The 71,107-nt window shown below is 49.0% G+C and overlaps 1 protein-coding gene across 1 annotated transcript; it reads left to right on the forward strand.

Moving 5' to 3' along the window:
• Nucleotides 1-4,593: 4,593 nt before the first annotated feature.
• LOC118910207 (sodium-dependent noradrenaline transporter) lies at nucleotides 4,594-46,795 on the forward strand. The gene is made up of 15 exons (XM_057493013.1): nucleotides 4,594-4,850; nucleotides 5,362-5,686; nucleotides 17,632-17,763; nucleotides 19,619-19,856; nucleotides 29,228-29,366; nucleotides 36,676-36,810; nucleotides 38,483-38,586; nucleotides 39,766-39,890; nucleotides 40,682-40,794; nucleotides 42,095-42,223; nucleotides 42,680-42,779; nucleotides 43,760-43,860; nucleotides 44,377-44,544; nucleotides 45,960-46,031; nucleotides 46,610-46,795. The coding sequence occupies exons 2-15, from the start codon at nucleotides 5,413-5,415 to the stop codon at nucleotides 46,631-46,633; spliced, it is 1,854 nt and encodes a 617-aa protein (XP_057348996.1). The 5' UTR covers nucleotides 4,594-4,850; nucleotides 5,362-5,412; the 3' UTR covers nucleotides 46,634-46,795.
• Nucleotides 46,796-71,107: the final 24,312 nt, after the last annotated feature.

The following is a 71,107-nucleotide window of genomic DNA, read 5'->3' on the forward strand; positions in this document are numbered from 1 at the left end:
CTCCCCTCCCAGCATGCCTTCTGCCTGTCTTTCTTCTTCCTACGGTCCATCCCCATCTTGCTGATGGGTTTGGCCATTACCACAAAGCCAGAAAGCAGCAAAGCAGGACACCAGACCCAGAAGGCTGACTCCCAGCCCAGTGCTCTTTCTGCCACCCTACCAGCTACTCCTGTTCTCTTCTCCTGCAGAGCCTCTGCCCGTGTGTGATGGGCCATCCTGTGGGGGCCAGAAGGCTTAGCTAGGCTTGATTTGGTAAGTCCACAGAAGGATGCATTTACCCATTCATCCATATCACTGAATGAGATGGAAGCCATTGGAGAGAGAGAGACAGGATCTGAACTGGTTTCTAAAAGGTCTTTCTGGCATCTGGGTAGAGTGTAAGCTTCAGGGTCAAGGGGAGAAATGAGGAAGACCTTTCAGAGGCTGCCCCATAGTAATCCAGGTGAGAGACGGTGTGGCCTGGAACAGGGCAGTTGCCTTTGACGTGGAGAGATGAGATACGAATTGGAACCAGCAGAGTTTGCTGTAGGACTGGAGGTGGGAGAATGAGAGAAAGGAGTCAAGGACAACCCCAAGTTACTGGCCTGAGGAACTAGAAGGAAGAAGATGCCGTCACCTGGCATAAGGGAGACCATGGAGGTTTGTGGGTAGATCAGGAAAGGGAGGTCAAGAATTCTACTTTGGAGATAATCCAGAGACGTCCAGTCTGCAGTGGGATCCAGGCAGAGGATGGGAATGTGACACAGATGGAGGGACACCCTTTACACCAGTGCCTGGATGTGGTCACGTGAGGCTGGAGAACAGTAGAGAAGGCTCTAAAGACTGAGCCACTCTGGGTAGGTGGAAGCCTCAAGGACACCCAGGGGGTCTTTAGTGGGAGATGTCCTAAAGGAGACTGATTTCAGCTCGTAGGGGTCTTTTATGCCATTTGTAAATTCAGTGTAACTTATACCAAAGACAGATGAACCCAGGGCTTCTGCAGGTCAGCTGCAAGGGCATAGGTCTAACACCCCTGATCCAACGTGAAAATAAAAAGAATAAAAACAAGAAAAAGAAAAAGAAAAAAAAGAGTGGAAGTAAGGAAGGAAGGGAGGGAGGAAAATATACAGGCAAACCCCACCTTTTCTCTGGTGCAATGAGGTATAGTTTCTGAGAGTTTCTTCAAGACACTTCCAGGACCCAGCGCCTGGATTCCCAATGTCCTCCAGCCCATTCTTTGTGTGTCAGGGTCTTGGCATCTGCGGGGAGATGGCCAGAACTGCACTGACAGTACCAGCCACCACCTTGGGCCCATGGCATGTGTCACCAAGTGCCACGGTAAGTGGAAGTGACGCCTCCCCAGAGATCGGGTTAGCTCTGATAATGCTCCCACTGCCTGACCGCCCACTTGCCCCCAGGCCACCTGGAGAGGCAGAATACAGGGCACAGAGAGAAGCCACATGGCCCCATGTCTCTAGGAGCTGTGGGCAGGGAGTCTGGACCAGAGAAGGAGAGAGACACCCTCCCCTTCCACCCAGCCCCAGCCTGGTGTTCTCGCTGCTGCCCCCAGACGTCTCTGAAACCACAAGGTGGAACTCTCAGAACTTGCTCCCTGGCCTCCTGATGGTGTGCATGGGACTGTGCTGAGGGCACCCTCCATACCTGTGGCAAACCCTTCCGGTGCCCCTTAATGTCCCCTCTATTGGTTTCCTTCCCCTTCCTGCCTCACCTCCCCACTCCTCTACCAGTGACCCCAAAAATCACCTCCTGCATAAACTGCTTAAATTCAGATCTTTGTTTCAGGTTCTGCTTCTTGAGAAAACCAACCTAAACCACCCCAACCAAAGCCCTCGAACCCAACCACCAGCTGAGATCTCTTCTGGTTCTGTTTGGACATGTTTCTGGAGCATGAGCTCTGTAACAGGATATATCAGGACTGTCCTTGTCCCTGGTAGGGGTGTCACATGGGTAATTGCACTAGACACATACACAAAGCAGTGTCAAGGAGGCACTTACTCTGCTGTGGGAGGTGGTTATCAGGGAAGGCTTTACAGTGGAGGTGACATCTGATGTTTTGAAGGATGAATTAGAGTTTCCCCGGTAGACAAGAGGAATGAGGAAACAACATATTTAAAAATTCAGAGGTGTAAAAAGGCACAAAGTGTCAAGGGAACCACTTGTAACTCCCAAGCAAAGAATAAAGCATATTTTGGAGGTGGTAAATGATTGGTAGGGAGAATGATGATAGAATTAGAATAGCAAGAGATGTGGTTAAAAAGACCTGCAGAAGCTTGTGTGTACTGCTGAAGGTGTTTAGGTATTATCAGGGAGAAACTGGAGGATTTTAAGAAATTGTGGATTATCTTTTTCTGATGACTTGAGTATCAAATGCTTTTTGTAGAAAAGTTGGCAGGTAAGACATATAAGAAAGAAAATAAAATTACCTCAAATCCAAGGTGAATTGAACCACATTGATGTGTTGTCTCTCATAAGAGATATGAGGCAGAAGAATGAGATGATCAGACATGTTTTCTTAAGATCATTGGCAACTGGTGAATATCATGTTGCTGGAAAGATCCTGGGTATGAGGTGGCCAGCTGAGAGGCTGATGCAGTGAAAGGTAATGGGGACCTGCCTCCCTGGGGAAGCTTCAGCAGTGGGAATGCTGGGGCTTCACAGGTACTTACAGGGGGTCACAGGGCCAGAGGGATGGGGCGTGGGGGAGAGGAGAGGAGGAGAACATGATTACTAGAGAGATTCTGAGTGTCTCCATCCATAACTTTGTGGAGAGGACAGGGGCTGGAGCCTGGAGACCTGAGTTCTCATTTCAGCTTTGCCACTTCTCACCTATAGGACCTCAAACAGGTACCTTGAATCAGAGCCACAGTTTCCTGACCAGAAAAAGGGAAAGATGATTCCATTCCTGCTTTTGTCACAGGCTTGGCAATATAGTCCATGGGCCAAAGGAGATAAATGTCCTTGAAGCCTGGGTTTCAGCCTCTTCTGAAACCTTTACCCAATCCTGTCTCTGACCTGCCTCTAACCATCAGCTCCCAGAAGGCCAGGGCAGGCCCACCATCCCATTATTTTTTCCCTTCCTCTCCTCTCTGCATCCTTACAGAGGACATCTGACATGCTGGTGCCTCTGGTGAAAATCTTCTAAACACCCCCATGCACTAGTGGTTGATTCCCTTTACATACTAGTTGATGTCCTAGTATGTTCCAGGTGCTAGGAATAGTGGTTACAGGGTAGGCAAGATCCCTGCTCTTATGGAGCTCATATGCCACCCAAGCGGAGCTATATAATAAACAAATAAATAAATTTGCATAGTGATGTAACAAGGGGAGCAAAACAGGGTGATGTGATAGAGAGTGGGGTATATTTTAGAATTGAGGGTTCTGGAAGGGACCGCTGAACAACTTAGGCAGAGGTAAAAGCAAGTGTAAAGGTCCTGGAGTGGGTTTGACTTTGAAATATTTGAAGAAAACAAAGGTCAGCATGTCTGGATTATCAAAACTCCTACCCATCATCAGTAAGTATCATCACCTTTGTTTAGCCTTCTTGGATCACCACGCCCACCCCCTTACTTGCTGATTCAGCTCTGCCCAGTTTCTGCACCCTGCAGTCACAGCCAGTCCTGACCACAGTGGGTGGTGACTGACCCGCCACACCCTGTACTGTTAGCCCGGAGATGGCGGGGAACTAGCTCCATAGCCAGCCAAGCTCAGGCATACAGCAGGTGATCAGCATCTGTTTGATGAAAAGGAAGCAATTAACCAACAACTACATGGGTGAATGAAGTGAATGACTACCAGACCCAAATGGCTTGCTCCTTTATTTGCTTCAATGCCACCTCCCCCAATTCTCTGACCACACGGCAACCCCATCCTCTCCCCACATGGCACTCCCCTTGCCTTTCGCTGCTCCATTTTCCCCAAAGCACATATCACCCTTCTACATACCCTATAATGTATTGATTTATGATGTTTCTTGTTTTCCTCAGTCTCTCCCTCTCCCAAATGTAAACTATCATGTCCGGAATTTTTAAGTTGTCAACTAATGTATCCCAAGAGCCTAGAATAGTGCTTGGCATAAATGCCTGAAGGGGTGAATGAATGAATGAATGAATGAACAGCAGTTCTCCGCCTTGAAATAAGCCCTGGGTGGTGACCTTTCACCGCCAAGCCAGCCAAACAAAACCCACCCCAATGGCCTGCCAGCATCGGTTGCCGTCGTAGGCACTGAGCAGAACATTCCCGTTTTGTTGATGGTGGAACTCTGGCAGAATAGTTTAAGTGGCTTGCCTCGGTGACAGACTGGTCCTGAAGCGGATCATTTGCAATCCCGCGGCTTCCCAGTCCCTTCTCAGACACGACTCCGACCTAGTTCTGGGCGTCTCGCTCTCTTCCCGGGGTGGGAGGTCAGAGCCTGCTGCCCCCGGGAGCTGCGTCCAGTGCCGCGGTGCGTGCTGGAAAGGGACTGGGCGCCCGGGACCCGAGAATCGCCGGGAGCGGGGCTCCCGCCGCCCCCCGAGCCCGCGCCGCGCCCCCGCCCCCGTCCAGCCCCGGCCGCGCTGTCAGTCTCCATTAGTGTTAACAGGCTCCAGACAGAGAGGGCCCGGCGCTGGGTTAATGCAATCGGCGCGTTACCTGGGGCGCAGGCTACATTACCAGCCCGGCCCCCGCCCCGAGCGGCAGAACCAGCCAGCCCGCGCCCGCCGGCCGCCCCGCGCCTCCAGCGCTCCTCCCGCAGCACCCGAGCGCCACGCGGCGGAGCCCAGCCCCAACCCGCGCCCCACAGCGGCCGGAGGCGAGGCGGGTCCCGGACAGGCCGGGCACCAGGCACCCACGATCCCGTCGCTGCCCAACACGTGAGTGTGCCCTGCGCGGGGGACCTGGCTAGGTGCGCGGGGGAAGCCCGGGCTGAGTCGCGCGGAGCTCCAGTGCCAGTGAGTTTGAAGTGCAGGAGTGTACGCGTCCGGGAAGGCTCCTGGGGCTCCGGGAGATGGCGCAGACCCGAGCTGGGGGGAGTGGACAGCAAGCTACACCCGGCAGGGTCACCGCCCTGGGAAACGCAGGCGCAGCGTGTCCAAACCCCGCCGTTTGGGGGCGAGAGGGAGTGCGCAAAATGAGAGAAGCTCTGCGGGGTCTCAAGCCAGATGCACAGGGCGGCAGGGGAGGTCTCCTCCTCTAAGTTCCGTCTCAGTCCGGCTCGCCACTACCTCTGTTTCCAAATTTTTCCAACAGACTCGCGCTTTTCCGGGAGCCCCGAATCCGCTCAGCGGGCGCTAGCCCTATATCTCCGGCGCTCCCGGGAGAGTTCCGGGGGTGCAGGCAGGGCGGATGGTCCAGTCACCACATCTTCTCCTTTTATCCAAGTAGTGCCTCGGCCAACTCCCGGTACCGTTGACGTCCCTCTCTCCTGCCGCACCCATGCTTCTGGCGCGGATGAACCCGCAGGTGCAGCCGGAGAACAGCGGGGAGGACCCCGGTCCCGAGCTGTCCCTGTCGGCGCGCAAAGGAGCTGAACTGTTGGTGGTAAAAGAGCGCAACGGCGTCCAGTGCCTCCTGGCGTCCCGCAGCGGCGATGAGCGCCCCCGGGAGACCTGGGGCAAGAAGATAGACTTTCTGCTGTCTGTGGTGGGCTTCGCGGTGGACTTGGCCAATGTGTGGCGCTTCCCCTACCTCTGCTACAAGAACGGCGGCGGTGAGCTCCTTGATGGCCTGGGGTGTTGAACTTGGGAGGGTACCTGTCCACAGTGGTGGAGGGAAACAGGAAGCACACAGGCAAGTCAGCAGCATGGGAAGGGGCAGGACAGGGCTCCAGGAGAAAGGACTGGAGTCCCCATTGGAAAAGGGAAATGGAGGCATGACATTGGACAGGGCTAGGCACATGGCGAGAAGGACAGAATTCAGGGCAACACGTTGGGTGAGAAAACCTGAACTTTTTGATGGTCTGTGGGAAGGGAGGTGGAAATTTGAAGAGTCTTGAAGGGGCACCAGAAATGCACAGGATGTGACAACCAGACACATGGTGACCCTAAATCTAGCACACTGAGCCTTGAGGCTAGGGCCCTGGGGCCACAAGGGGATAGAGGACTTTGGAGGCACTGCACTCTTGGGGACAGAGACTCAAGCAGAGATGCACAAAGAGAAGCTAATGCCAGAGAGAACTCCCAGGTTTTTTCTTGTTTTGCTGGAGGGACCAGAGTGCACAGCCGAGATGGGGTTGCATCACTTGGTACCAAGAGCTGACCTGACGCTTGGGGCAGGAGGCCTGGGTGACAGGGATGAAGCCTCCTCCTCCTGGGGTCCTGGCCACACTGCAGGGTGGAGTGGGAGTAGGGCCTGGAGAAGACTCTAGTGGAGTAGCCGAGCTCTGTCCCCTTCCCCCTGCTGGGTGACAGATCACCCGCCTGGGATGAGAGCCTGGAGATCAGCTACAGCCCATCAGGGGCCAGAGCCCAGGGGGCAGGATACCTCCAGAGGACCTTTGCTCCTGGGGTGCCCAAACCACCCCAATCCTGTCCCCTTTGCTGGGACAAACTCGGGAGTGCTCTGCAGAGAGCTTTGGGAAATGACCCAGGAAAAGGAAAACCTCTTTCTCTACACTGGGCCATCCTGCCTGGCAGTGGCTCTGGTTCAGGACCCCAAGGGGTCAAAGGGAGGCAGGTTGAGAGTTTGGAGCTGGGCAGAGAGAAAGCTTATGATATGTCCCATGGGGCCTGGGACAGCTGTTGGCTTCCATGTGTACTGTGGATGAAAATGGGAGACAAATGATGTGAAGGTAAAATTCTTTGGGGTTTGGCTGCTGCAGCTTCTCAAAAGTTTCTGGGCAGGTTGAAAATTCTTGTCCTTTGGACCCGAGGAGGGAACAAATACAGATGTGATGTATTTTTTAAAAGCAGAGAGTTGAAAATTGAAAGACAGACTGAGAGGCCATCCAGCATGTCCTCGGTGACTGTCTGAGACTTCATGTCCCTAGACAGCGGGAGGTTCTAGCATTAATCTGCAATATTTATTGGGTTCCTCTTGAGGAACAATGCTAGGCTCTGCAGGGATCACCTAGATGTGCGAACCACCACATCTGCCTGCCAGGACCTTTAGTCATCTAAACTTTTGTCACACCACTACATGTCATTTCCACTGTTGCAAGTGTTTGTTGAAACTAAAAGCACCTGAATGGCCAAGCGGACACATGGGCCAGATGGAGGTTCTTGGGCTTTCACTGACACTGTGTGTTCACCTGGCCATTGCCACCGACCGAGAGCACCTGCTGTATACAAGGTGACACATTTTGGGCACAGACCACAGACTTACCACAGGTTCCAATTTTTAGGTGAAGTTGGCAGGGAGCTCCCTCCTCTAGGCTCACTAGCCCTGCCCATCACCCATCCTGACCTGTTTGGCCATTGGTCTCTTTGTGGGTCTGTCTCCCAAACAGACTGGGGCACATTGAGAGCAGAGACTGTAGTTTTTTCATCCTTGTTTTTCTCATGCCCAAGATAAGGCCTAGATGCTAGGAATACGGTAGAAAGTATCCACCAAACTTCTGCTGAGAGAATATATCAATGGAATGGTCCAAACCCTCGAAGGCCTAACGCCTATCCAGGGACAGCAGAAACCCTGTAAATGTGCACAGCTGGCAGTCTGGAGATTAGGAGCGTTGGCTGTGGAGTCCTGGGTTCCAACTTTTGGCTGTGTGACTTTGGGCAACTCTCCAAGCCTGTTTTCTCATCTATCAAGTGGAAATAATGGTGTTCAACTCAGAGGGTGTTGTGAGGACTGAGCCCCCCATGCTCGGTGTGGAGAGCCTGGCGTGGAGGATGGCCTCAGCAAAGGGAGTTGCTGCCTTTTAGAACATCACTATGACGATGTGTGAAGTGGACAGAAGAGGTGACAGGTGCTCCCAAGGCCTGAGGAGGGAGCTGCTTAGGAAAGATTTGAGGAGGTGGACTGTGGTGGGACCTCAGCCCCTCAGGATGGGAGGGGCCTGGACAAGCCTCCGGAAGGGAAGAAGTATTGTGCAAGAAGGCATGTGGGATCATCTCAGAGACTGGGAGCACAGGCTGCCTGAAGGGCAAGCCGGAGAGGGAGCGGCAGAGTGGGGCCGCACTGTGGGCACCTTGAATGCCAGGCTAAGGAGTGGGGAAGTTATACCAGTGAGTTTCCATTTCTGGCTAGGATGTCCGTGGTTGGCACGAGAGAGCAGAGCAGCCCCCATCTCAGAGTCTGAGGCAGCTCCTTTTCTAACTGACTCTTGCCCCTCTGAGGGAGCTCAGTGGGCCCCTTCTGGGCTTCATTTCACAACTGTCAGGCTCACATTCAAAGGCACTTGGGTCTTGGCTTCTCCTTGTGGAACAATTCTTATCCAGTAATTCTAAAGTCCCCTGAGATGGGCAAGCTGTTTGGCAGGTGGGCCTCCTGTGACCATGGCAGCAACCAGAAGACCCAAGTTTGAATCCCAGTTCTGTTACCCTGGGCATAATCCAGCTCCTCTCGGACCCCACATGCCCCTCTGCAGCTGGAGGTGAGCTTTGATGACCCCCATCCTCCTCCAATGACCTGGCTCAGTGCTGTGCCCCAGCCGGGTCTCACCAGCTCTGTTATTTAACAGCCTGTGTGCTCTTCTGGTGTCGGTACTCACATGGTGTAACTCTGGGGAGAAGAAATCCTGCGGCAAAATTCCTCTAAAACTGAAATCAGTTAAAGGGAGAAATAAAGTTTAAAACCCATTTATTGCTTACAAACTGCAGTCCAGGAGCTGTCTCTTGCTCCGGAAGAAGCAAGCAAGACACACACACCCTGCCCCCAAACCTCTAAGGTTCTACTAAGCCCTCAGTCACCCAGGTAATCACCCACTGATATGGAGATGAACTACTGCTCTCCAGCCCTTAGGAGCACCTGTTTATATGTAGATGCGCTAAAGGCAGGAGAGAGATTCTGGAATATTACAATTTTACCCACACACAGTACCCTCCAAGTCTGGCTATTCGTGCTGGCCCAGACTGGAAGAGGTTTTAAAATGATAAAGGTGCCAATAGTATAGGCCCCTGGCTAAGATTTTTTAAAGGAATTACTGGGAAAGATCAACTTTTTGGAACATCTTCCAAAGGCCAGCCACTGGGATGCATGGGTACAGGAGGCTTCGGGCGGGGAAAGCCAGTCTGGGAAGTTCCTGGGCTTTGTTCAGAACCTTCTCACACAAGGAGACAGTGCCAGGCCTTGGAGCAGTTTCCAGGGTGCTAGATTCTCCCTGTGCAACTGTGCTCTTGGGCCTGGCCTGTGATGGGGCCCGGGTAGGAAAGGGCAGATCAACTGGTCCCCACGTCTGCGTCCCTGTCAGGGAGGAGGCCACTGTTTGTTATCCTTTGCAAATGGCTGCTTCTGTTTGATACACGTCCTGTGTTATCAGAGACATGGCCTTTAGGTTCAGACAGACCCAGATTTGAATCTGAACCTGAAATACAGCTTTAGAGAAGTCACACATCCTCTCTGGGCCTCAGTTTCCTTGTGTAGAAAAGGAGAATAACTGTATATTCCTGATGTTAGCAGTGATGTGTGCAAAGCACTCCAATGTCTGGCACATAGGGGGGGCTCAATAAATGAGCTGTTACTACTGTTCTTATTGTTCAATTATTTTGAGCATCATGTTCAAACAGGCTAGATCTGGCAGTAGGGCGCAGCCCTGATTTTGGAGGGTGCAGAATTGGTTCTAAGAGGAAATTGATGATGCGAAAAAAGGGAAATAAGGCCTGGGGAATTAAGACTCAAGGTCTGGGCTTTGCTCCATATTCTGGCAGTGAAACCTTATTGCACTGCAGCTTCCTCTCCTGGAAAATGGGGATCAGCATTCTTGCAGGGGGTCCCATGACGGTCCTATGAGGTACAGTTTGGGTCATGAATAGGGTTCTCTCCCTGCATAAGCTGAGGGTCTCAGGTATCCACAGCTTTTTGGGAACCTCTTGGTGCAAATGTCTGGGGTACTTAAGGCTGGTACAGGGGGCAGGACTTTGCAAACTCCATGCCTTCCCATCCAGCCTGCCTGCAGGGCACTGCCTACAGCCTGAGTTTGCCAAGCCTGTCCCTGATTCTTTAGCTCAGGTGCCCATGAGCCAGCCCGCTGGTGTGGCCCTCCAGCTGACATGTTTGCAGAAATGAGGTGCTCTTCTGGGGCTGAAGCTGAGACCTGGGTCACCAGCATGATTTGGCCCATAGCTCTGAGCTGGCTAAAAAAATCTAGAGAGACTATTTCCAACAAGATGGGATTTCATAGGGATGAACGTTAACACACTGCCCTGCAGTGCCAAACCCAACTTCCCAAGTGAGGATTAGGCCCTAGCAAGGCGGGAAAGGCCCTGGGGCTTTCATTAGCAGCGTTCTCCATGTGAGTCATGCTGGGATCCATTTATTTAACCAAAAATATTTACTAAATGTCCATCATATGTCAGGAACACAGAGATGAGCAAAAGGCAATCTTTAGGGAGTTCATAGTCTATTGCAGATCCTAAAAGTTAATGTCATTTTGGATTCTAGCTTTGGAAGTATTGCATCCTAAGTGAGGGAGGTGAGGTTCTACTCTGTTCTTCTCATGCTTTATTTTCCTCTATAGTGGAGTTTCGATCACCCCCAGACACCCTCTAATTTGTTACCTTTAAAGAGACCAGGATGGACATGGGAAACCAGAACCTTCAAAGCGCTCTGTGGAAAGCTCCAGCTTCATTAATAAAAATCAAGTCCAGATCCTGCAAAGTTGCCAGCAGAGGTAGAACTGCCCCATGCGGAGGGGGAGCTCCGACACGAATTCCCCTGAATTCTACCTCCACTGCCCTTCTTAGAAGAGTGGGGTTTAATCTGTCAGGGGAGTGGGGGTGTTTCCTCGCTGGGACTGTCCCCTGGTCTCAGAGCTATGGCCCAGAGGCCAGCTGGAAGGACCTCTAAGGTGAAGGTGAGGGGGTGACCCCTTAATGGAGCCAAAAAAAGCCCGCTCTTCAATCTGTGTAGAATCCCTTCTTGAGCCGCAGGAGCTGCTGCACAGGCTTCTGTGGCTGCTCCTGTCCAGCCCTGGTAAAGCGAGGGAGGGAGGGGAGCGGGGCAGGACTTTACCTGGGCTGAGGTGACAGGGCCCCTGCCTGTGGTCACTGAGGGTCCCAAGGAGAAGATCGGTTTGGGGAAGGAGGCGACATGGGTTGGTACCATGTGGCTCAGCAACTGTCCCCTGGGCAGAAGTCTCTCTGTGATGACAAACTGGAATGATCTGGACTTGGTTTATTATGGGAACTGGAATGTTTTCCTAAATAATGGCCACGGGAGGCCGGCCGTTTAACTGGCAATGACACCCAGGGCACAAAGGGAAGGGGCTGGTTTGTGATGAGGGACAGAACGAAGGCAGTGGGTGGAGGCTGCAAGGACAGGGCTTTGGGGAAGGGGAGGAAGCCCTGGCCAGATGGAGAGGGTGGCTGGCAGGTTCAGCAAAGCCTCAGCTCACCGTGGGCGCCTCTGAAGCTTTCCTGAGGTTTGGCCCTCTTGACTTGTCCTGACCTGAGGTGAGGGGGCCAGACCTGTATACCCCGATGTTGACTGATCATGGATGCCAGCCGGCCTGGGAAGGGGATGTGGCCTGGGCGAGGTGGTTCTCCATTGCCGCGGCAGCTCCCAAAGGGCTGACAGCTGAGGGCTGAGCTGTCCCAGCAGTGTGGCGGATGGTCCAGTCCCGAAGGGGTTCTGGGAAGCTCTGCGGGGAGCCCTTTTGGTCATGGGGCTGGCAGTGGCCCTGGGGGATCTGGACCCTGCTCTTGATCATGGGTGGCACTCTTGTTTGGACACAAGGGTGAGTAGCCAGCCTCACCTAAAAAGAGATTAGGGCCACGAGGGGCCCGAGGGACTGCGTCAGGCCCTTCTGCACCGGGGAGCCTCTAGCAGGTGGTCATGGCTGTGCCCGCCAAGGACCCGGCTGACCTCAACCACAGGGCAATCCTCAACTTGCTCTTTCCCGTTTACAAAAGAGCATCCCATCCGCTCTTCTGTGTGATAGCACAACATGATTCTCATTCACAGAGCACCTGTGGGATGTCAGGTACTTTGCCTCTGTTACCTCTGCCTATCACAGCAAACCAGGGACACAGCTCTTCCTGTCCCTACTTACAAAGAGGGAACTAAAGCTCAGAGAAGTCACATTTACTCAAGGTCCCAAGGGGGGCTGGGGCAGGACTGTCTCTAGATCCAGGGAAGGAAGTAGAAGGAATAAATTCTGCTTTCCACATACTTACACTCTTCCGACACCAAATGTAAGGGTCTCCATACCAACCAATTCCCCACCTCTCTAGACGCCAGCTGGGAGTCCTTCGTTCAGTGCTGGACACCATCTACCTGGAGTCAGGGCAGACAGACACCACAGTCTAGGGACTCAGTCCCACAAAAGACACCAGTTACAAGGCCCAAGTTTTCACTTGCTTCTGACTGACTATAAACCAGGGGTTCACACGACTCCCTCTTCCAGCTCAGTACTTTGCTCTAACAGTTCATGGGATGCAGGGCAGCACTCACACAGTCCAGTTTCCTGCAAAGGCTTTGATAAAGGATGCAGATGAAGAGGCTTGTGGGGCAAGGTCTGGGAGGGTCCCAAGTACAGGCACCTCTGTCCCCATGGAGCTGGGGTGCATCACCCTCTGGCACATGGACGTTTTTGCCAATTTGGAAGTGTTCAAACTCTGTAGTTCGGGGGGTTCTGTGGAGGTGTGCTCAATATTAATTTAATCTCCAGCCCCTCTCCCCTCCCTCGAAGGTAGGGCTGGGGCTGAAAACTCCAAGCTTCTAATTATGGTTTGGCCTTTCTGGTGACCAGCCCCCATCCAGGAGCCCACCAGAAGTCATGTCATTAGAACAAAAGCCACATCTATCACCCAGAACATTCCAAGGGATTTAGGAGCTCTGGGTACAATCTTCCTGTCACCCCCACTCAGGAACTTACAAGAGTTTTTGGGAGTTCTGTGTCAGGAACCCAGAACAGAGGCCAAATACATGTATTTCTTATGTCACAGGGGTCTGCCCTGGGCTCTGTGCTTTGGGGACCCTCCTCCGCCTTCCTCCCCTTCTCACTAGGGCCTGCCTGCCCTGAACTCTGCCTCCCACCCGCCACTCTCCAGTACCTAGACTCTGGGATTCCCTGTGCAAACCCCCCATACCCTCCGCATCTGCCTGGGCCCCTCACCTGACTCCTTCCTCTGTAACGGGACCGTTCTGCAGGTTTTCACAGCCCCAGCCCAGGGGCGTGCTCTGGGACACATCGTCTGCAGGGGCCGTGGATGCAGCTTACGCTTGTAGGCAAGAGTCCACATGTGTGTGCAAAAGGCCTCACAGTCGCTGGTTGGAGATGGAAGTGGAGCAGAAGTGGGGTATGGAGCAAACGGGGCACCCTGCATGGCACCATATTCCAGTGCAGAGCTCCAGGAGCTGAGGGTTCCAAATTCAGATTTTATAATAGAACCATCATGAAGGTCTAGTCGGCATGGTAGGGGATAGAAAAGGTTTGATCTAACAGTTGTGGGCTGATTTGTCCCCTTAAATATGGAAACACATACAGGGAAGACTCCTTGTGATCTTACCCTGGCCCCACAAGCGTGCCGTGGGCCTGCTGGGGCAGCCCTGTCTCCTACTCCCTGCACCCTGTTGTCATTATGCCCTTGGGATGTTTGGCAGGGAGGGACCATCTGGCTACCCTGGGCAATGACCAAGGTTTCCGAGGATGTCTGGTGAAAGCCATGGGCAGTGACAATGCACCACTGAGCTACAGCCACCAAAGGCACAGTGCTGTGGGGTTTGGGCATCTTACTGCAGCAGGGTGAGGCCAGAATTCAGTGTGAGGAATCCTGCCTCCCGCAGGCTGGTAAGCTGGCCCATACAGGCCTCAGGGGGCCCTCCTGTCCTTTGTGTGGCCCCTCCCTGAGCACACTCCCTCTGCTGCCCAGGAGGCCTGGGCCTTACCACCTCTTGCTGAGGCCCCTACAGGCTTTCCCTTTCCTTTCTCGAGTTCCTCCTCATCTGCCTGGGGGCTGTTCCTGTGCATCCCACTTGAAACTTGGTGATCACTGGGCTTCCTTTCCAGAGGACTTGGCATTGGCACAGAGGATTCCAGAATCCCTGGGTGACCAGTAGGATTCCTCTCTAATGTTGGAGTGTCAAGCAGTGTGCATTGGGCTAGAGGTGATGGGACAGGTGTTTTCCTTCCTAAACTAATCCAAAGGCCACATTTTAGAGCCCCTTTCACAATTGACAATTATTTTCCTGGTGTGTTTGTGTGCGTGTGTCAAGGTGCAGAAATATGTGTGTATCTTCACATGAGTAATATATGTGTGTGTGAGTTTCCATATGTGTTTGAATATGTTGAAAATGCCCAGAGCTGAGACCCTCAGGAGGTGTATGCCTGTGTTTCTCCAGGTCTGCCCCTGAGTCCAGCCCTTGCATAACCAGAGCATTCCAGACTCACGACAGCATCCTGGGCTGTTCTCAGGCCCTGTATGAGGCTGGCTGCCACTGGCACCACCCAACGGGGAGATGTAGTGGGACTGCGTGAATGTGGCAGTTATGGCCCTTGCAGGGCAGCCACTTCTAGGAAGTTTGTAACCCAGCCTCGGTTGCAGGGCTGTTTCTAGAACAACCCTGTGCAGGGCTGTTTCTAGAAAAGCATCCTCAGCAGACCTCAGTCACCCCTTTCTAACTCTTCAGCTCTACCCTGACTTTGTCCAGATCTTTATTCAAGGGGGTTTGGGCCAGCTAGCTGGGTGGTGTTCCCTTAGAATAAGCCACTGGCCACAGGGCAGTTGCAGTTTTCATTCGTACTCAGCCCTTCCATCATTCTTGAATGTCTCGGGCTGTTTCCACTTGAAGCTTTGGCTGGCCCACATCAAACACGCTCCTAGAGAAGAGGCTTGGCTTGCACAGACCCATCACCTTCCCTCTTTTGCTCCCATTGCTGGGGCTACCAGCCAGCACAAGAGGAAATGAATCTCCAGCTGGGCAGTATCCCTACCTGTTGGCAGTGCTACGAGAGGCTTAGAGTTAAGAAAACTGGCCAAACTGAGACGCCTCGTTAACTGGCCCACTTTGCTCTTTCCCTTCATTGTAGAAAAGACCATCAAGTAGCCAGCGGCAAACCTTAGTGCCAAGATCTGAGCCGTGACTGCTGGCCGTTTCCTTCCCCATTGTCCCTGCGGCCGCTGACTTCAGTCTTCAGGCCTAGTAAACAGTTGAATACATCTATTTCCCCTACTTCCTGGCACCAGGCCCCCAAGGGCAGTATCAAGTGGCCACAAGGTAGAGAGGGGCTCAGATAGATCCAGGTTTGCAGCCAAACTGCATACTTACTAATTTGGAAAGAAGATGATCTTTCTAAGCCTCAGTTTCCTCACCTGTTAAATGGGATTAGTGGTGAGCTAAAAAAATATTGGGGATAGTTTTAAATGAATAATTACATAAAAACTCAGTGTATAGCTTGGCATATAACACACTCAATAAATGGTACTTGTTACCTTCACCACCACCACCGACTTCCATCATCAGCACCACGACGGTTACTGTGAGCACTGTGGGTTGGCTGATCTGTCCTCTCTCTGTGGGAGAGGGATGAGGGTGGGGACCAAAAGCAAGAAATGAGGAGTGGAAGAGAGGTTGGCATGTGGCCTTTCCAGAGAAGTCCAGGCTGGAGCAGGGGCTTGAGTACTGGACCAGCCTGTGACCAACAGACAAGGTGGTCCAGCAGACCCCAGATGCCCAGTTATAGAACACCCTCTCGCCCAAGACCCTGTTCAGACTTATGTCCTTAATCAAAGCTGAAATGTCTGGAATCTGCAGAATATGTTGGGCATGGCTCTGGAGCTCTGCAGCCAGGCATACCTGGGCCCAAATCCCAGGTCTGTCATATGCCAACTGGGTAAGCTTGGTCAAGTCACTGAGTTTCTCTAAGCTTCAGTGTCTTCCTCTCAAAAATGGGTAGAGCACTTGCTACCTCAGATAGTTTCTGGGTAGGGTAAGTGGGTCACAGACATCCCGTGGCCAGTGCCCTGCTTGATACAGAGGAGGTACTCACTTCCCAGGAGTTTTCTTTCCTGTGGCTGGCTTACCTGCTGGTCTGTCTCCTGCTACCGAAGGCACTGCATCTCACCAGTGCTGCAGACACTTCATACTTTGTCCCAAAGGCCCTGGGCTGCCTGAGAAGAAACTCTGGGAAGAAAATGAGACTGACAGTCTGAGTAGCTGGGTGAGTTTAACCCTGGGGGCCATGTGACTTTGCCATAGTTCTCTGCTAGCTTGGAACCTCAGTTTCCACATCTGTAAAATGGACATAATAATAATCTCTACATTTGAGGGTTGTTGTGAGAATTAAGTGACACACTGCATGTAAAGTGCCTGGAACAGAGTAGGACATGTTATATTCCTAACATTACAGTCATTAAATATTTCCCGGTTTCTGCACCTTTCTGCTGTGGGTGGGCCAGAGTGTTTGGTTTCCATGGTTATGGCATCTCAGCATCTCAGCCAGGGGCCAGTGGAGGGGGGAGTGTGGATGTGGCCTGGCCACCTCCAGCTGTGTCAGGAAAAGGAGCTGGCATTTTGCTTTGCAGCCTGGGCTGACATGACATATGTCCAAGTGAGTCACCTCAGGGCAGCAGAGCCCTCTAAGCTCACCATGGGCTGCTGGGTGTACTGAGAATTGTCTCTGAAACTCAGATGCGTGTAATTCCATCAGGAATTCTCCCAAGGAGTAGTTGCCACCCGTTGCCAGGGGACCGTCTATTTTCTGTGATGTTCTGGGTGGGCATCTTCGCTGGTCAGGGGCTTGAGCCTCTGGCCTCCCTGCTCCAGTATCGATTCATCTCCAGTCACCTGTAACAAGCTGAGCCCAATAGTTTGGAAGACCTGAATGCGAATCCTGCTACTGTCACTCGCCGCCAATGCAAACAGGATGGATTCAACTCCCTTCTCTGCCCTCAGTTTCCCTTGCGGTGACATAATGGCCCTGTCTGATTATGTCTATGAGCTGTTGTGAGATTAAGAAGGCTCCAGTGAGATCATATTTGGGAAAGCCCCATGTGACCTCAAGGTGAAAGAGAGATGAGCGGCATTAGAAACTCTGTCGTATATAACTTTGGGCTCTGTCTCTCCTTCTCCACTCTCAAATTTCTTACCTATAAAAGGAAGTTCTTGAGGAGATTGGCATTCCCCAAAGTGATGATTCATGAAAGAAAAGGTTCTGTGCTTCAATAAACTTGGTAAAGCCTACACCCGTGATCCTCATGGCACTGCTGTGGGCTGGGAGAATCCTGCCAGGATTCTTGCAGAACAAGCCTATTTTGCTTTGATTAGCCTAGACTTCCCTAATATGACCACAGAAGCTCATTATTGTTTATTATATTATATTATAGTATAGTATATTATTGCTACGACTACAGCTATTGTTATTGTTGTTACAATCACTTGTATTAATCACTCTATGTAACTCTGTTTACCTACCGCAAAACACCTGGGAGGTGGCCAGGTGAGCAGATGAACCAGGACCCTCGAGGCTCCAGCAGACACTGATCTGAGCACTCTGAGGCGCAGGCCCCAGCCTGGGCAGGGGTCTAGGGGGTCACAGTCTGCCTCTGGGTCCTCCAGGTGCCTTCCTGATCCCATACACACTGTTCCTTGTCATCGCGGGAATGCCCTTGTTCTACATGGAGCTGGCTCTGGGCCAGTACAACCGCGAAGGGGCTGCCACGGTGTGGAAGATCTGCCCATTCTTCAAAGGTAAAGTTTGGGTCTTGGGGCTCCAGAGGTTGTCCAAAAAGATTTCCATAGTTCCCTGGAGAACCTTCCCCAAAGGTGGGATCTGAGGTAGACCAAGCCTCTGGTGGGATTCACAGGCATCGCAAGGCCAAGTGTGTCCACTCTTTAAAGTTACATGGAGAGCAGTTGGTGTGTCAGGAATAATTTTGGACTAGAAAGTCTGGAAACCTGGGTTCCAGCCCAGGCTCTACAGCCGAGGGGGACCAGAGGGTGTCTGTTTCCTGTAGGGGAAATGCTTATAGAAGTTTCAGGAGTACCCAGGATATATACCACTACTCTCCCCTCTTGCTCCCACGGTAGACATGATAAACTGACCATGGACTCAGCCAGAAACTTACCTCGCAATCCTTAATACAACAGCCAGGACTACTTGATCACGGCTAGGATATAAGATGACACCTGCTTGCGTTCAAGACTTAGAGTGCATTTGGAGAAAGTGGCCATGGCAACTGCCATTTCTTGGCCCCTATACAGCTGTGAGAAGAGCACGGAGTAAGAATTAGTGTCTCCCAAACGCTGGTCAGAGACTGGGCCCAGATGACAACACTGAGGGCCAGTGTGACTCCTGTGAGCCTCTGCTCAGCTGGCACATGTCTCCCGAGTGCCTCCTATGCACTCGGCCCTATAGGAGATGCAGGCCGGTACAAGAGGCTTATGAAATATGAGTATTAGGATTCTTTTAGTTTAACTTCCAGAAATCCTAATCAAAGCAGCTTTATTATAAAAGACCTTATTGGCTTTGATTCAGTGAAGTCCAGGAGATCTACCCTTCAGGTACCACTTGTTCCAGGTGCTTGAATAATGTCATGTGGACTCTCAATCTCTCTCCAACTCAAGTCCTTTTTTTTTTCCACTGTTAGCCTCAGTCTCGGGCATATTCTTCTCAGGTGCTAACAAAGCTGGCCATTAGCAACAGCAAGATTAAATCCTACCAAGTTTAATAATACTAAAGCAAAACGAAAACACCTTTATCATCCTATCTTCATTAAAGGTCCTAGAGAAGACTGGTTTGATTTAGTCATATGCCCATTTATCAACCAATCACTGTGGCTTTGGGAAAGCACAGCTCTGATTGGCCAGACCTGAGTCATGTGCCTACAGCTAGATCAAGGAAGTGAGGGATTAGCCAGGCCTAAACCTCATATGCTAAGAATGCTTAAGGCTACTTCCTTAAAATACTATCATACATGCCAAAAAAAATGCCTATTATAGGCAAAAGCCATAGAACTAGCCCTAAAGGAGCTTCCAGTATGTTCAGGAAGCAGGTGGTTGAAAGTAGGATCCAGAGAATACACAGGGCTAAATTCTGATCAGGGGGTGCTGATTTGGGGCTCCCTAGAAGCAGGTCCTGGGACAAGGATTCAGCATAAGGGAGGTGATCTCTGGAAGACTAGTTGGGGACTGAGAAGGGGAGGCAGCCAATAAAGGGTGTGTCGTCAGGCCAGTTCCACTATGGGCCAGGGACTCAATCCCATGGGATTAACATGCTTCAGTGTTATCCTGCCCAAAGGAAAAGGGAGCTGGGTACTTAGACTACAATGCCTGGCCTGGCTTCTCCCTGGAGGCATTAAGGTCCTGACATTTCTGGCCTGCCTGATGAGTGGGCAGAGGAGGATCCAGTGGCAAAAGAGAGCAGTCAGGCCAAAGGGACGGTGGGTGCTTAGGGCATACCGCTGGGGCTCTGACAATCTGCTACAGAAAAAGACAGGCATAGGAATCGGGTCTTGTACTGGTTAGGGCCAGTTTCCCAGGAGACGTGGCTCTAGGGCTGGGCCTGGGGAGACCTCTGCCTGACCACTCTCTGTCCCTGACCCAGGAGTTGGCTATGCTGTGATCCTCATTGCCATCTACGTTGGCTTCTACTACAACGTCATCATCGCCTGGTCACTCTACTACCTCTTCTCCTCCTTCACCTTCAACCTGCCTTGGACTGACTGTGGCCATGCCTGGAACAGCCTGAACTGCACCGACCCCAAGCTCCTCAACGGCTCTGTGCTGGGCAACCACACCAAGTACTCCAAGTACAAGTTCACCCCAGCAGCAGAGTTTTACGAGTAAGTCATCCACCCCTCATCCTGACCACACAGGTGCACTGAGACCTGTGCTGAGCAGGACCTGAGCCAAATGCTAAGGGAAACGACATGAGAGGAGAGGCACATGCCAGTCATTGTTCATGACATGTACTGAGCAGGCGCCACACACCCGACCTGGGCCAGGAGCTGAGGACCGAGCCATGGACCAGGCAGCTGGAGGAGCCTGTGCTCTGGAGCAGGGGGGTGGGGGTGGGGAGACCATACATTCATCAACAGGTAAGGAAGCAAGAATGTGTTAGAAAGTGGACATGCCCTCCAGGAAACTAAACACATTTTAGGGAGTGTAAATGCTCTTAAGGAATTAAAACCAGGTATGTGGTAGAAAGGGGTTGCCGGGGAAAGAACTTAAGCTCAGGTTGGTCAGGGAGGGCTTCTCTGAGGAGGTGATGTAGGAATTGATCAAGTCAGCCAGGGGAACATCTAAGTGTTCAGCCAGCAGATGATGGAGCTGCAGCTTGAACCCCAATGCATCTGATCCTGAAGCTGTTGCCTGGCCCACTGCATGCTGCTTGCGCTCTCTGGAGCTTGTGAGTGAAATTCAGGAAGCGGGAGACAGGCCCGCTCTGTGCAGCTGGGGGAAATGATTTGGGCCATGTGTGCATGAGAGGAACTGACTGTGGTAGAAGACAGAACATCTTTTTAAAAAGACACTTTTTATATTGAAATCATTTTAGACACAGAAAAATTGCCCTTCACCCAGCTTCCCCTAACGCTGACACCTTATATAGGCATAGTGCAATGATTGAAATCAGAAAATTAACGTTAATATGCTATTAACTAACCTACTAAAGACCTTTTTTGAATTTGTCAGTTTTCCCACTAATGTCCTTCTCTGGCCCAGGATCCAGCCCTGAGACCCATGTGGCATTAGTTGTCATGTCTCCTTAGACTCCACCGATCTGTGAGAGTTCTTTGATCTTTCCTGAGTATCATGTGACCTTGACACTTCTGAAGAGTACCAGTCAGTTCTGTAAAATAGCCCTCAGTGTGGGTCGGTTTGTTGTTTTCACCTGCTTAGACTGAAGTTTGGCATTTTTGACAAGAGTGCCATAGAGATGATGATGTATCCTCATTGCACCTTCTCAGGGGTTATGTGACGCTAATCTCTTATCACTGGGGATGTCTGGGGTGCTCACTTGGTTAAGGCAGTGTCTGCCAGCTCCCGCCTATGCAGAGGTAGTATTATTCCATTTGTAATTAGTAAATGTCTTCTGAGGAGCTACTTTGAGGTTATATAAATAGCTTGTTTCTCATCATACTTTCGCCGGCATTTCTTAACATCCTTCAGTGATTCTTGCAAGCAAAGATGATTACTACTGTGTTCGTGATTTTCTATTCCCATCATTCCCTCTGGATTGATTGATTGGAATTCTTCTCTAAGGATGTGTTGTCCTTTTCCCCCACTCATCCATTACTTTATTCACTTATCCATTCATTTTTAGTTGAGATACAATTGACATATGACATTACATTAGTTTTAGGTGTACAACATAATAATTTGCTATATGTATATATTGTGAAATGATTACCACAATTATGTTTAGTTAACATCTACCATGACACATAATTACAATTTTTTCCTTATGATGAGAACTTTTAAGATCTAATCTCTTAGCAACTTTCAAATATACAATACAGTATTATTATTAACTATAGGATATAGTTAACTATCCTATAGTTAACTATAGGATATAAGATATATAACACTATGTCCTCAGAACTTATTTATTTAATAACTGGAATTTTGTACCTTCTGACACCCTTCACCCATTACACCCAGCCCTCACCCTTGTCTCTGGCAACCACCAATCTGTTTTCTGTATCTATGAATTTGTTTTTGTTGTTGTTGTTTTCAATTCCACATATAAGGGAGATCATATAGTATTTGTCTTTCTCTGTCTTACTTATTTCACTGAGCATAATGCCCTATGCTGTCAAGGCCCATCCATGTTGTGGTAAATGGCAAGATTTCTCTCTCTTTTTATGGCTGAATATTGTGTATGCATACCATGATTTACAGACATAACACATTTTCTTCATCCATTCATCTGTTGATGCCCTTAGATTGTTTCCATGGCTAAGCTATTGTAAATAATGCTGCAGTGAATATAGGGATACAGATATCTTCCCAAATTAGTGATTTTATTTCCTTCAGATAGATACCCAGGAGTGGGACTTGTGGATCACAGGGCAGCCCTCCATACGGGTTTCCATAGTGACTGCATCAACTTACGTTCCCACCTACGGTGCACGAGGGGTCCCTTTTCTCCACATCCTCGCCAACACTTGTTATTTCTTGTCTTTTTTACGATGGCCATTCTGACAGGTGTGAGGTGGTAGCTTATTGTGGTTTTAATCTGCATGTCCCTGATTCATTCATTTTTCTCTGTATAGGCTCAGGGCTATGTTTTTGTTCTGTGGCTTTAGTCCATAACCACCACTATTTACTTTGTTGCTGCCTTCAGTCCTCTTGGCCTGTACTCCATCCCTTTCTCTCCTTGAGGTGTGTGATGGTCAACGAGTTTGCAGCCACTTGATTTAAAATGTTTGCACGGTGGTGTCTTCAGAAATAGCATCTGTTGTCTTTTTCCCCCAGATGCCGCTAAGTCACATTTTAATAATCCCTACACAAGTGTTAGCAGATAAGCAGAAAGTCTGGCTTACAAACTATGGGGTGGGGCAGATCATTCCTCTGGAAACTCACTCTCACTGTATGTATGGCCTGCAGTGGAAGTTAGCAGACTTCTGTGAAAGACCAGAGGGGAAATGCTTTGGGCTTTGAAGGCCATATGTGTCTCTTGCATATTCTTCTTTGTTTTATTTTACCCTTTAAAAAGATAGAAACCACATGTAGTTTGCAGGCCATTCCTAAACAGGCCGTAGCCTGGCTTTGGCCTGGGAGCTGTGATCTGTGACTCCTGGTCTAGAGTGGTGCTGCCCAGTAAAACTTCCCGTGATGATAGAAATGTTCTCTATCTGTGCTGCCCATACAGTAGCCATAGACCACATGTGGTTACGGAGCAGCTGAAATAGGGCCAGTGTGATGGAAGAGCTGAATTTTACATTTTATTTAATTCTGACCAATTTAACTTTTAAATATTTAGCCACATAGGGCCAGTGGCTACCATATTGGGCAGTGCAGGTCTAGAGTGTGTGAAAAGACAAATTCACATCAACTTTAGACCTTGTCTCCTTCAGGTCTATGGATTCCTTACACCAAGTATCTAGGAATGAGTCCTGATTTCTCTGGAGACTGGGGCTATATTAGGACAATTTCCATCCCCACCCTCATGGTGCAGTGGGGCCAGGGAGATTTGGTTTGGTCAGAAGTGGCCTCTGGAAAGTCTGCCGCTTCCTGGAGTTCAGGGGACGTAGGGTTCTCGTGGCCTAGGAACTACCTTCAGTGAACCATTGCAGAGAATTTCTTGGATCCACTTGTCCACCTGCGTCCATCCGTATTTTCTATGGACTTCCAGGAGGCATGTGCAAAATTATATAGGTTTGGGAATTTGGGGGGAGATAGCCCATTGTTGTTTTTGCATTCTAAATACATCTCTATCCCCCAAAGGATCTGAAACACTGCTGTTACTTAAAGCAAGCATCTGATTCTTGTCTTTCTCACTATCACATGAACAGCTAATCACTGTCATGTACTTTCTGCTAACTTCTTTGTAGGTATTATTGCAATTTCAGCCTCACACCAGCCCATTGAGGTTTCTGTAACTCTTAGTCTCATCACACACATGGAGTGGCTGCAAATATTCACTTCATTTTGAAGATGAGACAGTAAACCACTGGCCCACAGCCCTACAGCTACTACTGTGCAGAGCCAAGATTTGGTGCCAGGAAGCTTGCAGTTGCCATACTTTAAGAGTGAGCACCTCCTTACACTTTGTCCCCAGGAGCTTCCCTCTCCTCACCCTGGGCCCTGCCTTGCCAGGGGGTGGAACTCCAGAGCCTATAGTCTTAAGCTGTGCGTGTTATTGGATCCTAGCCATTGTAAGTGGTTATTATTCCAAAATATTGTCATAGTCACAACTAACATTTATCCAGCTTAGGTTACACAACCATCATGCAAAGTGCTCTTCCCATGCTATCTTTTAATCCTGACCCCTGTGGTCTAAACTTACTCTTGTCTCATGAATGAGGAAATGTGCACAAGCAGGAAGTGACCTGCCCAAGGTCATGCAGTTTAAAAATGGTATTGGAAGCAGGTGTGAATCCAGGCAGTCTGGCTGCAAAGTCCAAGCTCTTAGGCCAGGAATTCTAAATATTGGCTGCACCTTGGAAACATCTATAGAGTTTAAGATCCACAGATGCCTGAACCCTGTACCCAGAGATTCTGACTGCATTGGGCTGGGTGCAGCCAGGGTATGAGGATTTTTATTAACAGCTCCTCCAGCAATTCTAATCTCCAGCCAAGGTTGATAGCCCCTGTCTTAGCCACCACCCTCTCCCATCTCAGACAGAGCAAGATTTGTACTGGGATCAGCTGCCACCCCTACAGTGTCATCTCTTGGAAAATCTAGGCTCTCCTTCACTCTTCTCTTCAGGAGCATGGCCTTGGAAAATTCCAGAACCTTTGGGGAGCTTGAGGGTGGAGATTTAGGTCTTCCCAGTTTATGAATGTGGTTTGGCCTGGGAGACCATAAAGGAGAGTGGGACAGAGGCTGTTGATACATGCAATTGGTTCCACGTTTTCCCCTTTATCATCTAATGGTAAAAGAAAAAAATGATTTTTCTTTTTGCTCTTGGCAGCTCTTGTCCTTATAAATTAAAATGGAAAATGATAGTCTCGGCTCTAGTCTAGTTATTATTTTATTCCTCGTCTGATGTCTTAATGGCCAGCAGGTCTGCCCCAGCAGAGACACCCAGCAGGAGGGGGAGATGAGTTGGGTCTTAAGAACCAGGTTACTTAAATGACAGCCCTAACCTTCCTCTAGGCTCATCTGTGGGTGGAAAGTGGTGGAAGAAGATGACATTCTTACCAAGGGACGCAGGAGCTTGGGGGACGCAATGCGGAACACAGTCCAGGCAGCTCCCCTCCCCTCATCTATCCTTTTAAGTTCCCCACTCCCAGTTTCTCAATTACCATGAGCCAGGCACCAGGCATCTCCTCACATCCAAGTCCATTTACCCTCACGATTCACGGAAGTGGAAAACAATCACTCCTATTCTACAGACAAGAATGTGGCAGTGGGGTTTTAGGTAAATGGCAGAGGTGGCTCTGATCCCAGTTGTCTGCGTCAAGGCGCTGCCCACGGCCAGGCCTCCCTGCTGTCTTTCTTCCCTGTCCTGCCGAGTCTGCACTGGGATGTGGTTGAGACAGGAGCGTGGGAGACTGGGGTAGGTGGGAGCTCTCTCATGCATCTCTTTCCCACGTGGACCCTGCTTTTGTGTGCTCCGAAGTAACAAGCTGCCTCCAGATTTTCTTTTTAATGGCACATGGCCCTTTTCATTTAAATGTTTCTGCTCTGGGGACCCAGCATATAGGGCTCCCAGAGGCAGCCAACCCCAAGAAGGTTAGGTGGGTTTTTCTCTTTCCTCAGGGCCTGCTGGCCTATTTTGTTGCCATCTTGTACTCATTTAAACTGACGGATTGAACGTATCATTCAAGGGAACAAAACCACAATTCTCCCCAGACTCCAGGCCTGAAGCCAAACAGCCCTTGGCTAAAAGCAGCTCCGGTGCTCTATGACTTTGTATGGAACAGGGCACCCGTGGTGAGCACGGTCTGGGGATAGGAGGCTTCTACCCGTTGCCTGCTCCTGGTGGGGAAGAGAAGCCTCCCTCCACTCCAGAGCTAAACCTTTGGGCCTCAGCATCAAGTGAGAAACTGAGCCATTTGGCCCACAGACTTCGGAAAGCCTGGACCATATACTTCACGATGATTCATGTTCATTAAACTACTGGAAAACTACAACAAACCCAAGTTACTTGTATGAACTAACCCCCCAGGGCTTGGGCCTGCTGGGGAGAGGGAGCTGGATTGGCTTTCTTTTTCTTGGGAGTCAGCTCAGGAGTCTGGCCTTTTCACCAGCGAAATAGCTTGATAGCCCCTATAACCCTGAAAGTGGACTTCACATGCATGTGGGGCCACCTGGGGGCATTGTGGCCATCTGATTGCACACTAGGGTCATTTTAGCAAGTGTCAGGGCAAGCCCAGTTGGTTCGGTGTCTTTTTGTTTTCATGATTCTAACAGTCAAATTGGCCAAACAGTTACTGACATCATTCAACCCTTGGCCCATAAAGCAAAGGGAAGGAGCAGAATTAAGTCAGATGCACCCAGTATCTGCTTCTGGTTCTCTTAGATATGCCCGCCCTCTCTTCTTCTCTTCCCTCCCTCCCTCCTTCCTTTCTTCCTCCCTCTCTCCCTTCCTCTTCATCTCTTAGGGCATAGGAGAGGGGCCTAGGTCAGGGTATCATTTTTAAGTTGAGACTAGCAAGGTGAGAAGAAGTCTGCCAGGCAGATAAATGGGGCCAGGAGCATGTTCTAGGCAGAAAAGGACAGAAAGTTACAAGTTCCAAAGCAGTGGGAGCTTCATATGACTGGGAAATGGTAAGTGGCTGGCCGTTGCCCAGAGCCAAAGGCAGGGGTGTGGTGAGGCAGAGGACGCACTTGGCACGGGATGACTGTGAAGGACGTCAGATTCTGAAAGGCCCTTGTTTTTATCCCCTAGACCCGGATTTCACAACCTGGAGGTTGGATAATTCTATGTTGGCGATGGAGGAGTTGCCTGGTGTATTTTGGACATGTAGCATCATCTCTGGCTTCTTCCCACTAGATACTAGCACATGTCCCTCCACTCCAGATGTGACAACCCAAAATGTCTCCAGCCATTGCCAAATGTCCCTGCAGAGGCAGGGCAAAGCTGCCCAGAGAGGACCACTATTTCCGGTGATATGGAGCCTCTGAGGGTTTAGGGGCAGGACTGTGACAAGATTGGAAGGACACTCCCAATGGATAGTTCTACAGCAGCAGACTGTGGCTTTATGGGGGCTGACTGGAGGCAGACCTGTGTTGTGGGGAGATAGGGACACTTTTATAATAGCCCTGGAGGAAGAGAACGTGGATCTGGCCTGGGACAGGGCCATGAGGGTGGGGGTACTGGTAGCAGACCAAGAGATAGGACTAGGAGGGGCAGATTTGGAAACTGATCGCTCAGGGAAGCTGATGCAGGGTGAGCAGTTTAAAGCTGCAAACTTCGGCCTGGGGTGCGGGAATGAGGACCGACTAGGGACAGGAGATGTGAGTCTTTGTGGGCCTGGATCACCCACACAGCTCTGCTCATGCATCCACACATGCTCACTTGCAGACGCCTATGCCTGTCCACACCCCTCTCCCCATCTCTTCCTCTACCCTGCCTGTGCATCTCTCAATCCACCTGTTACTCTGGCAGATCAGCAGAGAAGGCAGCAGCCACTCCCTCCGCGGTGCCTGCCCAGCTGACTTCCTCGGCTGAGTTTTCCAGGCACTCCTTTGCTCCTCTGCTGATGCCTGCTGCTCACTCATGATGATAGTTACACTTACCATTTGCTGAGCGTTTCCTGGGTTCCAGGCACTATCTTCACATTCCGTAATTTAATCTTTGAGAGCCATCTTACTGAAAAGGAAAAAGCCTCAAGGTGGGGAATGTATTGACCAGATATTGTCCCTTCTGCCAGGAGCTCCATGTGGCTGGAGCCATCACCTGCTTGTCTGTGGCCATGTCACCAGCCCCCAGCGTGCTGCCTGGCTCACAGCACAGTACAGAATGAGTTTGCATCTGACCCTAGAGCCTAGATAACTTCTGTGCCACATCCTTCTCTTTTCCTTCATGTTCTTACTAATAATAGATGTTCATTTTGAATGGGTAAATGAATGAATGAATGAATGAATGAACTATACCTAGCATCAAGGGTGGCCTCCAGTCCTTGATTGCCCAGGAAATGTATACCCTTGTCCAGGGGAAAGCTGACCAAGTTTCCAGACTGAGGGTACCTGTTTTCCTTGCAAGTTTAGCATCTTCCAGCATTATATGCTCTGCTCCCAGAGAGGGAAGCCATCTGCCTCTGACTCTGTGGGCTCATCTGACACCCAGGCTTCTGGGATATGTCAAGACTACTTTTAATAAACCTCTCGGAGACTTTTTTCCCCTTAGGCTCAGAAAGCCAATTTTATTTTGCCAGAAAAGTAAAGACAAATTTCTGGAAGGCTCAAGTTTGCTCTAAAGAAAACCTATAATTTGGGTGGGCCTCTAGTTCAGCAGGTCTCAGCTTTGGCCGTCCAGAAGAATCACCGAGGGAATTGAAAAGATATTGGCACTGAGGCCCATTCCCCAAGGGTTCTAATGTAATTGGTTGAGAGTGGGGCCCAGTTATCAGTAAGATTTTGAAAGATCTCCAGGCAATTCCTATGTACAGGTTGCAAACCCTGTTCTTGTTTATGGACCTCAAAATCACATTCTTTTACCTCATGTTTCTCTTTTAGGGGGAGGGTGTGGGTAGAGAGGAGAAGGAGGATAAGAAGGAGGGGGAGAGAGATAGGGACACAGACAGGTGGAGAGACAGTCAGCTATCCCCCAGTTTACCTGTCGTAGGTGTGTAAGGTATCCAACAGCACGTCCTTCTTTTGGATTGGAGCCCTACTCCAGGGCAGGATGATATTTGCCTTAAATACTGGAATAAATTTATTAATGAGCCACATTCTGAATGGAGACCAGGTAAACCTGCAGAATGAGACCTGGGGAAGGGAAATATCTACGAGGGGAAATGGCCCTGGCAGCATGAAAGGGCTGGACAAAGGGTGAGGTGTCCACCATAGCCCGGAAGGGTTTGCTAAAGGAAGTGAGAGTGTGTGGGAGACTGACCCTCTGTCCTTCTCAGCTTCCCCTGTGCTGGTTCTGGGTCCTACTGTTTATAGAAGATGAATTGTTGGGCTGAGCAAGAGAGACTGTGAGCATTTGTGCCTGATGCAACAACCCACCAGGAGCTAAGAGGCTACCTGGCAGGCCTGGGCTTAGCAGTGGACCCAGAGACGGTCATCCTACCGCCTCATCCTCATCCACGGCACTCAAGAGATTTTTGTTATGTTGAAATTTTGGTGACTGACCAAAAGCAGCCTCAACCGGGGAGTCTCCCCAGATGACTTGCTGGCCCAGGGCAGGGCAGTCCTGGGCACAGGCCATGACTGTGCAGAGCAGGCCCCGAAACTGCAGGGCGGTGGCCAGGGCAGCCCGGGGCCCACCTCCAGTCATGGCACTTCCAGGGACTGGCCTGTGGTCGCGGCCTTGGTCGTCGCCCCTAACTTCCCTGTCTTCCCCGGCCCTCCCCCCCGCCCCACCCCCCGCAGGCGTGGCGTCCTGCACCTGCATGAGAGCAGCGGGATCCATGACGTCGGCCTGCCCCAGTGGCAGCTCTTACTCTGTCTGATGGTCGTCGTCATCATCCTGTTTTTTAGCCTCTGGAAAGGAGTGAAGACATCTGGAAAGGTAATACCTTTGTTTCTCTTTCAGTTAGGAGGTTGGCCTCAAAAAGAAATTTTTTTTCTAGTTATAACCAGGTGGTTGGTGAAAAGAAGTGGACCTAGAAGTACAGGAGAGCCTGGGTTTGAACCCCAGCTCCACCCCTGTTTCCTGGGAGAGCTTGGACAGTTCCCTTCTCTCCCCTAGGCTCCCCAGCAGTAGGGTAAGGGGGGTGCAGGAGGATCAGGGCTCCTCACACTTTTCTGTCAAAACTGCCCCAGAGCAGAGACCAGGGAATGGGATATCCCAAGATATCCTTGGGGAAAAGGCAGAAACAACCTATTGACATGTGTGATAAATGACAAATCTTGAATTCTGGCCTAAATCTTCCTGCAAATGTTGCAACCGACTCTGGAATATAACCGCTTGCTTCACTATGAAAATCAGTCATTCCCCCCTCTGAACGTTTGAGTAAAAGAGAATGCTCCAGAAGCTATCTAGTTGGGGCTTTGTGCTTCCTCTGGACAGTGCCGAGTGCCTGCAAGGGCCTTTCTCACCTAGGTGGCACGGCCCCTGTAGTCAGCCCCTCAGGGTGGGATGTCCTCAGGCCGTGGCCCATGTTGATCCTGAGGCCGAAGAACGTCTCGAGAACAGTAATCTCATTTGGACCCTATGGGGTCCATGTGAAGCTTGACTGTATTAAAGAGGCTGTAGCTGGGAAATGTTCTTTTCATGTTTTGGTTAGCTATTTCTGTGCAACTTAGCACCCCAAGATGTAGTGATGTAGAATAGCAAGTATCTTATTATCTCTGATGATCCTGTGGGTTGACGGATCAGCTGGGCAGTTCTTCTGCTCCATCTGATACCACCGGGGTTTCAGACCTGGGGGCTTGACTGGGCTGGGACATCCAAGATGGCGCACACTCAAGGATGGCAGCGGGCCCAGGCTGGGGGCTCAGCCAGAGCTGTACAGCAGAACACCTCGGGTGGTTTCTGTGCAGCCTCTCCATGTGTCCTGGGCTTCTCACGGCATGGTGGCTGACTGCCACAAGCATGTTCCAAGCAGACAAGCCCCAAAGTGAAAATAGCTCTTCTAGTCACTGCTTGTGTCCTGATTGCCATTATCCCAGCAGCCAAGATAAGTCCTGTGATAAAGCCCAGAGTGAGTGCGGGTGGGACTACGTGCAGATGTGTGTTTGTTGGGGGTCACAGGCAGTAATCTACTGTAATCAGGCAGGCATGAGTTTGCGAGAAGCTTCGTTAGGCAGCTGACTTTGGAAAGTGGGCTGTATCAGGGTTCTTTCAGGGACTCCAGAGCCCTTGGTCACACTACTGAAAGCAAAGCTTGTGAGGGGGCACCAGCAGTCAGTGGGGATGGAATCTGTCAAGAAAGCTTAAAATGGAACTTCCTATCAGCAAGTTGGAGACAGTGTCTGTGCCCAGGAAGAACCCAAATAAAATGCAGTCCAGGGCTGGAAGGAGTTCTGGGATAGAGCAAAACCAGGCTAAGGCCTCTACCATGCTGGCACTGGCACATAGTAGGTCTTCAGTAAATATTGATTGAAGGGTAACTCAGGAAAGGAGGGGAGGTAGGAAGAAAGGAGAAAGGGCGGGTGAGTGAATAAACTTGGAGAACTTAAGTTGTTCTTTTTAATTCAGTTCACCTTACTGCACACTTCCAGACACTGTGCCAGGCTTTGTGCTAGCACTGGTGGTGCCAGAAAAAAATAAGACAGATCCCATCTTCAGTTGTTTATAATATTACATGTATGAAGGACCATTGTAGCCAGCCAGTGTCACTCGTTCCTCCAGTCTCCATCCAGAGATTTATGTGTGTTCCCCTTTAAATGCTCATGGCCACAAACTATGCACACTATTACATGTCTTCCTTTGTTTCTTAACGTTACCTTGGAGGTCATTTCACATCAAGTTGCACTTTAATTGAAATACAAACTGTGGGCTTTTCACCAGTCATGAAACCAGTGCAGGGGTTGCCACAAGTTGGTGTTTCAGTTATGGCAATTCATACTTCTGTGCGCATTTTGTCTCAATATATAAGGTTTTCCTTACCATGAGCTGTCACGGTAAAAAAAAGTGTGAGATTCTGTGTTAATGGAAGGAAGAAGCTCTTCCAACTGAGACGGGTCTGCAAAGACCACAGAGAAGGTGACATTTGGGCTAGGTCTCTAAGGACAGGCACGGGTAGGTTTGGGACAGAGGAAAGAGATTTTTGGCGGGAAGAACTGCCTGAGCAAAGCCACAGAGGTGCGGAAGGTCCAGGCCAGCCTGGCCAGCCTCCCTGCACCCTTCCTCGTCCTCAGGAGCAGGGCTCTCCTGCCTCTGCAGGCTGCAGAACTGTAGATGAGCGAGGCTTACTGCTGCTCCTGGCCTAGGCATGGGGCCGCCACAGGCTTCTGAAATTGCATCCCAAGGTTAAGTTCCTTGCAGCCATCACTGACTGGTTACAGCTTGCCCCACCTAGATCAGCACTTGGGAGGAGCAAAGAGCATGACTTGGGAGGAGACTGACACTAAAAAGAGAAGCTGAGCTGAGCATGCTGAGTTCACCCCTCCCCTGAGGAGTGTAATGAGGGGCAGAGCAGGACTGCTGCCCTAGGGAAGCTCCCCACCTAGGTGGAAATACATCCACGGAAGCCACAGCCCACATTGTGCGTCAGTCTCCCAATGTTCCTGCAGATGAGCAGGCAAGGGCCCCTGGCAGCCCATGGGAAGGGCTTTCTAGAATAAGGAACTTCCATCAGGACATTCCTGTGCCCTGTCTTTAATTGGTTTTATAAACTGGCTCATGAGAAAGCCAAAAGCATTGCTTACTTTTTCCCAGACTTCATCTGGCACAGGACATGGAACTTCTCTTAGCAGGCTCTTGCAGCCACAGAGCCAACCTGAAATGAACTGCAAATGTTCACACTTCCGGTCTTGGCAAGTGATGGCTCTGCACTTGGGAAGATGTGTGATTCCACAGCCAGCAGCCAGGATGTGGAGGATGGAGTACGGTCTGAATCAGGAAAAGGGATTACCCAAGACCACACGCTCTGTGGACCTTGGCCCACTGACTACCTTAGAGCAGTGGGTCAAGGTTTGAGTCAAGAGTTAGTCGGCCCCCAGGGAGGCGGGCGAGTATGTGCACACCGCCGCCTGCCACCCTGAGTCTGGCCTGCCTCCCCATCTCATGCACTGCTGGCTGAGCTGGCCCTAGCAACTACAAGTCCAGTAACTGAGACCCTACAAGTTGGAATGGAAGAGAGGCATCTACTCCCACCTTCCTGTTCACATGAGGAGGCTGAGGTCTGGAGAGGGACAGGGCTTCACAGCAGTCTAGCCTGGCTAGGAATTGAACCTGGGTCTCAAATATACAGGAGAGCAAGTGATAGGACATGGTCTTGTGGTCAGACCACCTGGGCTGGGGACCAAACATTTCCTACCGGGTGACCTGAGATTATAACACCCCCTAAGCCCCAGTGTCCTCACCCGCAAAGTGAGAGCAATCAGTGGCCACACTGGCCTCCCACCCTGATGGAGGGTGGGCAAGAGGGGAGGGCCCCAGTGCAGGGCCGGCAGATGGACATGATCCTCATCTGTCCCCTTTGTCAGCAGCCTTTCCAGTGCTCTGCCCCCACCCTGCTGACTTCCCGCTGGGTAGAGGGGCAGGCCCAGCTTCCCATGTGCTCTGTTTACATGCCGGGCTAAACTTTCAGAAACCCCAGACTCCCCTATGCCTGGAGAAAACAAGACAACAGAATTGGCCAGGGGCAGCCTCCATGCTCTGCCCACTTCCCTGCCAGCCTGTGGGCTCCTTGGGGGATGGAAAAAGACAGAACACCTCACCAATTCTGGCACAGGTGGTCTAGCTGAGGAGAGAGAAAGCCAGACCAATTAGGAGAAAACCTGAGTTCTAGAATATCTAAATAAAAAGTCATTCTGTTACTTTGGAGTTCAAGTCACAATTCTAGCCAAATCTTCCCACTAATGTGTCAATACAGGGTGGTCTTGACTTGCTTTAGTGACTCGTTGGGGATCCTGTTATAATGCACAGCATCATTTGCATACGAGCAATGAGTACTAAAATATTTACAGCTCAGTGTTTTCTGAAGTAACATTAGTGCATAACCCTCACCCCATAAATCTTCATGTGTCTTCATTGTTAGGGCAAATTTCCCTTAAACCCATTTCAAAGGATCATGAAGCCTAACCATTACAGGCTAAATCGATGCAGTTTTGCAGCAATAAGCATGAACATTTATGCTTCCAGGTGACCTCGAACAATGCTTCTCAACCTTTGTGCACATAAGAATAACATGGTAGGCTTGTTAAAACTCAGATTCCTGGGTGCCGCCTTGAGAGTCTGATTCTGTGGGGGTGGGGTGAGAATTTGCATTTCTGACAAGCTCCTAGTGATGCAGAGGGTGCTGGTCCCTGGGCCTCACCTTGCTCCAGGAGATCCTTTGCCTAGTGCCTGGATCCTGAGCAAGATTTGCACACCTTCAGTGACAGAGTCCTCACCACCTCCCTGGGAAGCTCATTCTCTCTTCAGAGAGCTCGATTCATTAGAAAGTTCTTCCTTTAATGGAGCCCAGATCTTCCTCATTGTGATTATCAACCATAGGTTTGAGTTTGGCACCCAAGAACCACACAAATTGTAACCTTTATGGATAGAAACACAAACGGACCAGAAGTTGGATTTTGGTGCTGGAAAGCCATGCTTTCTTGGACACAGAGGACGCAGGCCGAAACAATGGGCTGCTCATGGCTCTTTTTGTCTTGTGCTCAAAGACGGACCAAGTCTGGCTTCTTGTGGCCAGAGGTGCACTGCAATTTGAAATTTTGATCAGAGAAGACTGGGGTGGAGATGACAGAATCCAATTGTCCCTTCTCTTTGCTCCACATACCTACTGGGCACATGTTAGCATGATGTAGCTGTTGGCCAAGGATCCAGGAGCCTCCCTTTCTGCACAAGGTTTTAGCAGCTCAGCTCACTTCTGCCATCAATTTTGACCCAGACTCAGATGGTTTAGCTTTAAACACATGTACATGGACAAGACAAGTTCCCCTTTTGTGATACTTGACTGCAGTCAAGGTCAACTTAGTCATGTCCTGATGTGTTCTTGGGGAAATTGAATCCGTGCTGGAGCCTCAGATATGACTAATGAGGGCTGCCAGCCAGCCCCATGGGAGATTCCTTGGAGTCAGACCTGAGGATGTTGTCTTTCGATGGGTGAAATCTGGTCTCTTCCGGCCTGCTGGCTAGGCAATGGGTCTGCAGCTGTTGGCATGAGTTGAAGGGGAACATCAGTTAGAACCCAGCAGAAGCTTGTGTGAGGGCTCCTCCTTGTGCCTGTCACCAGGGAGTTAGACCCATTTCTCCCACTTTGGGAGAATAAATCCAGGATTAATGTGAGGCCACTCAGATGTAATGGCTTCACTTTCCAAGGCATATTTTCCTCTGCATTTGTTTTTTGTTTTTTTTTTTTGGTATCATTAATCTACAATTACATGAGAACATTATGTTTACTAGGCTCCCCCCTTCACCTAGTCCCCCCCACATACCCCTTCACAGTCACTGTCCATCTGCGTAGTAAGATGCTCTAAAATCAATCTCTCTGCATTCGTTTTTGGCAATTTGTCCTCCTTGTTCCTGGACCCCTGAAAGAAAACAGAAGCCTAAAGCATATATCTAGAAGCCCCTCCAAATGAGACAGTGTAACAATGGAGGAAACTGGAGGAACACCTGGATAACAGGAAAGAGGGGAGCCTGATTCCTATTCTGATTCCCTCAGAAGACATGACCAACTATTGATGAATTTAACTATTGTTGGACTCATGTGCTCGTTTATTCACTTGCTCATTCTTTCATTCATTCTTTGACTTAGTCACCCACATACCCTTGGATTTATCGCTGATCCACTCATCTATCTACCTATCTATCCACTCAACTATTTCCTCACCTAACCATCCACATACCCATTTAGCTACCCAACTCTGTATCCAGCCACCCAACCGTCCATCCATCTGTCCAATCATTCACTGATACAACATCCATATTCATTCGTCCATCCATCCAACAGTCAGTTTTTAAGCATTCATATGTGCCATCTTCTGGGGATACAAGCTTGAGAAATATTGAGATTTTGCTTATAAGGAGCTCCTGGCCTAGTGGGAAAGACAGAAAAGGAGGATAAATCTCAGTCCTTCAGTACAGGTGTGGAAAACATATGATTTTATGTCATTTATCTCCGTTTTTGTCTTGAGCCCGTATCTTTCTAGGCTAGCAAAGAACTTTACCCTCCGTTATGTTTCAGGGCTTCCATTTTCTCCCTGGAGATATGTGAAGATTCTAGAGGCTGTGTAATGCCAGCACTTTGCGGGGGAGGGACCGTTTGGTCTTTAGGTCACATGTCCTCTTATGTTTCAGCTGAGTCTCCCCTGAATCTGGCTACCTTGGCCCTGAACAGACTCTGCTGAGCCTTCTTTCTGCACAGCCACCTGTAGCAGCCTCTGCCTATAGCAATGGCCTTTAGCCTTGACCGCTCATTGACATCACCTGGGGGGGTTTAAACACACTGAAGTGCAGGCCCCACCCCAGACCAATTAAGTCAGAAACTCCAAGAATGGGACCTGAACTTTGATGTTTTTATCTAGAACTTCCCCCAGAGTATTCTGACATTCAGGGAAGCCCACACAACCTTCTCCTGGCCCCCCTTTCTTCTCGGTTCCTCCACTTGGGGCAAGGGGCAGGGGTGGGGTGGGGGCTGGGGGTGACTTTTTCTAGTCTGGGGATGAACTTTTCCCTCATGGGGTCCTGGACAAGACAGTTAGTCGTTGTCCTACATCCATCCCAAGGTAAAGGCGGCCAGAGATTGCTTTCTGCCCAGCCACCTGCCTCGGTGGGCAGTGAGCTTAGGAGAGTTTGCCTGAGTGAAGGTGAAGGAGAGGGAGAGAGAGGAGGGAGGGGAGGGGGCACAAGGAGGTTGTGCTTAGTTCCACGGGGGCGACTGGGAGGGTCAGTAGAGGCAGCTTGTGGCGGTTGTGGCACTGGGAGCTGAGGGAAGCTAGTTGAGTCCTCTCAGCCCTCAGCTTCGGTGGCACCGCTGTTCCCAGGTGCACTTTTGCCCCTGGACTCCGAGCTGCTCTGGGTGCAGCCAGTGTCTGTTCTCTGTCCTGGAGCACCAGGGCCTGGAGATGGGGCTTTTGGCATGTGCATTGCATGAGGTTAGGTGAAGGGAGGGTGTGCCTGGCTCCTGGGAAAGGGCCCGTGCCCCCGCAGCCCCACCAGGCCTGTGGCAGAGCCGGGCTCTCACGGCTAGCTTGTCCACTGCCAGGTTGTGTGGATCACGGCCACGCTGCCTTACCTCGTGCTGTTTGTGCTCCTGGTCCACGGCGTCACACTGCCCGGCGCCTCCAACGGCATCAACGCCTACCTGCACATCGACTTCTACCGCCTGAAAGAGGCCACGGTCAGTGCCCAGCGACCACCCACCTGTGGGTCAGAGTTGGGGAGGGTTCTCTACACCAGCAGCAACAGGCAGTCTGGTCCCAGTCCTGCCTCAAGCTTGCGGCATAGCCTGGGATGGAACCGTCCCTCCCCGGGCTGCAGCTTCTCTATCTGACCAACATCCCTTTGATCCCACCTGCTGGTCTTCACAAGCCCGTTGCAGACCCCTCTTTTCAAGGAGAGCAATACCCTGTCCTGGTCCTGACATCTACCCTGTGACATGGTTCCCTCACCCACCCCAGCCACCTCAGCTCTCTTTCCACTCTCAAGTCTCCACCTCTGGCATTGCTACCATCCTCTGATCTCACCATAAGGAGCAGCATCAGACCCACAGAGGTCTGGACCCTGCTGACTGTCCCCCCACAGGCTCCTGCAGCTGTCCTGCCCAGAGACACAGATTGGATGACAGTGGGTTAATTCGGAGTGGATTCCAAACCAGTGGGGTGCAGATGGGAGCCGAGACAATCTTGGGGGTGCCCCATCCCCTGAGCATCTTCAAATCACGGCTGAGATGAAACCCAGCCTCCTTCCTCGGGCCCATCTCAGTTAAGATCTCCCTCACAATTCCCAAAGGCTTCCTCACGCTCGTCTGACCCCACAGTATTCCTGGCAGGCAGCAGAGACAGAGGACGAAGAGGGATGCCTCTCAGGAGGCAGCTCCCATAGCTGTGACACCTCACCAGACCATGGGGCTTTAGCCCAGTAACCAAGAGAAAAACCTATTTCCTTAGTAACTGTCAGAAAGAAAACTGTCAGAGAGCATAAGACTCGCACCAGCCTTGTAAAAACAAGTTTGTAAAGCAATCAGCCTCGTGAAACAAGTTCTATCTGCTCTGCAGCTGTTTAGATATCCTGAATCCTGACAAGTAGAAACGGAGCCTGAATACTGTCTCAGGAGCACATGTATCTTCCTCCATCAGATTGCTTCTGTTGCCACACCCTCTGCTTTCCAAGTAGGGGGAGCTCAGAATAATGGGAGTGGGGAGATGGAGAAATCTCACAAACCTGATTTGCAGCTCTTAGTCTGAGTGGGTTGGGAATAGTTGCCCCCTGCTACAGAGATGAAGAAACTGAGATTAGCGAGGTGAAATTGACCAGGGCTAGGCCACAAGGCAGAGAGGGTAGAGAGGGGCTCATATCACCAGCTTTCAGCCATGTGTTTTCATCACCCAAAAACTGGAATAAGTAAACCCTGTTGGCCTCTGAGGAGTCACCACTGGCTGTGAGCTGGCAGAATGTGCTAGACACCATGATCCCTTTCTGATGAGTTATCTCCGTGATTCCTGACATGGTTATAGCCCTTTGCCCTCACCTCATGCACACTCTAACCTGCTACTGTAAGTTTATTAACTTTCTTGGGAAATCAGGACATCAAATTGACTCAGTGAGTCCCAGGTGGGCTCCCTCGTGGCCACTGAAGACCAGGAGACACTAGACAGACCCCAGTCTCTCTCCATGGTGATTTTGAACAGGCTTTTGGGGTGGAGGAGTTGCATGGCTGCCCATCTCTGGTTCAGAACTCATTTCCCAAGGCTCAGAGCATCCCTGGGGCTTCCCAGCCCTCTGGGGCAGGGAGGCAGGTAGTCCTGCTCTGTAGGAAGCAGAAGGTGATGGGCTCTGTTTGCCCATTTCAGGTATGGATTGATGCTGCAACTCAGATTTTTTTTTCCTTGGGTGCTGGATTTGGAGTCTTGATTGCATTTGCCAGTTACAACAAATTTGACAACAACTGCTACAGGTAAGATCCTTTTCAGGGCTCTGGGAAAGTTTTAAATCCTAGGGATCAACACTCCTAGGAAATGAGAGAGAGAGGGCTGTGGTCTGGGACAAGTCAACTTTTCCTCTTGACTTTCTTCTATGAGATGAGGCAGGGTGGACCTTCTGTGACCTCCAGAGTGGGTGTTCTATGAACTCTGACATGGCCTACGGGGTCCTGATGAACACAAATCAGAACACCTCTTCCAAGGATGTAAAGCATGTAAAGCACTGGGAGATCCTGGGGTTGGGTAGCTGGGACAGAGGGGCACTGTGTGGCTTTCAGAAAAGACAGTACTGCCTGGCAGTCCATCTGATGCCCAGGCAGGCAGTGGACTACTCCGGCTGGTCCATGAGGGGTGAGGGCCTGGCAGAGTCAGAGGTAAGGCTGCAGGGCAGCAGAGACAGAAGACCAAGCTCTAGCTCAGTTCGGTAGGCACTTAATGCTGCCCCCTGCGGGCCCAGTGCTGTGAGGGCTTCAGGCATGGGCACAGATTGGGCCTGCCTCCATCACTCGATCAGAGGCTCAAGACAGAATCACCGCCCCTCTGGTACAAGAGAGCAGGCTGAATGCATACCGGTGGGGCAGGCTGTAGGAAGGCCCAGGAAATGGGGTGATCGGCCCTCTGCTGGGGCAACCAGCAAGAGCGTGGAGGTGAGCCTCAGAGGACAGTTGGGACTGGGATGGGAGACGGGGAGGGGACAGCAGGCATAGGGGGAATGGCATGAGCAAAGCCAGGGAGGGCATTGAGTTTGTGGACCAGCAAGTTGCCTGGTTTGGTTTGTATAAAGTGTGCCAGGAACGCATATGAAGTAAGTCTGGAAGCAGGGTTGGTTATGTTAGCAAAGCTCTTAAATGCCTTTGTGAGAAGGTGAGAGACACTGAGAAGTTGCTGAGCTTGTTGAAAAGGAGGCTGGGGACAGGATTCCCCAGTAAGAATTTAATACCAGACTGTGGTCTCCGAACGTTTCATCCAGAAGCTGTTACTTATTTCCTGCACCTGCAGGGACTTTCCAGGTGATGGTGGGGTGCTGGGGTCCCTGGCACAGGAAAACTGAATGGGGGATGGCATTGCAGCCGAGACTTCATAGACGGCGCAGCCGTCCATGAGCAGGTTGGGGAGAGCCAGGCGACTTGAACTAACAGTGTGTCTTCCCCCAGGGATGCCCTGCTCACCAGCACCATCAACTGTGTCACCAGCTTCATCTCGGGGTTCGCCATCTTCTCCATCCTCGGCTACATGGCCCATGAGCACAAAGTCAACATTGAGGACGTTGCCACTGAAGGTGGGTGGGCAGATGCAAGAGGAGGAGGCTGAGAAACCGCCCTGCATTCATGGCTGTGCAGCTTCCCCATGGCCTCAGGACTGAGGCTGCTGGACATGGAGCTTCCCAAGCTGCCCATGTGATAGGCTTCCTTTGAGGCTATGACCAGGAGCTCCAGGCAGTCCTGGACCCTGCGTGTGTAACAGAAGCTTCCTCTGAGTCAGGCCAGGTAGGGCTGATTTCGGAGCTCCCTAGACGAGCCCCCATGCTGAGCACCTGACATCGCTTCATTGGTTCTGACAGCTCCATGTGGCAAGTGTGAATGGGCCCATTTTAAAGAGGAGAAAGCTGAGACTCAGGCTGTGTAAGTTGTCCCAGGTCCCCCAGCTACTGAGCAATAGTGCCAGATTCAAGCTCTGACCAGTCTGACTGTGGAAACTGTGTCCTTCCCCACTGCTCCCCATAATCCACAAAGAAGCTGAGACCCGGGGAGGAGCTCAAATGGACTCTGAGGACAACAGACTTTTGAGAGTAAGAGGATTCTCACGGTGTGCAGGAGGTAGGATCCAATGCATGTAGCTGTAGCTCTCCAGGCAAGGCACGGCCCTCTGACCTGGCTCTGAATCAGCCTCCGTGCTGTGCAGTGAACTGCAAGCTGGAGCTCGCTGCATCTTTAGACCCTTGGTTTGCTCTGCCGCACATGACTGACCAACTGTCATGGGCCTGGGCTAGGGCTGACTGGGCCTCAGAATGCTGCCATCTCCAGCTCAGACAGTCCCAGCCATTGGTGAGGTCCTTGGTGTTTCTTGCAGGAGCTGGCCTAGTCTTCATCCTGTACCCAGAAGCCATTTCCACCCTGTCGGGATCCACATTCTGGGCTATTGTGTTCTTCATCATGCTCCTGGCTCTAGGAATTGACAGCTCAGTGAGTAAGCCTGCCCAGGATACACCCCACCCCACACACCACTGGGCCTGAGCCTCCCCCCACCCACCCCAGCTACCCAGCCTAAAGTTCCCACCATTCAAGTCTCTGGTTGGTAGTTGGTTCCAGAGGCCCTATTTAAATACAAACATGGAAGTGAGTCCTCCCTCAAAAAGGCAAGACTTAGGCCAAAGCCAAGAACCAATAGAAAGCTCGTTGGCATCGTGGAACTGCACATCAGAGAGGACCTCAGATAAGCCGGCACAGCAGGCCCCTCTTGAGGACAGGGACACTGAATTCAGAGACGGTACCGATGGAACTCTTGTTCTCTAACCAAGCATTCTTCTCACCATATTTCATCACCAACAACCAGCAAAAACACATTAAGCCTCATTCATCTTAGGACCTTTTAGTTTATGCATATGTAAGATGCAGTTTACTGATGTCTTATTATATCTATGTCTACCTTTTGTATATTGTGCCTGGAAATTTGCAAGAAGTCTTAGGGTAGGGCTAGCAAATAGGCTTCCTTTTACTGCCTTTTCCTTTCAGTTGGTAGATCTGCTAGAAGCAGTGTGTCGAGGATTCTGAGGCTGCTTCCCAGCACACAGGAGGGAATATTGCTTTTAATTAATAAATAGTGTCTGCCAAGGGTAGAGGAGACCTGCATGAGGTAGAGAATGGTGGCATGCATACTCCTTGTCTGCCATCCCAGTCTTGGGATGTCACTGATGTAAGCATGTAATTGTTACTCATGAGGCCATAGCGAGGGCCTCATAAAAAATAGATTTGTCCATAGCTATGGGATAAGAGACCCTTTCAGACTGAGAGTCTGGAGTTTGAAGTGACTACTTGATTGACAATTACAGAGGCAGCCGAAAATCCTTGTCAGAAACCACTACCTATACTTGCAACCACCGGAAGCTCTCCTTTGGTAGATGTTTCCAGAAGCCCTTATTAACGTGCAAATGTATTACATGCGTGTTTTTGCCCCCTCTTTCCCCCCTTGGCTCCCAGTGTCCACTCGGGCTGATTGAGAGGGTCAGGTGCCTGGGATTAGGAGGAGATAGGAGTTAACTCTTCACCTTTCCCACATAGTTTCCGAGTTCTATTCTGGCTGAAAAGCTGGCAGAGGTGGGATGAGGATGGAGAAGGCAGAACCGGCCGATTTCTCTAGAGAGGCGAGGCAGCTGGCAGGGTGCCTGAGTCCCCAGCTGCAGGCGGCCCCAGGTGGCCTGGGGCCTGAGACCGAGGTGCAGGGAGCTCCTCATTCCTGCTCCCCACTCTGCCTGGTTCCCTCCAGATGGGAGGCATGGAGGCGGTCATCACAGGCCTGGCCGACGACTTCCAGGTCCTGAAGCGACACAGGAAGCTCTTCACCTTTGGAGTTACCTTTGGAACTTTCCTTCTGGCCCTATTTTGCATAACCAAGGTGAGGCGGGGCTGGGCTCTGGGTCACTCAGAACTTGTGCGGCTGCATTTCCACCCAGTCAGACATTCCCAGATGGGGTGAGCTCAGGGGGAGCCATGGGGAGCCGGCATCCTCAACCCGGTTGGGATCCCCTGGGGTTACATCCCATTGTTATCTTCTACCTCTGAGCCCAAAGAGCTCCAGGCAACCCTACTAGCTGCTTATTGGCTTGAGAGGCAGAAATCTTTTTGAAACCCACCTGGCCTTTGACTGGCTACAGTACCCACCCTCAGACCCAGGGACTTCAAAAGGCCTTTGTAAGGATGCGAACATGTGACATCAGCACAATAGCACCACAGGCCTGTCACCCACATTCTGAAACTGGGTTCTAAGCAAGTGGGACAGTTGGCATACACATAACAGTCAGTGGCCATTTCTAGCCAAGGTGGCCTCAGGCTTTCTCCCTCCATGCCCCAGGGTGGGATATACGTGCTGACCCTGCTGGACACATTTGCCGCGGGGACCTCCATTCTTTTTGCTGTGCTCATGGAAGCCATTGGAGTGTCCTGGTTTTATGGTACGTGCTGGGCCCTGAGTGGGTGGGAAAGCCTCAGGGCCCCTGCTGCTCCGGGACCCTCTGCCCCTGGAGATGCAAAAGGGCCTTCCCATTTCCAGGACAGCCCCTGGCTGATTCCAGAACGAGCAGGTCACTTATCAGGAACAGCTCTCCCAGCCCTCAGCTCATCCTTGCACGCAGGCCTGTTAACAGGAGGCTGCAGAGGCCCCCAGAGGCCTCCGGCGTCAGCTTTGAAAGGGGAAATCCGAGGAAGCTGCTCATCTCCAAGCCACGTAATTCAGCCTAGGGTAGGGCTGCCAGATTTAGCAAATATAACACAAGGTGCTCTTTTAAACCTGAATTTCAGATACATATGAATAATTGTTTTAGTATAAGTATGCTCCAAATATCGCATGAGTTGTAGTTAAAATAATGTGATTTTCATGGTCTATGTGAAATTCACATGGAGCTGGTGCTTTGTATTTCCCTGGCCACCTTATTCTGGAGCTGAATAAGGAGAACACATTACAAATTGTCAAAGGTGTTTGTAACTGTGCATTTTTTTTCTGCAGGGGTCACATCAAAGTGTTAGTTAGTCCTGTCTCACTCTTTTCTACTAGTCAGGCAGATGGCAGTGTGATTGGGCTTTTCTGCCAGATGAGAATCAGGGAAGGTGCTGTGGTCACTTTCAAGGGAGCATGCGCAGAGGAAAGAGACGGTGCAGGGGGGTGCTTTGCTGTCAGGCCACCCGGCTGTGGAGACTGGAGCAGGTCCCCTCCAGCCCCAAGCCCTGCTTTCCCTCCAAGAAATGAATTGGGGTGGCACCTGAAAGGTGATACTGCCCCTGAGTGTCACCTTCCCCTTGTTCTTCACCAGCCAAGGGCCAGGGTGTTCTGTCTCACTGCCCTGCTCCCCGCCTGAGTACAGAACCTGTGGGAGGGCCCAGGGGGTGGCTGGGGCTGTGCGGGGCCACGTGACGGGGCTGCCCTGTGTGTGTGCAGGTGTGGACAGGTTCAGCAATGACATCCAGCAGATGATGGGGTTCAAGCCGGGCCTGTACTGGAGACTGTGCTGGAAGTTTGTCAGCCCTGCCTTCCTCCTGGTGTGTGGGGTGTGGCTGGGGCTCCCTGGGGCAAGAGGTCTGTGCCCAGGGTGGCGGTGGGTGAGCATGTTTTTTTCCTAGGGGAGGAGGTTCTGGGAGGCAGAGCCCTGCTCATGTGACAGGACGCGTGGATGCTCAGCCCTGTCATAGCACGGTGGCCTTCCCCCCTAGTGGGGTCTCTAGCCTGGGGCCGGGTCCCCAGGGGGGCGGTGTGTGCCACCACTCAGCCCAGCTCCAGCGTTACCTTTCCATTCTTCTTTTTCTTGCTCCTATTGTCTTTGTCTCTTTTTCATGACATTGGCTTCTTGAATTCTTTCTCCTCTCTCTCTTCTGCCCTTCCTCACTCTGTCCTCTGCCCGTGACCCACCTCCCTCCCTGCCCCTCACATCCCTCTGATCTTTCTCTGCTTCTGTCCATCTTTCCCACCTCCTTCCTACCTCCTTCCCTCCTCCCATCCTGTACCCCTGCCCCTCCGTCTCCTGTCTCTCTTCCCTGCCTCCCTTCCTGTTCCCCCAGTTTGTGGTGGTGGTCAGCGTCATCAGCTTCAAGCCGCTCACCTATGATGACTACATCTTCCCACTGTGGGCCAACTGGGTGGGCTGGGGCATCGCGCTCTCCTCCATGGCCCTGGTGCCCATCTACACCACCTACAAGTTCCTCAGCACGCGGGGCTCCATTCGGGAGGTGAGCTCTGGCTGGGGGCGAGGGGCCAGGATGGGAGGGGGCGCCCTGAGCAGGGCAGACAGAAGGGCACGGACAGCAGACCCACCGTGGGGTCCAAGTCATTTACCACCCTGAGCCTCAGTTTCCACCTTTGTAACCTTGAAGGAAAAGAGGAGTGTTTAGCACAGTTCCTGGCACAAAGGATGTGTTCAGTGCCTTTTACCTGCTGTGACATTGTGTGTCATATGCCATATATGCTCCTCCTGCCATTCCTACTGTTTGTTATGCAAAGGGGTGCCCTGCAGTCCTTGAGTCCTCTAAGGATATTAGACTGCCTTAATTGGGCCTTCTCCTGTTTCCCTTTCTAAGGAGTCTCATGTCCCCAGATGTCCCCACTCTCCCCATCCGAGCTCACTGTGACCCTGTCATCTTGGTTTACCTGCGTCCTTCCTGAACCTGACACCCGATCAGCCTAAACCAGAGATTTCCAAACTACACTTTCTTCTTCATCTGTACACATCGTATACACATATACATAGACAAGTATTCAGCAAACCTGTACTCTGAAATCATGTCTTTCCTAGTCTTGGGTTCGTAAAATACCTTTTCGTTTATAAATAATGATAATCTTTTCTACATGTCCTTACTTTGCAAGACTGAGGTGGCATTCCTTCCATCCCTCACTCCACAGACACTGAGAGGCTATGACCTGGGCTGGATTCTCTCCAGGAGCTCATGTTCTAACTGGGGGACAGATGACAGTGAGGATGTAAGGGGCCCACACAGAACCTTAGGGAAGAGGGACCCAGGCGGGGCTGGGTCTGCCCCTCCCCCAGTTCCTTGTACGTGTTTCCTGGCCCTGAAATCCCAACGTCTGGGAGCCTCTGGTCGCTGGGAGGACCCGTGTTCTGTGGGCTCATCCGGGACGTGGGAACGAGGACCTGCCTTGAGCTTTTTATTCTTCACACTCTGGGACCGGCAAGGGCATCTCGCCATCTCGGGATTGGTGACTGATTCTCAATGTCTTCCTGAGTCCCGACCTGGTCCCCTCTAATCTGCCCTCCGAGCTTGTCCTCTGCAGCACTTTCTCCAGTAGTGGTTTTGGTGGCCTGTGTCTTTATCTGTTCAATGCCAGCCCCTTCCCTGCACTGTAAGCCCCCCCGGTGCAGAGCCTCTGGGTCACCTTCAACTTTGGACCCCAAGGGCCTCGTCCAGTGTCTGACCACAGGGCTCACTGAACATTCACTGAGTGAGTGACTCAGAGTGACCAGCTCCACAAACAAGGGTGGCGAGCATCTTGTGCAGACCTCACACAGTGTCCATGTGGGACTTAAGGGCCAAATGGCAGGTAGCCTTTACCTGGGGCGTCCTCTGGGCCACTGGGAGGGTGTCCCGGGGCCCAGCTGAGGCTCCGCCCCTTCTCCACCCTCTCACAGAGACTGGCCTATGGCATCACGCCGGAGAGTGAGCATCACCTGGTGGCCCAGAGGGATGTCAGGCAGTTCCAGGTAGGTGCAGCCTAGGCCGTTGCGGGTGCGGGCCGTGGTCTGGGCTCTCACTGCTCCCTACTGGGTGCTGAATGCCTCAGATAGGATCACACCCCACCCAGAACAGCTGTGGCTCTAGGTATTTGGGGCAGAGGAGAGGGGCCTGTCCTCTGCCTTCTACCAGCCCTGACTGCCCCTCTGCTCCTGGGTCCTGGGATACCAAGTCCCTAAACACTTTTTCCCTCTGTGAACTGTCACCAGACTAGGCTGAGGATTTCTTACATTGAAGGAAGACCCGCAGGTATATCAGTTACACACTGACCTCCTACCCCTTTCCCCTTAAAGATTTTGGGGAGAGGAGATGGGGAGGGCCCCACCAAGCCCCCTGTTTCAAACTTGCTGTCGGACTTTGGGAGGGCTCTTTGGTGCTTTCTGGGCCCAAGTGACAATTAGGAATCAACCTGCATGTTCTCCAGGGTCTTTGAAGTGAGAGGCACGTGTTCTGCCTGCTCTGTGCTTCCTGCTGCCCGTCTGGGCTGGCCCTGGTGCTCTCCAACCATGCCCCCGGCCCTGGCACACCTTGCTGTCTCTCTCTGCAGCTGCAGCACTGGTTGGCCCTCTGAACCTGACCCCCAGGAGGGACCCTGCTGTGCCGATGTCCAGGTCAAGTCACCACCACCCTGGACGCTGTCCTGGGATTCCTCTCCTGGAGGCGTTCTTTCCTACCCTTCTTCCTCTTGTCCCAGTTACAAATGCTGTGCTCCGGTTTTCATTCACCTTCTGTTCACCTGGCCTGGGACTGTGAGCTTGGATTGGTGAGCCTCGAGGGAGAAGAGGAGAGGAGGGAACAGGAAAATGACTCTGTTGAACTGCTTTTGTTTTGGGGAGGTCTCACCCAACTTGGGAGCGGCCCAGGCTGAGCTCCACAGCACGGGCAGAACTCCCCACCTCGTTTACTTGTACTTTGGGCCACAGAAGAAATCCTCAGTCCAACAGATCAGAGAGAGGATATTACTTTTTTATGTCAAACATCGTAAAACTAAACACAAACAAAAGCCAGCTGAGTTGGAGGCTCGGGGGTGGAGGACATAGATCCTTTCTCTCTTGTCCACTCCAGGCAGCACACAGGGATCTGAACTGTGCCCTGTCAGGGCGTGTGGGTTTATTTGTCCCTGTCATGAAGGCCAAGGGCAGATGCTCTAGGGGATGGAGAACAGAAACCTTCAGAGTTAATTTTCACTCTGGTCAACGGAGTCTGAATTGCGTGTTTGCTGGAGTGTGGCTGCTGGTGGTCAGGTGATAGGTCATGGATGTGGAGGTCATGGGGTAGGATGGCGATGAGCTGCAGTGAGCGGTGTCTGCAGAAGTGCAGACAGGCTCACGGAGGCCACATGCAGGGCATGTTCTGTTAGGCACACAGGGCCCAGAAACCCAGCTGTGGGTCCTGAGGCCTCTCTGGGTGGTTGGGGACAGAAGCTCAGTGAGGCCAGAAGTGAGTCTCTACCAAGGGATTCTCTGCTGTCCTCATAGGAGCGGGTGAGTGCCCAAGGGCAGCCTGAGAAGCTGTTTGTGTATTTATCGTTCACGGACAGTTGCAAAAACCTTTCCCTGGGAATCCCACCCAGCACAGACCAGCAGACTCAAGTGAAGGAGTTGGCCCTGAAAACTCCCTTTGTCTCTCTTCATGGACTGGACGTGGCACCTTGGAAGGCCGGGTGGAACCAAACACACAGCAACCTGGTCGTTCAAGCTGAGGAGAGAGAATTCTGAGTTGCTGGCGCAGGCTGGTGGTTTTAGAGAATTTCCAGGTTGACGTCTGATGCAGACTCGCAAGTGGTGCCCTCTGGTGGCAGTGGTGCTTAGTTTCAGCTCATTCCGAGAAGTGATTTGTAGTTGAAGTTGGTGGCATTTATTTGGGGTTTCTATTTATGGTTTGAGTCTCTTACGCCCCACCCCGCCTTGTTGGAAATCTGGACTTATGGGGCTCTTATTCTGACTGTGGGAGCCCTTGTTGCAGAAACTTGGGTCAGAAAAAGGGGACCATTCCATTTAATGCTGGAAGTGCCGGGAGACACACATCCAGAAGGTTCTGTGAGTGAAACTAGGGTGTCACTGAGCCTGATCAATCATGCAGTCTGTGAAGAGGATTATGTAGAGGCCAGCTTGGCGCAAGGGGATGGTTTTCCTTCTGAAGGTCCCATGTCCCTTCTGAGTCAGGGTTCTCAGGACATTCTTTAGATTACAGGGGATCAACCAGGAGACCTCTGGGAAATATGAAAAAGGCCAGCCCAAAGTCGGAAACAGCCCAAGTGGCAGTTGCTGTGGACCCTGTAAAAGCTGGGGCCTGGGAGCCTCCAACAGGGTGGAACAGGAAGGCACTGGTCTGGGAGACGGGAGCGGGAGATCCACCCCTGATGGAATATGGCCCCGGAAGGGACCCGAGATCCTCCCGTGAAGGGTAATTCCCCCCTAACGTTACAGGTTTTCTTACAAAGCACTTTTATCCACATCACCTCCCATCTGCCCAGTGAGGACTGTGGGGCCGGCTTCTGTGTCCCCATTTCCCAGGTGAGACAAGCAAGGCCCAGCACTGCAGTCACTCTTGTTCAAGGTTTCTCAGCTACGAGGCGATCCAGTTGGACCTCCAGTCAGATCCCCTGACTCTCAGCCCAGAGCACCTTGACATTCTGTGCTTGATATGGTTCACCCCACCCAGGGTCAGCATTAAAATTCAACAGGATTCCAGTCAAGTGGCCGAGAGGTGTTTCTTAGCAAAAGAACAATGCATGGGAAGAAGGGAAAAGGGGAGATGATGCAATTCTCATCTAGCTGGTTGCCAGAGAGAAAGTCATTCAGCTGCTTTCTTTTGATGGCAGTGACAGCTCTGGGGAACAGCAGGGTGGGGAAAGCTGAGTCTACCTGGCTGAAATGAGAGCAAACAGCCAGAAAAGCCTGTGTCCCAGAACAGGGACACACCTGAGAGGCAGCCTGTGGTTTTCTCTTTGCATCTGCACGCGGCCCTTCTGCCTCCAGACATCGTCCTAAGGGTGACTCGGAGGTGCGGTGCTCGCTGATCCAACACCAAACAACACAGTGGTGCTGCCTTGAGGTGGAAGTTGGCCCCTGAGCCTGGGCTTGGGGGAACGTGGCCCCAAGCCGGGGCCCTGGGGTGTGGAGGGACCCCAGAAGAAGCCCTTGGAAGTTCTCGTGGAGGTGCCAGCCAGCCTGCTGGATTCACCTTCCCCGCACACTTAATGCTGCGGGAGTACGTGCTTTATCCTAAATAACATTTGACTTCTTTTTTGTGGCCTTTCTTTGATAGAGTTACCCAGAATCAGGGTGCTCCTGTGTACTGTATATTGACACTTTTGATATTTTACCAGATTTTAAAGGAATTATTATTTTCCACAAAATGTAAAATATCTGTTTGAGACCATCGTGTTAACATCTACTCAGTGTCTACTTATTTAATGTCCACCCGTTAGTTCATCTTCATTCTAGATGCCAGCAAGACAGAGGGGAAGGGGAGCTGCCAACTCTTGCCCAATATCCTGCTGAATGAAAGTTCCGGAAGCTGCCTTAATCCTCAGCGGGAGTTCCTCCAGATGGGGACCAGTCTCCTCCCAGATGATCTGTGCCCCAGCCCCAGTAATGTGAGACCAAAGCATTCCTGCCAAAGAAGTCATTTCTTAGTAAAGGAGCCCACTGAGCTCATTTCATTTGTTTGTTTGTTTCCTCTGAAAGCTATGGAGTGGAGAAGAACAGAGAGAGAGGGTGGTGTGGTGGAAACAGCACAGCATTTAGAGTTGCACAGATCTGGGTCTGCAGGGGACTAGCTGGTTTCTGGGGAGAGTGGCTCCATTGCTGTGAGCCTCAGAGTTCTTTGCAAAGGCATGGTTGGGTCAGATAATCTAAAGTACCCTAAATTCCAGGACCCACAGCTCCATGGATATCAGCATAGTGATTACTATAATCAGAGAAGTCACCGAGATACTAGTGACTGTGAAGCCGCTCTTGGGCTGCCCACACTCATCCCACTGTTTCTCCACTTCTGTGTAAATAAGGACTGTTCAGTGGTGCCCTCTCTGTGTCATGGACTGTTCCAGTGTCAATCAGATTTCTATGTCTGGTGTGGATTTATTTTAAAAGCTGTGCTCTTCATGGAAAAATAAGTGTATGGAGTAATAAAGACTATTTCCTGTGCTGTGTATCTGGTAGTGGATTCTTCATGAAGGTGATGCTACAAATTATGCCAGGCAAATGGGCTTGTCTCTGATCAGCCTCCAGCTAGTAAAGAAGAGTTTCTGGTCATAGTTGCCCACATTTCACCCAAATAACTTTTTATAACCCATGGAATAGGAGACTGGGAGGGATTAAGTCTGTAATCCCAGCTCTGAGATTGACACATATGCTTATTTAAATAGAAAGTGGGTGTCAAGTTAGTTATCCAGTTTTGCTTTCTCATTTCGAGGGCTGAATTTCAAGGGGGTCAGACCCTCTAATTGGACAGAATTCAATGCATAATTGGTTGCATGTGTGCATTTTTCTGGGGAGGCTGCATTAACCTTAGTACTAAGCACTATCATTGTTTGGGAAAGGTATAACTTACATTATTATTTTTAATGCAAGTCAGCACGTAGACAGACACCAGTGTAAATGAGGCACTGAAAGATAACAGTTCAGTCTGTGTCTTCAAATACGGAAAGGCTTTCAGGGAGTTGGTTGTGGGCTCAAGGGCTGAACTGAGGCCAGCGTTAGGAAGTCCGAGAAGACAGTTTACAAGATTAGCCCAGACAGAGAATGGGCTGTTGCTGCAAGTGTGAGCCCCCGCAGCACTGGAGACATGCAGGAGGTGGCAGACAATGTCTCTTGGGTAGCCTGTAGAGGGGACTCAGTGTTACGTGGGGGTGGAGGGGGAAGGTTGCGTAACATCTAAGGTCCCTTCCATTCTGAGCTGCTGGGATTTTTTTGGCTAGCCATGAGCCCAGTCTGTGCAGCCGCATCAGCACGCGCAAATACACTTGCACCAAGGATCCCAAGGCGGTGAGTGGTGTGGGCTGTCAAGTTGTGTAGACATCCCAGAATGGGTGCTCTCATTCTGGTCATTTTGTTTTAACTCCAGAATTGGAGTTAGGGTTTATTATAATGAATTAAACAAAAGGCAGCCGTGTCTCCAGTCCTCCGCTCATGCATGCTGACATTTAATGAGTAAGTGGCCCTGGAGGAGTAGGGGGGGAGGCTGGCCAGAAGCATAAAGGGCAACCCTGGCTGCTGCCCTGTCCCCTGGGCAGACAAATGTGGTAGGAGAAGCCTCATAGGCGAGCCTCACTTTAGGCAACTGGTGGGCTTTTGAACTGTCCCAAATCTAGTCACGCCCTTGTCTGATTTTTGGAGAGATATAATTTCATTTTTAATCTCCTCCCAAAAGGCACTGATATCGTGTAATTTCTCTCTAGGCTTCACTTTGTCATCTGTACCATGGGCCAGGAGTTATTAAAACTAGTGTTCAGGGGTGGGCTTCAAAAAATTTCAGAACTTTCTGAAATTAAATGCAAGTTTTTGTATGGATAAGTCTTGGTCTACTTTTCTGAGAGAATCCATATAATCACCAGATTCACAAATGTTTAAGGCTCACAGCTGTATTACCTGTGGGGGCATCTCCTGATGATACGTGGTGTCAGTCTCTGTCCTCCACCCCAAACTAAATGAAGATGACACCCTGGCTTATTTCCAAAGTTCCATCACCCCCAAATTATGATGGCTCTTCATTTGAATCTTTCCTACCTCAAATATCTCATGCTTTCCTGACAGTGATCCTGGGAGGTAGGCAGCAAAAAGAACAATTTCCTCAATGAGGAAACTGAGGGCTGGGGTTGGGAAATGATCTACCCAAGGTCATAAGGGCCACTAATGGACAAAGTCCATGCTCCCCTCATTATACTTGGTGCCCTCTGGAAATAAAGTGGTGGTAGGGACCCGACAAGTCCTGACACGTGCCCCAGAGTTGTGGGAAAGGACAGCAAGGCCGTGAGGACATGGACATCAAGGGACGGCTTGTTGCAGGGGAGTAGGAAGATCATTTTCTCATACAGCCTGAAAAGGAACAGTCAAGATGGGTCTACGTGGGTCAAGGAAAAGTCAAGATGGGTCTGCGTGGGTCAAGGAACAGTCAAGATGGGTCTGCATGGGTCAAGGAACAGTCAAGATGGGTCTGCGTGGGTCAATTGTATTAAACGCCAAGGCTATGGAAAAGTTTAGAACTTCCAGCACCCACTTGAGACCAGCTACTCTGATGTTATGACTGAGTCACATTGGAAAAGTCATCGTGAAACCTTAGTTTCCCCATTTGTAAAATGAGAGGGTTGGTTTAGGTGATTCTCTACAATCCCTTCTGTTTTTAACTTGGAGATGCTCTCAGGGAGCTGTCACAGTGTTTAAGGGCTAATTCACACTAACATGTGAATGACCACTTATGTGCGCAGATGCTTGTAGACAGAAGTGTTCTTTGCTGCCTTTCATTCATCCTGTATATTTAGTGAAGGAGTCAACTTTTTCTGCAAAGGTCTCTGCCACAACTGCTCAACTCTGCTATTGTAGTGTGAAAGCAGCTTTATCTACAGCAGGTGATGGGCCAGATTTGTCCTTTAGGTCTGTGGTTTGCCCTGGCTTAGTGTAAAGAACAAAGCATTTGGAGTCAGACTAGGCCTGGGTTTGAATCCCAGCTCCACCACTCACCGCTGTGGAATTCTGAACAAGTTATGTAAACTATCGGATGCTTTCTTGTTTCTGAAGGATGGGAGTAAGACTGCGTGGGAGAGTTGAGAGGAGAGGGCCCAACGAGAGGCTGTGCGTGTCTGAGCGACCTCCCTGGGGCTGCAGTGCTGGGATCCGAAGCCTGCTTCAGTCACTCAGCACGTCAAACCTGGGCAAGGCACTGAACGTGGCTTTGCCTTGGGTCATTGTCTATACATGGGAGTGACAGGGCCACTTATGATAACACTGTGGGGAGGATTAAATGTTAATATCATATTCGGAACAGTATCTGCTATGCAATTTGCTATTACGTGTTTTGTACATATCAGCTACATAATCAATATCTATTTCCTTCTTCTCACTCATCTCTGCCTATTTCAAAGGCAGTCCAGCTACTACGATGTTTTCCTGTAGCGGAAAGTGTCTCTGTTCCTTCACCCCCACCTCAGGATGGCGCCCCTGCTGTTTGAATTTGGGCTTGGGTAGCCACATTTGAGTCTCCCTGGGCCCGAGTGCATGTGACCAACTGGGCAGGAAATGCCAGTTTCAGGAAATACCAGCATCCACAGGCCTTGCCTGGCAACAGCCAAACATTTGCAGGACCCACCTGCCCCACAAGCCCTCTGCTGTCAGCTCCCATTAGGCTGCTGGAAGGGAGATGCTTCCCTAGCCGGGCCACATCTCAGGCAGGCCCTGACCTCAGCTGCAACCCAGGGGAGGAGACAGAAGTATGGCGAGCAGAGACTCTGGAAAGAGCTGGCAACAAATTGGCTTCTGCTGTCCTGCTTATCTGCTACCGGCTCTGTTGGCCTCAGGCCTGGGAGGGGCTGAGCTAGGCCAGAGGAGCAGGACAGGAAGGTAGGGAGGGGTTGGGCTGCAAGAAGTCAAGGAAGATCCTCTCTGTCCACAGAAAAGGCCCTAGCAAGGACGGTGGCCTGGACATACCTAGGAGTCACAGATCCATTTTTTCTGCAACAAACAATGGTTATCATACAAGGGGCAGCCCCCACACTCCCTGCAGCTTCAGGCTCTAGTCCTGAATCCCCACCTAGCATAGGCAGACTTGTGGTCAGAAGAGGAGAATTCGAAACAGACCCAGCCCCTGGCCACAGCGGTCCTGGTGCAGGCCTGAAGGCCATGGCCAGCCCAACAACAGGGCACCTGGCCACCGCCTCCCCTGAGTCCATTCCCAGGTCCCTGTCCTTTGCACCACAGTCCCGCTAGTTCCCACTGAACCCAATCCCCATCTCCAGCCACTTGATAGTAACAACACCCTACCAGTGGAAGAAGGTGAGGGGGAGCATGGATACCTGAGGCATGGATACGCTTCACAGATAAGGAAGGACCTTGCAACTGTGACATTTCACATGAGCTGCAGTCAGATCAGGGAGCATCAGAGTCAAGATTAAAATTATTAGTTTGGCAATTAAATTTACAGAGGCTCCCAACAGACTTTTGGGATTGGAAGGGAAACATGGCACCCAGAGTAGCTGGCTGTGTCAGAGAGAGAATGGGGCCCTCCCAGACTCACAACCCACGGATTCCCAGGAGGGCTGAGGCCGGGGGGAGCATCACACCTCGGACAAGGACATGGCCTCAGCTGATACTGGCAAACACGTGGGATTATCAAGGGCCAGTACTGTCCCAAGGGCTTTACAGATTTCACCTGACCGAATCCTCCTAGTAAGTCCGTGAGGTGGTATTACTATCCCCATTCATACGTGGGAGAAACTGGTAGCAAAGAGATGAAGTAATTTACTAGTTGGTGAACACTGGGACTTGAACCCAGAAAGTCCGGCTCCAGGCTGGGCACTTAATCACTCCGATATGCCATCACCCCCAGTCCCCAGCCATACAGGCATATATACATTATCCATTACAAATACATGCTATATATAAAAATAGATGTATTTTAGATATATTCATATACATAATCTATACACATATATGTAATTTACACATTATATGTGCATATATACACATACTTAAATGATTTATATATTTGTTTACAAATATATATTTTGTATGTATTTTTTATTTATTTAATAATATATTATTCCTTATTTTATTTATTTTGCTATATATTTATATTTAATGTTATATTTATTATATGTATTTTATTTATATATACTTAGATGTAAATACATGTAAATGAGTATATATTTAAATATATGTGTATTTAAGTGCCTACAGTGTGCTAGGAAGCAAATGCCTTGCCCTAGGTCACTTTAGTAAAGGAAAGTTCATCTTGAACAGCAGTCTCCCGTCTCCCTCTGCTGGCTTTCTCCAAACACAGCCTGTGATCGCTAGTTCTTCGTGCCATATTCAGGTTCCATTGGTCTCACTATTAAGATGCAAAAGATTACACACACACATATGATAGCATGACAAATGAGTGCATGTAACAGAAGTCTAACCTTGTTCTCTTAATAAATGGGGTTTTCTCATTCTCTTGTAACAAATAAGCAGTGGGTCGGGGGAGGGGTGTCCTTCAGCAGTTAGAGGAGTAAGTGTCCTTGGTCGGGGAGGAAGACTTTAGTGAGGGCTTCTGCCTGGTCATGTGCAGAGGCCCGGGATGGCTCTGGAGATGCTTAGAAAGTCATCAGGGGTTTGGACTCCTTCTAGCTTCTTGCTCCCCCTTCATAACATGGGGTTCTCAGGCTCATGGAAGAGAAGGCTAATCACCTGCAGACATCTTGCTCACCTTTCAGAAGGAAGAAGGGAAATAAAGAGAAAGGGCGAAGGCAGTGGCCCGCTGAGCCTGTGCCTCTGTACTCCGGAGAAGAGTAGATTCCCTCGCCCGCACCCAGATGTCTGCCTACGCCAGACCCAGGGAACCGGGCAACTTCTAGCTGCAGGGGAGTCTGGAGGCAGTATTGTACTGGGTACATTGCTGCCCTGGACAGAATCAGAATTCCCTTAGGAAGAAGACAGGATATTGGGAGGACACTGCCTCCCTTCCTGTGGGCTCCTCACCCTGGAGTCTGTCATCTGCCATTGTGGAAAGTACCATGAGCAGCCATAGAAAAGCACTTCTGTGTCCTATGGGCCGAGATCAATTACTCTCTTGGCTTTAAGTTATGGGGACTCAGGTCTTGCAGGGTGAGGACAGACAGATCTGGCTCTACATCAGCTGAGCAGGTGAGAATGTCCGCTGAGCAGAGCATTTCTGCCCATTCCAGGCTCTCTCTCCCCTTCTCTGGCCTGACAGGGCACATCAGCTGCTTAGGAAGCTCATTACAATAGAACATGTGCACTGTGGCCACTAGATGGCACCAACACGCACTCTTGCCTCAGGGAAGCCGAGAGGACTGCGGGCTTTGTCCTCTGACCTGTCTCAGAGCCTGTTTAAACCCTCAGCATTCCCCCAAACCAGAGGAGTGAAAAGCGGGTGAAAAGGTCGGTTTGGTTCAATATTTCTGTATCTTGAATGGATTCGTTCACTCATTGCTCAGAATCGTGCCCAGTCCTACTATGGACCAGGAACTAGAGAACACAAAGGAATAACCTGGTCCTCTAGGCACGCTCAGTGTGATGGGGGAGGCGGCGCGGATGGCGTGATGATAAGGGAACAGTCACTGGGCACCTACTGCCTGCTGATGTGATGTCCTCCTGTCTCCCCATTGCCTTCGATGCAAATCCACACTCCCCAGAGTCCCCTTCCTCGTCTCACCCACCTTTCTGCACCAATCCCACCATACGAGCACCCACAGACACACCCGGGGACTCATCCCTGGTCCTTCCCCCATCTCTCTGAAACCGGTTACCTCTTCTCTGTCCCTCAAGATGCCATCCCCTTAAAAAAACCTTCTCTAAACCACCCGTCACTGCACTTGCCACAGGAAGATCATTGTTGAGGTGATCTTTCAAGACCAGCGCCTCTGGGGGCAGGAGGCAGCAACCACTTACTCATGCATATTTCTGCCTCCAGAGTCTAGGCGAGTACCTGGCACATGGTCAGCTCCAGTCGATGGTTGGGTTTACAGAGATGACGAGACAAGCCCATCTCGCATACTGGCTGAGAACACACAGCACCCTCTGATCTGCACCCCCCTTGGGGGATATCAGAGAGTGCTCCTCATAGCAGGTGGCACTCGAGCTGGGCCATGAGGGAAATTCCAGGTCACAAGAATAGCAAGTGGTAGCACAGAGGCATGAATCAGTACAGGGGTGTCGTGTCAATGGGTTTTAGCCCTGGGCAAGTTCACTATGGATTCAGTGAGACTGAGGGATGACAATGGAACATTCTTGGTGTAAAAGGGTTTATTACCTGGCTTGTCCTCCCAGTGATAGGTGGAGCACTAAAATCACATCTGCGTCCAACAGTCTGCAGGTCTGTAATCCTCCTTCACCTCTTCCTCTGGGCAGAGCACTGGGCAGAGCTCTTTAGATACTGACTCAGTTAATAGTAGCTTATCGCCTATGGGTGTGGAAGCAGTAGCCTAGCAGCAGGCCAGTTACATCACCAAGTAGTTTAGGTTCAGGAGAGGATCCTGGCCATAGGAACTTCCATCTTCCCCACAAGGGGGTACAAGGATCTGCAGAAATTTGCAGGGTCCAAGTGGAAGGGCTGCAGAGGAAAGTAAAATCCAGAAGATGAGGGCCTTCCTCTGCTGGAATAAGGAGATGGAACTTTTCCAGGGGCCCTGGGTCTTAGATTGGCAGATTGATGTGATCATACATGGGTGTTATATGGTGTTCTAAGGAGCGATTGCTGTGTAACAAACCAAAAACTTTAAACAGCCCTGTATTTAGCTCAAGAATCTGTGGACCACTTGTTTCGCACAGCTCTGATGTGGATCGGCTCACCCATGTTTCCGTGACTGGATCAGCTGCAGGTGAGCTGGATCAGCTAGAGGCTGACAGCCTCCCCCGGGCCGGCTCCCCTGCATGTGGTGTCTCATTCTCCAGCAGGTCAGTCTGGGCTTTTCACAGGCAGTCATGTGAGTGGACATGTGCAAGGCGTTTGGGGCCTGAGCCCAGAACAGGCACACCATCACTTCTGCTGTCAGTACAAGTCGACGGGCCAGCCCAGACTCTAAATGAGTGGAGCTGCAGAGGCACATGGCAAAGGGTGTATAGAGAGGTGGAAACAACTGTGGCCATTCAGATGGCTCACTACGGCTCTGTAGGGTGGGGAATAGCCACAGGGAGACCAGTTAGGGGTCTTACACCAGCCCAGGTGAGAGGCACACAGTAGATCCTTTGCAGAGATACTATGTGAATAGAGTCCAGAGCACTTCTGCGGTGCTGGGACCGGGAGGAATTCTGTTTTGGAGGCTGGGGAGGCCACCTGAGCCACAAGGCATTTAATCTCAGTTTGAGGGAGGAATATGATTTAGGAAGCTCCCACCCAAGAAGCCTCGGCACGATTAGTATCCAGAGGCTGAAACATCCAAGCGACCCGTCTGAATGCTGTCCCTGGATGTGACAGCTCAGACATAGTCACCACTCTCTGGGGATGTTCCTGGGAATCTTGACCTTGAGTTGAGCTCCTGGTTCCGTATGAAGGAGCTGTAGCTATACGGATATTGCCCACAAGAGGGCAGCGAAGAACTGCCAGCCAAATGGGTGCCTTTGGCCAGAGTCAGGTAAGTTAGAGATCAGGACCAGAGCAGATAAGGAGTTTTAAACGATTTGTAGGAAGGGAGGGTTGCTTTATGCATTTTTTTTTTAGATAATTATTTTTTATTGAAGGGTAGTTGACGCACAGTATTACATTACATTAGTTTCAAGTGTACAACACAGTGATAAAACATTTATATACATAATTCTAGGTTCCAGCTATCACCCTACCAAGCTGTTACAATATCTTGACTATATTCCTTATGCTATACATTATATCCCGGTTACTTATTTATTTTACCATTGGAAGTCTGTCCTTTTTTTTTTTATTTTTTGTGAGGGCATCTCTCATATTTATTGATCAAATGGTTGTTAACAACAATAAAATTCTGTATAGGGGAGTGAATGCTCAATGCACAATCATTAATCCACCCCAAGAATAATTTTCGTCAGTCTCCAATCTTCTGAGGCATAACAAACAAGTTCTTACATGGAGAACAAATTCTTACATAATGAATAAGTTACATGGTGAACAGTACAAGGGCAGTCATCACAGAAACTTTTGGTTTTGCTCATGCATTATGAACTATAAACAGTCAGTTCCAATATGAATACTCATTGGTTTTTATACTTGATTTATATGTGGATATCACATTTCTCTCTTTATTATTATTATTTTTAATAAAATGCTGAAGTGGTAGGTAGATACAAGATAAAGGTAGAAAACATAGTTTAGTGTAGTAAGAGAGCAAATGTAGATGATCAGGTGTGTGCCTGTAGACTATGTGTTAATCCAAGCTAGACAAGGGCAATAAAACATCCACGTATGCAGAAGATTTCTCTCAGAACGTGGAGGGTGAGGTTCTAAGCCTCACCTCTGTTGATCCCCAATTTCTCACCTGATGACCCCCCTGTGACTGTGCCTGTCTTAGGTTGTTCCTCCCTTGAGGAATCTTACCCGTCTCTGGCTAACCAGTCATCTTCCGGGGCCATACAGGGAAATGTGAAGTTGGTAAGTGAGAGAGAAGCCTTATTGTTTGAAATGGTTAGCTTTTTATTTCTTTGCATATTTACGCCCTGTAGCATCCATGCCCAGCATTTGTCTTGAGGTTTCTTTACCACTTTGAAGAATTATGACACTCGGTAAATTTGATATGAGGCACGAATTCTATTTAAGGGTTGTAATTAGGAAGGAAGAAGAAAAGCTATAGAAGTAGCAGGCGGAAGAAAACATGGGAAGATTGATTATTTCTTTGGCATATCTTCTTGTAGAGTAACTTCAGCATGGATAGGTTTTAAGCTACTACTTAAATTGCACACACACATTAACATAATAGGAGTAAAGTTACACAACCAAAGCATACCTGTAATTACCAGCCATCTCCAGTGAAACCAAGAAAACCAGTTAGGCACCTTAGGCATTTGTGAAAACTTATCTATGATATGGTGGATATTGTCCAACTGAACTTGAACAGTCTGAGAGAAATCAGACAAATTAAAACAACCCATTCCTGGGGACTGTTCACATGCCATATGTTCTTTTAACAATAAATAGTTTATAGTTGTAAGACTTTGGAGCGCTACAATTTGCACTTCTCCAAATTCTTGGTTGAGTTCCAACAGTATAGATCCAGTCCAATTTTGTTGTTTTACTGTATGCACAGGCCAGCTTAGATATCTCCTTCCTCATTCCCATGGCAAGTCCAGGAACTGGTGGGATGAGTGCATCTACAGCTGTAGCAGTGCGTGGATCTTTGTTGGGGTTTTTTGATGATCATCTTCTGGCATGAGTCTTCCAGAGAGTGCTGATGTTGGAAGTTCTCTTTCATATCGTATCTTAGTTCATTTTCGGGGGAGCCCAATTAGGCTTTGATCTTCTGTATAAACACAAACAGACCCTTTGCCTACACTTTTAGATGCCCTTTATACCCTTGTGTAGAACTCATTGGAGGTTACCACACAGGAACTGCCCTTTTTTTGTTGTTTTGTTTTGTTTTTGGTATCACTAATCTACACTTACATGACGAATATCATATTTACTAGGCTCTCCCCTATACCAGGTCTCCCCTATAAACCCCTTTACAGTCACTGTCCATCAGCATAGCAAAATGTTGTAGAAACACTACTTGCCTTCTCTGTGTTGTACAGCCCTCCCTTTTCTCCTACACCCCCATGCATGCTAATCTTAATACCCCCCTACTTCTCCCCCCCTTATCCCTCCCTACCCACCCATCCTCCCCAGTCCCTTTCCCTTTGGTACCTGTTAGTCCATTCTTGAGTTCTGTAATTCTGCTGCTGTTTTGTTCCTTCAGTTTTTCCTTTGTTCTTATATTCCACAGATAAGTGAAATCATTTGGTATTTCTCTTTCTCCGCTTGGCTTGTTTCACTGAGCATAATACCCTCCAGCTCCATCCATGTTGCTGCAAATGGTTGGATTTGACCTTTTCTTATGGCTGAGTAGTATTCCATTGTGTATATGTACCACATCTTCTTTATCCACTCATCTATCGATGGACATTTAGGTTGCTTCCAATTCTTGGCTATTTTAAATAGTGCTGCGATAAACATAGGGGTGCACTGATCTTTCTCATACTTGATTGCTGCATTCTTAGGGTAAATTCTTAGGAGTGCTATTCCTGGGTCAAATGGTAAGTCTGTTTTGAGCATTTTGATGTACCTCCATACTGCTTTCCACAATGGTTGAACTAACTTACATTCCCACCAGCAGTGTAGGAGGGTTCCCCTTTCTCCACAGCCTCGCCAACATTTGTTGTTGTTTGTCTTTTGGATGGCAGCCATCCTTACTGGTGTGAGGTGATACCTCATTGTAGTTTTAATTTGCACTTCTCTGATAATTAGCGATGTGGAGCATCTTTTCATGTGTCTGTTGGCCATCGGTATTTCTTTTTTGGAGAACTGTCTGTTCAGTTCCTCTGCCCATTTTTTAATTGGGTTATTTGGTTTTTGTTTGCTGAGGCATGTGAGCTCTTTATATATTCTGTACGTCAAGGCTTTATCGGATGTGTCATTTTCAAATATATTCTCCCATACTGCAGAACTTTTTGTTCTATTGATGGTGTCTTTTGCTGTACAGAAGCTTTTCAGCTTAATATAGTCCCACTTACTCATTTTTGCTGTTGTTTTCCTTGCCCGGGGAGATATGTTCAAGAAGAGGTCACTCATGTTTATGTCTAAGAGGTTTTTGCCTATGTTTTCTTCCAAGAGTTTAATGGTATCATGACTTACATTCAGGTCTTTGATCCATTTTGAGTTTACTTTTGTATATGGGGTTAGACAATGGTCCAGTTTCATTCTCCTACATGTAGCTGTCCAGTTTTGCCAGCACCACCTGTTGAAGAGACTGTCATTTCGCCATTGTATGTCCATGGCTTCTTTATCAAATATTAATTGACCATATATGTCTGGGTTAATGTCTGGATTCTCTAGTCTGTTCCATTGGTCTGTGGCTCTGCTCTTGTGCCAGTACCAAATTGTCTTGATTACTATGGCTTTATAGTAGAGCTTGAAGTTGGGGAGTGAGATCCCCCCTACTTTATTCTTCTTTCTCCGGATTGCTTTGGCTATTCGGGGTCTTTGGTGTTTCCATATGAATTTTAGAACTATTTGTTCCAGTTCATTGAAGAATGTTGCTGGTAGTTTCATAGGGATTGCATCAAATCTGTATATTGCTTTGGGCAGGATGGCCATTTTGACGATATTAATTCTTCCTAGCCACGAGCATGGGATGAGTTTCCATCTGTTAGTGTCCCCTTTAATTTCTCTTTTTTTTTTTTATTTATTTTTTATTTTTAATAATTATTTTTTATTGAAGGGTAGTTGACACACAGTATTACATTACATGAGTTTCAAGTGTACAACACAGTGGTAGAACATTTATATACATAATTCTAGGTTCCAGCTATCACCCTACCAGGCTGTTACAATATCTTGACTATATTCCTTATGCTATACATTACATCCCGGTTACTAATTTATTTTACCATTGGAAGTCTGTCCTTTTTTTTTTTTTTTTTTGTGAGGGCATCTCTCATATTTATTGATCCAATGGTTGTTAACGACAATAAAATTCTGTATAGGGGAGTCAATGCTCAATGCACAATCATTATTCCACCCCAAGCCTAATTTTAGTCAGTCTCCAATCTTCTGAGGCATAACAAACAAGTTTTTACATGTAGAACAAATTCTTACATAATGAATAAGTTACATAGTGAACAGTACAAGGGCAGTCATCACAGAAACTTTCGGTTTTGCTCATGCATTATGAACTATAAACAGTCAGTTCCAATATGAATACTCATTGGTTTTTATACTTGATTTATATGTGGATATCACATTTCTCTATTATTATTATTTTTAATAAAATGCTGAAGTGGTAGGTAGATACAAGATAAAGGTAGAAAACATAGTTTAGTGTTGTAAGAGAGCACATGTAGATGATCAGGTGTGTGCCTGTAGACTATGTGTTAATCCAAGCTAGACCAGGGCAATAAAACATCCACGTATGCAGAAGATTTCTCTCAGAACGGGGGGGTGAGGTTCTAAGCCTCACCTCTGTTGATCCCCAATTTCTCACCTGATGGCCCCCCTGCGACTGTGCCTGTCTTAGGTTGTTCCTCCCTTGAGGAATCTTACCCGTCTCTGGCTAACCAGTCATCTTCCGGGGCCATACAGGGAAATGTGAAGTTGGTAAGTGAGAGAGAAGCCTTATTGTTTGAAAAAGTTAGCTTTTTACTTCTTTGCATATTTATGCCCTGTGGCTTCTATGCCCAGCATTTGTCTTGAGGTATCTTTACCACTTGGAAGAATTATGATACTCGGTAAATTTGATATGAGGCACGAATTCTATTTAAGGGTTGTAATTAGGAAGGAAGAAGAAAAGCTATAGAAGTAGCAGGTGGAAGAAAACATGGGAAGATTGATTATTTCTTTGATATATCTTCTTGTAGAGTAACTTCAGCATGTATAGGTTTTAAGTTACTACTTAAATTGCACACACACATTAACATAATAGGAGTATAGTTACATAACCAAAGCATATCTGTAATTACCAGCCATCTGCAGTGAAACCAAGAAAACCAGTTAGGCACCTTAGGCATTTGTGAAAACTTATCTATGATATGGTGGATATTGTCCAACTGAACTTGAACAGTCTGAGAGAAATCAGACAAATTAAAACAACCCATTCCTGGGGACTGTTCACATGCCATATGTTCTTTTAACAATAAATAGTTTATAGTTGTAAGACTTTGGAGCGCTACAATTTGCACTTCTCCAAATTCTTGGTTGAGTTCCAACAGTATAGATCCAGTCCAATTTTGTTGTTTTACTGTATGCACAGGCCAGCTTAGATATCTCCTTCCTCATTCCCATGGCAAGTCCAGGAACTGGTGGGATGAGTGCATCTACAGCTGTAGCAGTGCGTGGATCTTTGTTGGGGTTTTTTGATGATCATCTTCTGGCATGAGTCTTCCAGAGGGTGCAGATGTTGGAAGTTCTTTTTCATATCGTATCTTAGTTCATTTTCGGGGTAGCCCAATTAGGCTTTGATCCTCTGTATAAACACAAACAGACCCTTTGCCTACACTTTTATGTGCCCTTTATACCCTTGTGTAGAACTCGTTGGAGGTTACCACACAGGAACTGCCCTTTTTTTTTTTTTTTTTTTTTTTTTTTGCTATCACAAATCTACACTTACATGACGAATATTATGTTTACTAGGCTCTCCCCTATACCAGGTCTCCCCTATAAACCCCTTTACAGTCACTGTCCATCAGCATAGCAAAATGTTGTAGAATCACTACTTGCCTTCTCTGTGTTGTACAGCCCTCCCTTTTCTCCTACCCCCCCATGCATGTTAATCTTAATACCCCCCTACTTCTCCCCCCCTTATCCCTCCCTACCCACCCATCCTCCCCAGTCCCTTTCCCTTTGGTACCTGTTAGTCCATTCTTGAGTTCTGTGATTCTGCTGCTGTTTTGTTCCTTCAGTTTTTCCTTTGTTCTTATATTCCACAGATGAGTGAAATCATTTGGTATTTCTCTTTCTCCGCTTGGCTTGTTTCACTGAGCAAAATACCCTCCAGCTCCATCCATGTTGCTGCAAATGGTTGGATTTGCCCTTTTCTTATGGCTGAGTAGTATTCCATTGTGTATATGTACCACATCTTCTTTATCCATTCATCTATTGATGGACATTTAGGTTGCTTCCAATTCTTGGCTATTGTAAATAGTGCTGCAATAAACATAGGGCTGCATCTGTCTTTCTCAAACTTGATTGCTGCATTCTTAGGGTAAATTCCTAGGAGTGGAATTCCTGGGTCAAATGGTAAGTCTGTTTTGAGCATTTTGATGTACCTCCATACTGCTTTCCACAATGGTTGAACTAACTTACATTCCCACCAGCAGTGTAGGAGGGTTCCCCTTTCTCCACAGCCTCGCCAACATTTGTTGTTGTTTGTCTTTTGGATGGCAGCCATCCTTACTGGTGTGAGGTGATACCTCATTGTAGTTTTAATTTGCATTTCTCTGATAATTAGCGATGTGGAGCATCTTTTCATGTGTCTGTTGGCCATCTGTATTTCTTTTTTGGAGAACTGTCTGTTCAGTTCCTCTGCCCATTTTTTAATTGGGTTATTTGTTTTTTGTTTGTTGAGGTGTGAGAGCTCCTTATATATTCTGGACGTCAAGCCTTTATCGGATGTGTCATTTTCAAATATATTCTCCCATACTGTAGGGATCCTTCTTGTTCTATTGATGGTGTCTTTTGCTGTACAGAAGCTTTTCAGCTTAATATAGTCCCACTTACTCATTTTTGCTGTTGTTTTCCTTGCCCGGGGAGATATGTTCAAAAAGAGGTCACTCATGTTTATGTCTAAGAGGTTTTCGCCTATGTTTTCTTCCAGGAGTTTAATGGTTTCATGGCTTACATTCAGGTCTTTGATCCATTTTGAGTTTACTTTTGTATATGGGGTTAGACAATGGTCCAGTTTCATTCTCCTACATGTAGCTGTCCAGTTTTGCCAGCACCACCTGTTGAAGAGACTGTCATTTCGCCATTGTATGTCCATGGCTCCTTTATCAAATATTAATTGACCATATATGTCTGGGTTAATGTCTGGATTCTCTAGTCTGTTCCATTGGTCTGTGGCTCTGCTCTTGTGCCAGTACCAAATTGTCTTGATTACTATGGCTTTATAGTAGAGCTTGAAGTTGGGGAGTGAGATCCCCCCTACTTTATTCTTCTTTCTCAGGATTGCTTTGGCTATTCGGGGTCTTTGGTGTTTCCATATGAATTTTAGAACTATTTGTTCCAGTTCATTGAAGAATGTTGCTGGTAGTTTCATAGGGATTGCATCAAATCTGTATATTGCTTTGGGAAGGATGGCCATTTTAATGATATTAATTCTTCCTAGCCACGAGCATGGGATGAGTTTCCATCTGTTAGTGTCCCCTTTAATTTCTCTTAAGAGTGACTTGTAGTTTTCAGAGTATAAGTCTTTCACTTCTTTGGTTAGGTTTATTCCTAGGTATTTTATTTTTTTTGATGCAATTGTGAATGGAGTTGTTTTCCTGATTTCTCTCTCTGTTGGTTCATTGTTAGTATATAGGAAAGCCACAGATTTCTGTGTGTTGATTTTGTATCCTGCAACTTTGCTGTATTCCGATATCAGTTCTAGTAGTTTTGGGGTGGAGTCTTTAGGGTTTTTTATGTATAGTATCATGTCATCTGCAAATAGTGACAGTTTAACTTCTTCTTTACCAATCTGGATTCCTTGTATTTCTTTATTTTGTCTGATTGCCGTGGCTAGGACCTCCAGTACTATGTTAAATAACAGTGGAGAGAGTGGGCATCCCTGTCTAGTTCCCGATCTCAGAGGAAATGCTTTCAGCTTCTCGCTGTTCAATATAATGTTGGCTGTGGGTTTATCATAGATGGCCTTTATTATGTTGAGGTACTTGCCCTCTATTCCCATTTTGCTGAGAGTTTTTAACATGAATGGATGTTGAACTTTGTCAAATGCTTTTTCAGCATCTATTGAGATGATCATGTGGTTTTTGTCTTTCTTTTTGTTGATGTGGTGGATGATGTTGATGGACTTTCGAATGTTGTACCATCCTTGCATCCCTGGAATGAATCCCACTTGGTCATGGTGTATGATCCTTTTGATGTATTTTTGAATTCGGTTTGCTAATATTTTGTTGAGTATTTTTGCATCTACGTTCATCAGGGATATTGGTCTGTAGTTTTCTTTTTTGGTGGGGTCTTTGCCTGGTTTTGGTATTAGGGTGATGTTAGCTTCATAGAATGAGTTCGGGAGTACCTCCTCCTCCTCTATTTTTTGGAAAACTTTAAGGAGAATGGGTATTATGTCTTCCCTGTATGTCTGATAAAATTCCGAGGTAAATCCATCTGGCCCGGGGGTTTTGTTCTTTGGTAGTTTTTTGATTACCGCTTCAATTTCGTTGCTGGTAATTGGTCTCTTTAGATTTTCTGTTTCTTTCTGGGTCAATCTTGGAAGGTTGTATTTTTCTAGGAAGTTGTCCATTTCTCCTAGGTTTCCCAGCTTGTTAGCATATAGGTTTTCATAGTATTCTCTAATAATTCTTTGTATTTCTGTGGGGTCCGTCGTGATTTTTCCTTTCTCGTTTCTGATACTGTTGATTTGTGTTGACTCTTTTTTCTTCTTAATAAGTCTGGCTAGAGGCTTATCTATTTTGTTTATTTTCTCGAAGAACCAGCTATTGGTTTCATTGATTTTTGCTATTGTTTCATTCTTCTCAATTTTATTTATTTCTTCTCTGATCTTTATTATGTCCCTCCTTCTGCTGACCTTAGGCCTCATCTGTTCTTCTTTTTCCAATTTCGATAATTGTGACATTAGACGATTCATTTGGGATTGCTCTTCCTGTTTTAAATATGCTTGGATTGCTAAATACTTTCCTCTTAAGACTGCTTTTGCTGTGTCCCACAGAAGTTGGGGCTTAGTGTTGTTGTTGTCATTTGTTTCCATATATTGCTGGATCTCCATTTTGATTTGGTCATTGATCCATTGATTATTTAGGAGCATGTTGTTAAGCCTCCATGTGTTTGTGAGCCTCTTTGCTTTCTTTGTACAGTTTATTTCTAGTTTCATGCCTTTGTGGTCTGAAAAGTTGGTTGGTAGGATTTCAATCTTTTGGAATTTTCTGAGGCTCTTTTTGTGGCCTAGTATGTGGTCTATTCTGGAGAATGTTCCATGTGCACTTGAGAAGAATGTATATCCTGTTGCTTTTGGATGTAGAGTTCTATAGATGTCTATTAGGTCCATTTGTTCTACTGTGCTGTTCAGTGCTTCCGTGTCCTTACTTATTTTCTGCCCGGTGGATCTATCCTTTGGGGTGAGTGGTGTGTTGAAGTCTCCTAGAATGAATGCATTGCAGTCTATTTCCCCCTTTAGTTCTGTTAGTATTTGTTTCACATATGCTGGTGCTCCTGTGTTGGGTGCATATATGTTTAGAATGGTTATATCCTCTTGTTGGACTGAGCCCTTTATCATTATGTAGTGTCCTTCCTTATCTCTTGTTACTTTCTTTGTTTTGAAGTCTATTTTGTCTGATATTAGTACTGCAACCCCTGCTTTCTTCTCACTGTTGTTTGCTTGAAATATGTTTTTCCATCCCTTGACTTTTAGTCTGTACATGTCTTTGGGTTTGAGGTGAGTTTCTTGTAAGCAGCATATAGATGGGTCTTGCTTTTTTATCCATTCTGTTACTCTGTGTCTTTTGATTGGTGCATTCAACCCATTAACATTTAGGGTGACTATTGAAAGATATGTACTTATTGCCATTGCAGGCTTTAAATTCGTGGTTACCAAAGGTTCAAGGTTAGCCTCTTTAATATCTTACTCCCAAACTTAGCTCGCTTATTGAGCTGTTATATACACTGTCTGGAGATTCTTTTCTTCTCTCCCTTCTTGTTCCTCCTCCTCGATTCTTCATATGTTGGGTGTTTTGTGCTGTACTCTTTCTAGGAGTGCTCCCATCTAGAGCAGTCCCTGAAAGATGTTCTGTAGAGGTGGTTTGTGGAAAGCAAATTCCCTCATCTTTTGTTTGTCTGGGAATTGTTTAATCCCACCGTCATATTTGAATGATAGTCGTGCTGGATACAGTATCCGTGGTTCAAGGCCCTTCTGTTTCATTGTATTAAATATATCATGCCATTCTCTTCTGGCCTGTAGGGTTTCTGTTGAGAAATCTGATGTTAGCCTGATGGGTTTCCCTTTATAGGTGACCTTTTTCTCTCTAGCTGCCTTTAAAACTCTTTCCTTGTCCTTGATCTTTGCCATTTTAATTATTATGTGTCTTGGTGTTGTCCTTCTTGGATCCTTTCTGTTGGGGGTTCTGTGTATTTCCGTGGTCTGTTCGATTATTTCCTCCCCCAGTTTGGGGAAGTTTTCAGCAATTATTTCTTCCAAGATACTTTCCATCTCTTTTCCTCTCTCTTCTACTTCTGGGACCCCTATAATATGGATATTGTTCCTTTTGGATTGGTCACACAGTTCTCTTAATATTGTTTCATTCCTGGAGATCCTTTTGTCTCTCTCTATGTCAGCTTCTATGCGTTCCTGTTCTCTGGTTTCAATTCCATCAATGGCCTCTTGCATCCTATCCATTCTGCTTATAAACCCTTCCAGAGTTTGTTTCATTTCTGTAATCTCCTTTCTGGCATCTGTGATCTCCCTCCGGACTTCATCCCATTTCTCTTGCGTATATCTCTGCATCTCTGTCAGCATGTTTATGATTGTTATTTTGAATTCTTTTTCAGGAAGACTGGTTAGGTCTGTCTCCTTCTCTGGTGTTGTCTCTGTGATCTTTGTCTGCCTGTAGCTTTGCCTTTTCATGGTGATAGGAATAGTTTGCAGAGCTGGGACGAGTGACAGCTGGAAGGACTTCCCTTCTTGTTGGTTTGTGGCCCTCCTCTCCTGGGAGAACAGCGGCCTCTAGTGGCTTGTGCTGGGCAGCTGCGCACAGACAGGGTTTCTGCTTCCTGCCCGGCTGCTATGGAGTTAATCTCCGCTGTTGCTGTGGGCGTGGCCTGGCTCGGGCAGCTACTCCAAAGTGGTGGAGTCGCGTTGGAGCAGGAGCGGCTGGGAGGCTTTTTATCTCCGTAAGGGGCCTCCCTGCTCCCTGCAGCCCAGGCGTTAGGGTGCCCAGAGATCCCCAGATTCCCTACCTCTGGATTAAGTGTCCCGCCCTGCCCCTTTAAGACTTCCAAAAAGCACCCGCCAAAACAAAACAATGACCACCAAAAAAAAAAAAAAAGAAAGAAATATATTTTTAAATTAAAAAAAAAAAATTTTTTTTAATTAAAAAAAAAGGTGGTCGCTCGTTTTTCTTTATTCTCCGGTGCCAGCCTCAGGCCTCTGCTCACCGGTCTTGCTGCCCTGTTTCCCTAGTATTGGGGTCCCTATCCCTTTAAGACTTCTAAAAAGCGCTCTCCAAAACAAAACAGCAAAAAAGCAAAAAAAAAATGGTCGCGCGCTTTTCTTATGTCCTCCGGCGCCCGGCCTCCGGTGCTCACTCACTGTTCTTGCTGCCCTGTTTTCCTAGTATCGAGCGCCCTGCACTCTGGCCCGGATGGCTGGGGCTGGGTGTTCGGCAGTCCTGGGCTCCGTCTCCCTCCCGCTCTGCCTGCTCTTCTCCCGCCGGGAGCTGGGGGGAGGGGCGCTCGGGTCCCGCCAGGCCAGGGCTTGCATCTTACCCCCTTCGCGAGGTGCTGGGTTCTCTCAGGTGCGGATGTGGTCTGGATATTGTCCTGTGTCCTCTGGTCTTTATTCTAGGAAGGGTTGTCTTTGTTATATTTTCATAGATATATGTTGTTTTGGGAGGAGATTTCCGCTGCTCTACTCACGCCGCCATCTTCCGCCCCTCCGGTTGCTTTATGCTTAAGCACTCAAGCTCTGAAGCCAGACAGCCAAGGTTCATATCCCAGCTCCATCGAGGGGAGGAGACCCTGCTCACAGAAGGCTCCCGGCTCCACAGCTGCTTTAATGCTCTGCTAGTTCCATCTGAAAACCCTTAATACTTTTCTGAATAAGGGGTTGTTTTTATTTTGCACAGAAAATTATGTAGCTGGTTCTACCTGTCACTTACTAGTTGAGTTTTTTTGGACCTTCATGGGGTTAATGTCAAGTATTTACCTCATAGGGTTTCTGTGAAGACTATCTGAATCAATATGAAAAGTACTTTATTAAGAAGACATGTAATAAATATTCAGTAACTCTTAGTGGCTATTGTTATTATAGGCTTCAAGCTATAATCAACAGATCACTAAAAGCTGATGTCCACCTGCACCTTATAAAGATGCGCCTGGCCAGCCGTCTCTTAGTTCATCCATCTCGTCCCTTGCCAAGCACTGGCCAGGGAGCCGTGGAAATGAAACCTGGCCTTAGTCCTGACCTCAAGGAGCCCCCAGTCTAACAGCAAAGCCTCTGATCACCAGCTAACTGACCTTTGTTTTTATCCCTGGCGCCCATGTACACATGAACTCAAATGAGCTGGTGGCCACAAGGACTGAATTGCAGCAGCCACCTGGGCCTATGTTACTGCTTGGTGGCACAGCTGGGTCTGGGTGACCTCGGGTAGGACATTCCTCCTGCCTAATAAAAATAACCACCTTCCTGTCCAAGCGTGTCAAAAGATGAAGAGGAGATGCTGGCCAGGAATACTGTAGCTCTCACCAAGGGCTGGGTGTTGATGGCTACAACCAGATGGGAGCC

This window comes from Manis pentadactyla, chromosome 15 (assembly GCF_030020395.1).
Source record: "Manis pentadactyla isolate mManPen7 chromosome 15, mManPen7.hap1, whole genome shotgun sequence".
NCBI lineage: Eukaryota > Metazoa > Chordata > Mammalia > Pholidota > Manidae > Manis > Manis pentadactyla.

Bases quoted from the DNA above. Each gene is read 5' to 3' on its own strand.
- LOC118910207 (XM_057493013.1), top strand. From the start codon at position 5,413: ATGCTTCTGGCGCGGATGAACCCGCAGGTGCAGCCGGAGAACAGCGGG. The intron at 42,224-42,679 runs GTGAGGCGGGGC...TCCATGCCCCAG, and splicing joins CCCTATTTTGCATAACCAAG to GGTGGGATATACGTGCTGAC. The intron at 44,545-45,959 runs GTGAGCTCTGGC...ACCCTCTCACAG, and splicing joins CGCGGGGCTCCATTCGGGAG to AGACTGGCCTATGGCATCAC.